Raw genomic sequence first — 70,284 nt, 5'->3', positions numbered from 1 at the left:
ATCCCTTCAATTATTAGTTTTTGCAACTGTATGAGGTGTGATCAAAACAGTGAATGTTTAAATTTAAAAAATTTTATTACAGTAAAAGACACATTGCCATTAATCCCCTTCAAAATACTTCCCCTTGCTTTGATTCTTGCCACTTTCTGAAGCAGTTCTGGAAGTCCTCTTTCATGAGTGTCTTTAGTTGCACTGTCGTGGCTACCTTGGTGTCCTAAATCTATTCAAAACGTTTACCTTTCATGGTCATTTTGACTTTGGGAAAAAACCAGAAGTTGCACGGTGCCAGATCCAGTGAATAAGGTGGATGAGGACACACCATAATGTTTTTATTTGTCAGAAATTGCTGTACCAGAAGTGATGTATGACAGAGAGTATTGTCATGATGGAGGACAAAATGGTGCCCATTTTTCATGCCATTTTCTACGCTCATCGTTTCTTTCTTTCTTTCTTTCTTTCTTTCTTTCTTTCTTTCTTTCTTTTTCTTTTTCTTTTTTTTAAAGATTTTATTGGGTTAGGGAACAGGACTTTATTGGGGAACAGTGTGTACTTCCAGGACTTTTTTCCAAGTCAAGTTGTCCTTTCAGTCTTAGTTGTGGAGGGCGCAGCTCAGCTCCAGGTCCAGTTGCCGTTGCTAGTTGCAGGGGGCACAGCCCACCATCCCTTGTGGGACTCGAGGAATTGAACTGGCAACCTTGTGGTTGAGAGCCCACTGGCCCATCTGGGAATCGAACCGGCAGCCTTTGGAGTTAGGAGCATGGAGCTCTAACCGCCTGAGCCACCGGGCCGGCCCCGCACATCATTTCTTAAACACTCTAATAAGCCCTTGTAATATTCAGAGTTCTGATAGCAGATGTCTTCCTTTCTTCTAATGCATTTCTTTGATTTAGGGGCATTTGTAAACACATCCTTTAGAGATATGTGTAAGCCTGGAATCCTACTGGGCAGCTGCAAGGGGTCTTGACCCAAATAGGAACTGCAGCAAAGGACTTTCTAACTTGGACTAAATTTATCCTTCTCCTGCCCATTTCTATCTATCTATTTACCTACCCTATCATTAGGTTAAATGGCACAGCCTCACTCTCACTCTTTTTACCAAGATTTAGTAGGTTTTCTTGAATAAATGTTTCCTTATTTACTGTATGCCCTTGGGACAATTTCCAGAGAATTCAAAAGTTTTTTTGTGTGTGTATGTTTTTTGGTTTTTTTGTAATTAAATTTCATCAGTTATGGTTTTACTGGGGGAGAGGACCTGCAGAGCTTCTCATGTCATCATTCGAGAAATCATCTCCTTAAGATGTTCTCTTTAATCCTGGTGTTCTAAGATTTCGAAATAATGAGACTTGGTGAGAGGTTTTACTTTGTTTTGTATTCATTTACTGTGCTGGGTACTCAGTGGACTCTTAATTAGACATCTTCATCTTTTCTAAAAATGTTTATTGCGAATTATATATGTTAACCTGAAAAATAAAAGGTCAGCATGAGAGGCAACAACCATTTATTTGAGATCCTAAAGAATAACTATTCTGGGGCCGGCCTGGTGGCTCAGGCGGTTAGAGCTCCGTGCTCCTAACTCCGAAGACTGCCGGTTCGATTCCCACATGGGCCAGTGGACTCTCAAACACAAGGTTGCCAGTTCAAGCCCTCGAGTCCCGCAAGGGATGGTGGGCAGCGTCCCCTGCAACTAAAATTGAACACGGCACCTTCAGCTGAGCTGCCGCTGAGCTCCCGGATGGCTCAGTTGGTTGGAGTGTGTCCTCTCAACCACAAGGTTGCCAGTTCAATTCCTCGACTCCCGCAAGGGATGGTGGGCTGCGCCCCCTGCAATTAGCAACGGCAACTGGACCTGGAGCTGAGCTGTGCCCTCCACAACTAAGACTGAAAGAACAACAACTTGAAGCTGAACAGCACCCTCCACAACTGAGATTGAAAGGACAACAACTTGACTTGGAAAAAAAAAAAAAAAGAATAACTATTCTGGAAGCATGAATTCAGGCAGAAACCCAAATAGTGTTCTGATTAGGAGGCAAAGGCAAAGGGTATTTATGAGAAAAGGAAGAGGAACAATTACATCGGTAGAAGGAAAGAATTTCTATAGGTGCAGATAAGCTAACATAGTGACGCTAATTTTAAAGAATGTTTTAAATTTCAGCCCAGGAGTCATCAGACCAGTAGTCACAGTAACTGCTTTCTTATCTTTGCAAATAGTTCTTTGGCACACAATGACACCCTAGACCCAGCCCAAAGGTTATTTTGTCATATTTTAACCTTCCAAAGGTTTGAGGCACATGACGAGCAAGGCGGTTCCTCTGGGATGGCAGCTCCGACTCCATCTTACAGTGGCTTCATTTATATTGTGTTTTTTACATTTACATCTTTCCCCATTGTTGTCGCTGTCCTCTTTCAGGAAATTGAATCAGTCAGATGTTGAATCTCAGATTGATCTAATTTTGTTGTCTCTTTTATCCTATTATCCATCTCTGCCTCTATTTAACATTTGACAGTTTTCCTTGATTGACTTTATCTTTCTACCACTTTGTTATCACATTTAAAATTTCTTGTTCTCTGATTGTTCCCCTTTATGTAGCATCTTGTTCATGTTTCAGAATGCCATATCTCTTCCATTCTCTCTGAGAATATCAATGATAATTTCTTTGAAGTTTTCTTCTGCTCTTTGCAGCATCTTTATTTCTGAGATCTTTGTTTCTGAGCTCCTTTTTCCTGTTGTTTTGACCTCTCTTACATGTTGGAGGCTTCCCTCAAATGTCTGGGGATTGGCTCTTTATTTTGGGGCTGGACATCCCATCTTGTAGGCATTCCTATGGCACCTGGGGAGGCCTTTCCATGAAGGAGAAAGCAAGCCAGACTTGGAGTTGGACACACCTGGTTCAAAACCCAGCTCCACACCTTCCTGCTTTTCGACTCTGATAGAGTAAATCCCCTGAGCGTCAGTTTCCCTCTTAGTAAAATAAAGATAACAATACACCCTTGCAGATCACACATGGGCAAGTGCTTGGCGCAGAATAGACACTCAGGAAGTGTTAACATCCCAGCCTTTCCTATTCAAAAGTTGAGGTAAGGTGCCTCAGTCAATCCTTGTCATCTACATTCGCCACTGATGTCCTCCACTCTTTCTTTTCCTATGTGACCTTATGTGCCCATGGTTACACCTCTACCAATCATGAACGGAAGGCCATCCTGACAATAAGACTTTGCCACCATACTACCATAAGCAGAGTGGTTAACAAGACATTCTTCGGTGTCAGGTGGTCCTGGGATCCAAGCCCTGCAATGAGCCCTGAAATAACAGCTATAATGTAAAAGGCAAGACTGACCCAGTGGCCCCAAGCCTTGTGTGAGACCCCTACTTACTATAGTCAAAGAGATGAGCAGAGACAGCAACAAATATAGTCTGAGGGACTCAGATCCCACACAGCATGAAGACCCTCAGTGACAACTCGCATCTGGATCCCCAAAAGAAGTCCCTGTCTGCTCCTCAGAGAACTGGAGGGTTGTGTCTTAGAGCAAAAGGAGCACCTTTAAGTCTTCCACTAGCCTGGAAACACAGTCCTCCAGGACAGCTGCTGGACTTCATGCACCACACACCCACACTGCCCTGCCTCCCCACCTCCCTCCACCTCCTTCCTGCTGCCCCCATCTTGCTGCTAAAGCCAAAGCCAAGACTCAATTCCTCCAGGGGTACCATCTCCAAGGCAGGGTCATGAACCAAGGGGAGGGAAAGAACAGCTCTCCCAGGCAGGGGCAGCCAGTGGAGGAAGTCTTGGCCTTCAAATGAGAATCTGCATTCTGACCTCCCTCAGAGCATTCTGCACCTGACATCTGACTGAGCGGGCCTAGCTCTGTTCCTTCAGCTCTCTGAACCTGCCATGTGCATGCTCAAGCTAGGGCTCTCAGGCTCAGGATGGAAACCTGGCCAGTGCCCAGGGCATTCCACAATGTATGTATGTATGTATGTATGTATGTATGTATGTATTCAATTAAAAAATTGTACCTGGCACCAGCTCTAGAACTCAGCAGAGCAGACAGGCCAAGGGGGGAGCAGAACACAGATACAGGACAATTGGGGAGCACAGGTCCGGAGGCCTGCAGGTAGCAATGGAAAGGAGCTGAGGGTATGGTTGGAGCTGTTATCAAGAAAGAAGTCAAAGGCCTAGCGACTAACACAACATCAGACAGAGGGGATCAAGAATGAGAGTTCTGGGGTGCAAGAGCTGGGCAGCCCTCTCTTTAGGGAAATCAAGGAATTCTGGGAAGTCTTGGTATTCACGCAGTTGATGAGGAAGTAGGGATGGAATTTGTTGGCTTCTAGGTTCTGATTGGGGATTGGGTGTTGACTGCATGATAGACAGCTGGAAAGCCCAGGGTACCAGAAAACACTCCGGATTCTAAAAGGAACTCCTTGGGTAATGACCTCAGATGGTGACCAGCCCATGGGCCTGAGACTAACACCATCCTCGATGCCTGCTTTCCCCACAGCCGTCTGAGCAGAACAAACCAGAGCCCGCCCCAGGCTAGCCAGGGTCAACCCCACCATGTGTGGCCCAAGACTCTGTGTTTTGGGGACATGTGTGGTGAGTCTCCAGCTCAGAAGTAGAAGGACGGGGCAGACAGTGTGTGCTCAATCAATGCTGAGGACTGAACCTAGACCAGCCATTAAGCTCAGCAGGGGCCCTCCCCACATCTCTGGTCCTCCCCCCGGGTCTGCTCGGACATCTCCAGAGAGGAGGCTCACTGCCTCACACTAGTTCCCTCTATTTTCCATAAGCCCTAAGTGCCAGGATGTTTTTCCCTCTATAGAGCCATTCCTCAGAGGTCTCCGGGCCATTCCTCAGAGGTCCAGGACACACTCTTGTCCCCTGAGGCTGCCCTTTCCTGCTCATCCAACCTGTTTTTTGTATACCTGTTCAGTGTATTGGCTCTCCTCCTACAAATGTTGGGCAGTGGGGGCCCGGAAAGGATCACAACCCTCAGGTTCAGTCTGAGCCAGAAAAAAACAATCACCTCCTTTTACCTGCAAGCTAAGCCACTATTAATGCAGTCCAAACTTTTGGGGAAGCTGCAGTCCATTGTAGTGTGCTCTCATTTAGCTCATGGGAATAAGAGGAAGCTCTCATTTCACAGCACCTACCTTGGTTTCCCACAGTCACTTGCTATGGCCCCCAGGCCCTGCCCCACTGAGCCTCTGCCCACCCTAGCCCCCTTCACCCACTACCCTCTGCCCTATTCATGGCCCTCCCTTCAGTTCCCCTAGCTAGACCTCTCCTTCCCACCTTTGCACATATAGTAGCCTTGGCCTAGAATGTTCTGGCTCATCTTTCCCTAACTCCTGCTCACTCATCTTTCTTCTGCTCACTTCCTCCAGGAAGTCCTCCCTAATACCCTTTCCCCTTCACTAGATTAGGCCCCATGGTTACCTTCTCACAGCACCCTGTACTTCTCTTCTGTGGCACCTATCAAAGTGTCTCTTCTTACTGTCTCACTCTGTAATGCAGGGACTCTGGTCCTGCTCCCCGCACAAGAATGCAGGATATGGTGAGGCCAAAAAGGAACAACAATGGAGCCATAGATAGGGTAGTGTGAGGACAGAGCCAGGAGTGCAGTTTCCAGGCTCTCGGCCTCACGTGGAAAGGTGCTGGCTCAGGTAGTAAATGGCCATCATCTGTGATTGGATGGCCATCAGCTGTGGCTAGTTGGCCATCAGCTGTAACCAGTGAGCCATTGGCCACTAATATAACTGCTGTGGCTACGCTAGCAGTAAATGGGGGCTAGCAAGAAGATGGTGGCTGAGCCAGCAAGCGTGGATTGCAGAGAGGCAGATGCTGCCAGCGAGAATATAGTGATATGACTCCCCTATCTATGGCTCCGTGGATGTTCCTTTTTGACCTCACCATGTCCTGCGTTCTTATGTGGGGATTGGAACCAGAGACCCTGCCTGACACCCTGCCTGACAGGAGTCATACCACTATATTCTCGATGGCAGCTGGTCGTGACACAAAAGCAAAAATCCACCAGTACCCCAACAAGGGGTCTTCCTGCACCCCAGTCTCGCTGGCGGCCGGGCAAGACACAGGAAATAGGATCCACGTGATCCGCAATTTGCCATCCGCACTTGCTAACCCCACGTGCTAGCCACAATCCGCAGTCCATTTCTCAGTCAACCAACCAACCAACCTGCTGGCATAGCCATGGCAGTTATATTAGTGGCTAATGGCGAACCAGTAACGGCTGATGGCCACCCAGCCACAGTGGATGGCCATCTGATTACAGCCGAGGGCCATCTAATAACCGAGCCTGCACCTTTCCACGTGAGGCCGAGAGCCTGGAAATTGCTCTCTGGGACTCTGTCCCCACACACTCACCAAATGGTGGGTCCCTGAGCACAGGGAGCACATCTGCTTCTGCTCACTGCTCTGTCCCCCAACACTGGGCTCAGCGCCTGGCATGGGGCAGATGTACAATAAACATGGATCAAATGAATAAACAGATGAATGAGGCGTCCCATCATTTTATCTGACTGGGCAAAGCCCCGCCAATGCCACTCCCCTCTTTCCTGCCCATATGGAATGAGAGGACACAAGAGATGTAAAGAGTGTGGGCCTTAGAGACAGGTAGACCTGTCCCAGCACTGCCACTTACCACCTTCTGCCTCTGGTGAGGCACTTCACCTCCCGAGCCTGTTTACTCACCAGTAAAATGGGGATGGTGACGGATGAAATGCAGTCACGTATGCCAAGGGCCTGGCACACAATGCTCAGAGCATGTGAGTCTCCTTTCAGGATGCTGGTGAGAGGGGCGAGGTCACAGCCAGTGCCTCTTACACCGGGCGGGGCTCCTGTGCTGCAGGCCCAGAGCCGGGCAGCCGGGAAAGAGGATTGTCTCTCACGGGTCGATTGCTCTGGAATTCTGGAAGCCAGTGCGGGACTGTCTTTGTCCTCAGTGGCCTCAGAGCCAGAGGGAAAGAGCACACTGCACTGTCTCCACTTTCTGACTAAGCAAGCAGAGGCTCTGAGCCGCGGGGGCTGGGGCGCCCTCACCTACCCCAGGCCTGCTGCTGTGCTGCCCTCACAAGGGGACTCTGGCTCTGACTCCGGCTTGCTGGGGAGAGGTGTCCAAGTCCTTGCTCTCCCTGTGCCTTGGTCAGCTCGCTCGATTAGAAAGGAGCTCCTTTTTCTCCTGCCAGTCTCTCCTGGAACCACCGCTGGGATGAATAAATAGAGAAAGCCTGACACGATCAAGAAGCGCTTCCAGGCACAGACTTGCTCCAGGTGGACCTTATCCGCTGCTTTGTGAGCGGCTGGCGTAGGCAGTAGTATCTGACCAGAAGCGGTGGGGGTGCCAGCCCCTTGGGTCCTCAAGGGGCTAGCACTGGAGGCATTAGTGAGAATCCTTGAAGCATCTTCAGGATGCATTTAAAGCCACAAAGTGCACAATCCAGGATCTGAGCTTTCCCAAACTCTTTCAATGGCCAGTGCAGACCCTGCCCATGCTGGTGAGCCCCTCTGCCTGCTCTGGCCCAATGGGACCCTTGCTCCTCAACCTAAACCCTTCCCTTTGGGCTCTGTAGAATGGGGCCCCTCCTGCCTCCACCCACCATGTCCAAGCTCAAAGCCAGACCCAGAACCTGGGTCAGAACTGCTGTCTTCTGACACTACGCCCCACTCCTGCCCTCTCCGTCCATCTTCTTTGCTAATGCCCACACCTCCTTTCGAAGTCAGCCCAGGTGGAACCTCCCTGGTATCCCCTCCTCATTCCTCCGACCTCCTTTGCAGGCCAGGGGGTTGTCCTGCAGGGTTCCCTGGGCACCCTCGGCTTACTTACCCTCCCTGGGCTGGTCCATCTGCCCTTCCGTCTACTTCACTGAACTGGAAGTGCCCTGAGGACAGCCTGGGCTTTGGTTCAGGACAGTGTCTGGAACACAGAGTTTGAAAAATGAAGGCATCCAGGAGGTTGGGCATGTGTGGCAAAGGGCATACATGGGAGCTCTTTACTTTCTGCTCCGTTTTGCTGTTAACCAAAAACTGCTGAAAAAACGAAAGTCTATTAATTAAAAACATGTTTTTATAATGAATGAAAGAGTAAAGAAACATGATCAGCCCTTGATGATGCAACACTGGCTTGCAGAGGCCTTGGGCTGTTGCACTTGTGTGAGGTACCCAGGCAAACTGGCATCCCTGGAGGCAGGGACTTCCCTTCTCCTGTCAGCCCTGCCAGCCTGCAACCTGCCCAGGGCTGGGTGCAGGCAGGTGGTGTGGACTGCCTGGCTGCATGACCGGTGGCCAGTTCCCTGCCCATCCACCTGAGATGCAGTAAGTCAAGGGGCTTGCGAAGGCCAACTGAGCTTTTGATGAGGCCCTCCATTACCTGTGCTGTAGCCACTGACGCACCCTGCAAAGGCGGGCTGACTGGCTGACTGGTGCACCCTCTACATGTGTATGATCTTGCAGACTTTCTGCCCCTAATCTAGAAAATTCCTGCATCCCAGACCACCAGTCTCTCCAGGAGCCCCAGAGGTTCTGAGCTGGAGTGATAGCACAATCTGCGGACCAGACAGAACAGTCCTGGCTCAAGATACTTACCATTCAGTGTCTCAGTGTTCCTGCTCATAAATCATAGAAATGGGGCAACTCAAGAATGACTTGGTTTTCCTAGAAATAAATCCCTTGCCTTGGCCACCACTCTCCTGGAGGTCCCAGAAGATCAGTGACCCCTGCAGAAGCCTTTGGGGCCTTCACCCTGCCCTAGCCGCCCACCACACACTCATACACCTTCCCCAGTCACTGCTCACATGCCAGTCCTGGGAGAGGCCTCTCGGAGACTGCAGGGACAGCCTGGTATTGGCCTGTCGCACTCCAAGACCAAAGCCTTCTGGCTATTGTCCATTTGGTCTTTTTGTCTGGTCTTCTCCAAAGGCTGTGAGCCTGGGAGGCAGAATGACCCACAGAAAGAGCAAGGGCTTGGAGACAGCAGAGCTTTCCCCACTTGGGACTTTCAGAAAGTTAAGCCTCAGTTTATTCATCTGTCAGATGGGGATAATAATATCCACCGTAGGGGTTTCTATGGGGATGACATTATAAATGGTGGCTGTTATTCCACAGGGCATGGTTTCTGAGCAGTGCTTCCCTCTGATGCTCTGTATGTATGGTGACCACATATCCTGGTTTGCCCAGGAAAGACCCAGTTGATGCCTATTGTCCTGGAGTGTTATTGCCCCTTTTCACTTCCAGAAGTGCCTACTTTGGACAACAAAATACATAGTCAGCCTACCTGTACTTCTTTCAATTCCCAGCTCAGGTCCAGCCTGTGTGAGCATCACTCTCCATTTCTACTCTCCCCTCTATGTCTTGGTTTGTAGTTAGGAGAATTTTTATACCCTTCTCTCTAAGCCTCAGGTTGTTATTTTTTTAATGGGGATAGCAGTGCCTGTCTTGATAGATTGTTAGGAGAATTAAACGAGATAAGGTATGTAAAGCATATATTTGTCACAGGCCAAGTGCCAGATAAACATGAGCTCATTACATGTTCCCATTGTAACAATTTTCCCCCAAAAAATGGGGCTCCAGAGCTCAACTTCCACCCTACCAAGAGTACAACTTTTAGAAGTTCCAGGTGACATATGAGCTCCCAAGTCATGATCTCTCCCGACAATACGAACTTATCTTCACCTCTACCCCAAAGACCTACTACAGTCTCTGAGGGGTGTCCCTTCCTGCATGCATCCATGTGTTTCTGCCCATGTTGGCTGTTTCTAAGCTCATCGCTCTAGCTGTGAATCCTTTGCCTTCACCTACCTTGCCCATACAGATGGAAGTTACCTTTGAACTCTCCCCCACCCTTCCAGGAATCCAAAGGCCTAAAAAGGAGTCTGCTGGGCCTCCAGTCCCCAGGGACCTGCTATCTGGGCCAGCAGGCAAAGGGTAACCATGTCATCTCAGCAGATAAAGCCACCATGAGACCAGGCCATTGCAACAAGGGGACGATGACATGCTCCCAGATCACACCTGGATTATCGGCATGTCCTCCAAAGGCCCTTAAGCTCAAATCCGTCTCTTGCTCTCACACCTACCCACTCCTGACATTCCTTTGCTATTAGGTAACTGGCAGTTCTTCTAGCCAGATCCTTCCCGTTGCCTTGCCGCAGGTAGTACCAAACTTGCCTTGAGTATTATAGAATATTCGGTTCCACCAGGAAGTTCTCAGTGTAAACAACCTATCAGTCACTAGGATCTGACTCCAGGGCTCTTTGTTCAGAGGCAGTTGCATGACATTTTGGCTTCTTGTGCTGCTCTAGAAACCACAATATATGTATGAAGGAAGCTACGAGAAGGAAAAGGCAATGAAGCAGCTACTAAATTGGGGCGAAAACACTGGTGTCTGCCACCAGCCACGGCAGCAGCGTGCTCAGTGTTTGGGGGGGGGGGTGCATGCTGGAGAGGACAGGTGTTTCAACAGATCCCAGGGGACCAAATGCTTGAGGTGGGAGCTCTGGTTCTGGGGCAGCAGCAGCCTGTTTGGTGCGTGTAGGGTAGAAAGCGAACGCGGCTGGGTGACCCTGACTTTCCCATCCATAAAATGGAACTCAATGTCCTTGTTGACTCTATGATGATGCTGTGGGTTAGGAGGGTGAAATGAGGTCAAGGCAAGTCATTGACCTACAGGGAACACGTAACACATACACATAACCCAGATGTAATCGGAGGCTCCCTGTGGCGCCGTCCTGCACAGATCACACTCAGAGGAGCACACGCTGGCAAAGGAAGCTCAAAGGAACCCAGCCTTTACTTGGGTCTCTTGAAGAACATTAAAGTGTGTCCAACTCACAATCCTCAGCAGTATTCCTTACAAATCCTTTTATTCCCCACCTCCATCTTCTTGTACCCTTTGTGGCTCCGAGAATACAAGCCCACCCAGAACTGTACCCCAACTGCTGGCCAGTCTCCATGGCTCTGCTGCCACCACCCCCCCCCATCAGGCCCCTCTCAGCTCTGAGTTAATTGGGTCTCTGCTCCTTGCTTTTTTCACTCCCCCACTACCCGTTACCTGCATTTGTCGCAACAAAGGAGACCCTGGGACCAACCCCCAAAGTAAGACTCCTTCCTCTTTCTTCCAGTCTTCTGAATTCTGTACCTCAGTCTGGTTTTTCTCATTGCACATGACAGAATGCCCAGGAACCACACAATCCCAAGAGAAAAAACCGAGGTAGGCACAGCACCGTTCTTTTTGGAGGGTGGCCCTGGAGACCCGCACACAATGATCATGGAGCTCCCTCTCCCCCAAGCAGCCACAGGACTGCTTTGTACACTTGCTAGTCGTGCTCATTTTCCTTCACATTGTCACTCACTTTTGCACCCCCTCCCTTTCCAGACCCATGAGTGGGGTCCAGGCCTCAGCACAGGTTGGCTCCCCAGCTTGGCCTAGCATCTGTCTTCCTGCTGACTCTAGCTTCTCAGTTCTCCAACCTGTCCCACAAACCTCCCAGCTCACCTTTACCACACTCCACAGCCACCCACCCCCTAGCACATGACAGCCATGACCCCTAGCACATGGTACCCACATCGCACATGTGGCAGCACGTCCGCACCCATCCTACCCGCTTTCCCTGCGTGGGTCCTGCAGTAAGCTCCCGCCTGAGTTCTCCCTCCCTCCAGAAGCCGGCTCTGACTACCTCTCAGTTCTGAACACAGCACTTAGAGTCCGCACTGCACAGCCTCGCGTGATTTTGGCTGTCACTTGGTTGTTTTAAAGCCTTGAGTCTTCTTCCCATAAGACCATAAGCTCTTTGAGATCAGGAATCTCAAGGCTTTATAAAAAGCACCCACGGGTCCTCAAAAATCGTCTTCCTCTAATTAGCTCATGACAAGAAAAACAGACCCGTGTTGACTCCCAAGGCCTTGATGGAAATCTCCAGATGCCGCTGCCAAGTCTTCTGCATTAACTGCCTGCCAAGTCATTTTTAAGAACTTCCAGATAAAGGGCAGAAGGAACCCTCATTTAAATGTATGTATTTATTGCTTTTATTGTAGATAATTTATGCATCCGGCTCAAAACTTCAAATGAAGTCAAACTCCCACATTTGTTTCTCGACCACCCAGTTCCCCTGCCGAGAGGCAAACAATGGTGGTTTCTCCTTTATTTTTCAGTGGGTATTTGAGGCATACACAAGCCACGATGAACACATCCTCCTGTCTCCTCTCACTTCTGTATACACAAGCTAGCATGCATGGTTCTACGTCTTACAGGTTCCGGTTAGCTGTGTGGCTGACGTCATCCCATCCCAGCACCTGCTGCACCTCCCCACGTTTCGTCTTGTGGCCACGTAGAGCTCCAGTGCAGGAATGACCCGAATTTATTTACACCATCTCCTGTTAGACAGTGAGGGTTTTTCTGTGTTTTGCTACCACTAGCAGTGCTGCAATGAACAGCCTGGTGGAGACATAATGTCATATACGTGAACGTGTCTGAGGGACAAATCCCTAGTAGAATTGCTGGGTCAGAGGGGACGTACATATGTGATTTTAAAAGATATTTCTAGAGTGCTCTCCAAAGAGGTTGTGTCCGTTTACACTCCTCCCAACAACGTGAGGGTGCCCCTCCCCCACACCCTCACCAACTTAATAGGTGAAAACTTTCATTTCAGTGTCGTTGGATTTGCACCGCTTTCCCCATGAATGTGGTTGAGCTTTTTACATTTAAAGGCATGTGTGTGTGTTTGTACTCTGTTTTTATCCTCTGCCCACTTTTGTGTTCCTGATCTTTTTCTAATCAATGTATAGGAGCGCTTTATATAACATATTAGAGGAAGTAGCCCTTTGCTATATGAGCTGCAGATAATTTCCCCAGTTTGTTTGTCTTTTGACCTTGCCTTTGGGCTATTGCTAGGTGGCATTATTTTTTTCTAGTCAAACTGACCTGTCTTTGCTTGTATGACTCCTAGGTGATGTGTGCTTTGCTCAGAAGGGGGCAGGACCATCCACCCTCAGCCTCCCCACACACATCTGTTTTATTTTGTCAGTATAAGAAGCTTGGAACGACTTACCAGGTTTTGTGAGGGCAATTTGTGCCCTCCAGGAGACCCCAAGTTTAGGGGAACAGAAAGTGAACTCACCGTTGCAACTCTGTGTTGTAACAAATAAGAGGAGGCGCACGGGAAACAGCCTGAGCTGGCTGGGGAGGCACAATGGAGGCATAGCGAGGAGTCAGCTAGGTAAGGAATGGCCTTCCAGTAAAAACGGCAGCATGTGCAAAGGCAAGAAGCAGCAGGGCCCGGTCAAGGTTGTCCAGTCTGGCAAGAGGACAGGGAGCCCTGCAGGGCTGGCAGTGTGTGCTAAGGGGTGGAGCTAGGAAGGCAGGCAGGGCCCAGAGGACCAAGCACGTATGGCCTAGGAGTCAGGCCTTATGCTGAAGCAATGGGGAAGCGGCAGAGGGACACATCAGCCACGTAGGGTGAAGGCAGCCGGGGTGAAGGCTGGGCCCTGCTTCACAGGCTGCCGCCTCACCTAGCAGCAACCAAGGCAGCCTACTGGGGCTCCAGGCTGCCAAACCAGCGTGCACGCTTCAAACCCAAATGTTCTATTCTGTCAGACTTCCAGAATTCTATAAAATCATCAGGGAAGCGAGCATCTTCTCTGAGAAATATTTCTCCCCAAGACGATGACAACTTCAAGAGCTTTCCCTCTTAGTGGGAAGACAAGACCGTGCTTATCACCCCCACCTTGGCCCCTCTGGCAGGTGGGGCCCGGTTAACGCAGTTTGGGCACTAAGCGTAGCTCAGGGGACAACAGAGCTCTTCAGCCCTAGCCAGTTCACCCACCCATTCAAAATGGGCAGGAGGGGTGCTCGACTGCCAGGGTGGAGTGCTGGCCCCAGGGATGGGGTCCCCAGCTGGCCCATATCCAAGGAACTATTTTGTTCCTTCCAGCCAACGGGTCAGTCCTACTGAGTAGCCACAGCTGTTTTCAGAGCTATCAGGAAAAGGCCTACGAACTTCTGTGCCCCTGCGACCTTTTACAACAGGCATTTTGTAGCTGGACTCCCGGGCAACTATCTTCCTGAAGCGTCCAGCACAGAGCCTGGCCCACAGTCAGCACATATAAGTAAATGGTAGCAGTTCCTGTTAAAATTGGAAAGCCTCACCATGTTGCTGAGGGAATGGAAGGGCAATGTAGACAGAAGGGAAGCTGGAAACCATTTAAGTGGAACTTTGGGGTTGTCTCTGGATTTCAGCTACCCAGGCCCTCCCCAAAGAGCCTGGTTCTTTTTATTTTTATTGTTTTAACATCACCAACGGGTTTTATTTGTCACCATGAAAAGTCTGAATTTTAAACAGATTCTCGGACAGGGACTCATATCCATCAGCTCGTTCAACATGAGCACCTGGCTCGTGCCCAGTAGCTTTCCCAGAACTGCCGCCTTCACCATGAAGCTCCCTGAGTTCTCCCAGTTCAAACTTGGGCTTCTTCAGCATTTTGACTTTTCTAAAAGTCAAAATGCTGGACATCGTGGAGCGGATAAACAGATTGGCAGGCCTTTTCTATGTCTTTTCCAATGCTATCTGGAGTCAATGTCCAGACAGCACTTGACTGTTTCTTTCAAGTCATTTGTCTGCACCTCTAAAATCATGATTTCCATCCTCTTCTTCCAGATTTGGTGGACCTGTTGATGCCGAGCATAAGAGGTCTTCCAAATCTGATTTCTGTGTTTTTTAGTAAAACCAACACAGCATCAACGAAGCAAATAACCATCCATAGTCTTGACATCAACATGAGCTTCAGTCATGGTCGGCCGCTTTCTGATCGTGGAGCACATTTTCTCACAGGTAAGATCCAGGCCATGGACATGAGTCAGGCAGTTCTCGCCCTGAACATCCTCAGTAACTAACTTGAGTTTTCTATATGCAGCTTCCTCGTTCTGCAGGTCAGCTGGGCTCACTTCAAACACACGACCCTTGAGACCATCAGATGCAATTTTGGTTCCTTGAGTTCTCGTGACGAGTGTTTTCCCAACATTTCTTATATTGAACACAGCTGATGCCTTCACAGCCTACCAGTCTTTCTTAGAAAATGGATCAACCATTTTTTTCTTGGCTCCCTTCTTGCCGCCTTTCCTAAGGCGCTTATTCCTGCCGACCGCCTTGGTGCTGCTCCGTGCAACTCACGCAAGACCTTAGGCATTTGGGGCAAGGAAGCCAAGAGGCTAGTTCTTGATGCTGCCATTTTAGTTACATTTTCTTTAGTGCCCTAAGACAATTTTATCCCGATGGGTCACTTGATTAAATGGAGCGTTGTAGAGATAAAGGCTCTTGGAGGCTGCTGGAGGCCTTGATTCCAGCCAGCAGGCTTCCTGGTACCCCCTCAAAGGCACCTGTACGCATGTGTGGGGTCCCACCTGGAAGGCAGGAGGGCAGGAAGCCAGCCCCAACCTCAGCTCCAAATAGGCAAACCAGCCCGTCCCCACTGCAGCCACCAAAGAGCAATTAGGTCAAAGGCCAGGCACAGAGGGTTTCGAGGGCTGAGCCTGTATCTCTGGAGTCAGCTCCCCCCAGGCCCTGCCTCCCTGTGGGCTATTGCGGGGGTGGGAGGTGCAGACACTCAGGCCCCGTCTCAGCACAGCAAAGCTGATGACACCAGGAAGCAAAGGGCCTGGTTCCAGAGCGCGTTCCAACCCTGCTGGCTATGTACCTGTCACTTGCATAAAGGGCCATGTCCACTTAGAGTCAGGATTTTATTTTTCCCCAAATGAGACAATCTATTTCAGCAAATGTTGGGAATGCTCACTGGTATGTTTATATATCTAGCTTTAAGTCCCATTTATTTGGCATTTACTATGTAGGAGCCACCCAATGGGGTGGTTGTTCTGCACAAATCATCTAATTTCATGCTCTCAACAACTGGGTGAGGTTTGGATAACACAGATCAGGAAAGCGACGGTCAGAAAGGCCGAGGCCTGAGCCCAGCCCCACTGCCAGCACAGGGTAAAGCTGGCATTTGAACTAGGGGCTGTCTGGCCTCAGAGCCCTTTGCCGTTACCCTCCATATGACATGGGGCCCAAAGAGCAGCAGTCAGTGGTCGGCGCAGACCCTTCGCCACCCATACCAAGCAATGCCCCTGGTCTCTGAGATCACAGACAGACTGGAAAGGAAAACAGAGTCTCTCAAAGGTCACTTTATTTCCCAGTACCCCCATCTCACAGTATGGTCTGTGGGAAATCTCAGGGTCTTGCCACCTCACAGGCTTTCCCGACTCTGCGTGGTACCTGGGCACCCACCAGGGAGCTGAAGCTCCAAGGGCCTGGCCAGGAGCCCGCCACGCTGGGGATCTCCAGTTGAGGCTGTTTCTAAAAAACAGTTCCTGGGCCTGGTGTAGACTCAAGGTGGGTCAGTCTATCCTTGAATCCCCTTCCAGGGACACAGGGACAATATGGCAGCTTGTTCCTCTGGTTTGCTGGGCCCATCCCAGGAAAAGGTGGAGGGTGGCTCCAGAAAACAGGCATCTCTTGGTTGAAAGAAGCTGAGACCTGGGCCTTGGCAGTTAATGCAGAGCAGGGCAGGCCTTGGAGGCTCAGCGAAGGCCAGTCTCCAGCATACTGTGCTGCTGTCCACCTCCACCTACGCAGCCTGGAAACACACTGGGTGCAGAAGGACACATGGGACCGAGATCCTGGGTTCAACTCTGCTGGAAGCCAGCGTGCTGGGAGAGAACTTCCTTCACTTTGTCCACAATGGTGTCCACCTCAGCCATGGCACCCAGACCTAAGGAGCAAAGTTTTGCTGGGACCCTGCAGACTGAGGCAGGGCACCAGCACCCAATCCCACCCCACCCAGGGCCCCAGAGCCCAGTGCCTGAGAAGGTGGGACCTCGTGCCTGAGCCAGAGACCCCCAGCACCCATCCTGGGAACAGTCCCCGCAGCCGTCGTGAAGCGTGTATGCACACACGCCAGGAATGACCCCAGCACCTCCCATAAACATTTCACTTAATCCTAACAGCTCTGAGTGGAGGAACGGGGACGTCTATCTCCCAAATGAGAAGCTGAGCTCGGAGGAGAATGGTTTTGGTGAGGTCACCAAAGGCTGGCCTGAACCCAGAGGTGAGCCTGGGCCGAGGACAGACTATGAGCCTGACCAAGTGCCCACCTTGGTCGCCACACACCAGCTTCTTGGCCACACAGGGGATCTCCACGTAGCCAAAGCCCTTGAGCTGGCCCACCTGCTGCGAGGTGATGGGGTGTTCCCACATGGCGGTGTTCATCGCCGGGCAGAAGAGCAGGGGCTTCCTGAGGTCCCAGGCCCGGATGACACAGGTCTGTGAAGAAGGCCCCGGGTCGGGGGAGGGTGCCGGCTGCTCAGCCTGCCACTCCCCACGGCCCGCCAGCCCCAATCCTACACACCATCCTCTAGGCCACAGCTAGCCTCAGCGTTGGGAAGACTGGGAGCTTCGGTTTGCAGAGAGCTCCCTCCTGTCACTCAGGGGTGGAGCCCTGTGTCCTCGCCCCACCCACCTCCCCACAGGCTCGGGAGCAGGGCCCCACACACCAGCGGTACTCCAGCAGCCACCTCAAAGCAGACTTCCTCTCCTGTGCAGAAAGGTGTCCCTGCGCTCAGACACAAGGCTTCTCCACAGCCAGCCACACCCCACAGGCAGAAGCAACCCTGGGACCCCAAGGCCTGCTCTGCAGTTACCCTAAAGCTCAGGACCAATCTGCTCAGCAGGTGGGGCGCATCCACCCTGACACTGTCTCTACTTCAAGGCCAGGTACAGCTGTCAAAGAAAACAACGCCTGTCTCACATATACTCTCTCATGAGCCCCCACTGCAGCCCTGCACGAAGGTGCTGTCCATTTCGCTGATGGGGAAGCTGTACCCCTGGAAGGGGAGTCATTGCTCCAGGTCACACACCCAGAGAATGAGCCAGGGTGTGAGGCTTTGCACGACCTCCACCATACCTCACAGCTTCACTCCTACCCAGTTTCCAGGCCATCCCATCAGATCACAGATCAGAGCAGCTGTGAAAGGGACCAACCAGCTCACAGTCTTAGCACTGTGGGCTTTGAAGTTGCAGACAGCTAGATTCAAATTCTGTCTGTGCTATCTCCTATTACCAGCCTCGAGAACCTGGACAAGTATTTAATGCCAGGGTCTCAGTTTCCTCTCTGCAAAGCCCCTTCCGAGGCTGGTTGTGAGGACTGAGGGTGGAAATGCTTAAAGCCCTTGCACAGGGCCTGGCAAAATACAGGCTACAGAAACAGCAAGTCCTATTGTGAGCACAGGAACAGGCTCCTGGGGCAGAAGGCTGCCTGGGGAAGACATGAGCTCGGCCCAGAGGAGTGGCTCCCGCTCTGACTCCCCAGGCAGCTCCTCCTCCAGTGCCCCGGGCCCCTTGGGGAGATAAGCTGGCACACCCCTTTCCTGAAGTGGAGCCTGAAGAGGGAGGAGTCCAGAGAACAATGAAATGAGCAGGCCAGAGCCAATGCCTCGCTGGCCTCTCGGGTGCCTCCGCCGTCTCCTGGGGACGGGAAGGAAGCAGGACAGTGCACACAGGACCCAGCTACTCGGGAGCCCCAGACACCAGCCTGTTTCCCACCAAGACCTCTCGATTCGGCTGAGTAGACAGGTTCATACACACTTCCTCTTGGCCCCGTGCCATCTGCTGCTTCTGCATAAGTCATGGGCATACCTGGAAGAGCCCCCCAACTGCATGTGGGGTGAGGTGGGGGTGGGCTGGGTTTTCTGCGGGTCCCAAAACAAAGCACACTGACCAGAGCAGAAAACCATGCCCTCGCTGTGCCACCTCTCCAGCTCTGCCCAGTGCATCTCTAGCTCAGCACTTCCTGGACTAACCACAGCTCCTCCAAAGTTTCCAGCAGCAAGAGGCACGAGGCGGCATCAGTTCCCACGGTCACGTCTGTTTGGCCAGCACTGTGCTCGGCACCTCAGGCCCTGCCCCTGGGAATCTGCTTGGCAGAGAGATGGCCTGGGACCTGGTCAGGAGGCCAGCTCCCAGCTAGACTGGTGACCCAGGAAGTCACCTCCTCTCTCTGGGTCTGCTAGGCCAGTTAGCACAAAGAAGGGGCCGAGGCCTGAGACGGCCAGAGGCCGCTGGAGATGCCAAAGGTTCATACTCCTAATGCTGTTCTAACAGCACCCCAAGTTCTGGGTCCTGCACAGGAGAAGATCTGAAGGAGGGAGGTGGCGGGAGCCATCGGCGATGGGCCAGGCCAGGGCTTAACCCCTAGGGGTTGGGGCTTCACCCACATCTGCTGGCTGCTGACCAGCAGTGGGGAGCCTGGAGGTTTGGTGACAGGCTGCTGGTCACACACGGCTGGGACCCACTTAGCTTCCCGGGCTCCACCGCCCTGTCAGCCTTGGCACCGGCCCCACTGAAAAGCTTCCCGATCACACTGCCCGCAGGCTCGCCCACCTCTGTGTGCCCCCACCCCACTCCTGGCCACATAGTCTGCACGGCTCCTCCTCTGGACACCCTGCGTTCTTATCCAGATGAAGCTTAAATCCTGAGGAGATTCTCTGAGAAGTGCCTTCCAGTACCATCAACAAGCATAGGAGGAGACTAACTTTCTATCTGACCCCAAACAATGTTGACCGGGCTTCGTTATTCACGTCTTTATCATATTAAACTCTGAGAAACACCTGGCTGTTTGCCAAAGTAAAATTACTAACTTGTACATACAATAAGTATCTAGTGAGCACCCACTATACGCCCAGCACTGTGCAAGGCTGACTCTGCTGTCAAAGGGCTGACTAGGTTCATTTAAGACTGGACCACACACCAGAGCAGATGCCATTCTCGCCGGCTGATACGAATAACCAAACCTTCTCCTCGCAGCCTGCGAGCGCCCTGTGTCTGTGTCCCTCAGCATGGAGCCCCATGCATGATAGGTGAAAGCTCAGTGAATGAGGAAGGGGGTCAGGAGGCAGAGGGAGGGAGGAGAGAGCACGCCTGACTCTTCCCAGGGTGATCAAACAAACAAAGGCTCTTTAAGGACAGCAGCTCCCTGGAAGTCCCTTAGGCCCTGACCAAGCCCCACTTTGTACAGCTGGACTTCTGTCCCTGTCCTGCACTACCCATCAGCTCCCACTCTCACCCTGTCGTTCTCCTCTCTTCCCTTCTAGTTTTCCACAACATACAGGAAAACCGCTTCTCCACCTGTGGCTAAAGCCACAGGAGAGATAAGTGTGCATGAGAGACCATGAGGAAGTAAACAGGCTTATCCGTTGCTCACGTGGATATCCAGATCCTGGGGAGAAACAGAGCTGAGGGGGGCAGACAATGGGGCTTGGCAGGGAGGCCGACAGAAGGGCAGCTCATGATGAAGGACAAAGGGAGAAGGGCTGAGCGTCAAGGGGCAGGTGAGAGGTGGACATGCTCAGAGAGCACCCGTATGTCAGGACCAGTCTTCTGCCCACTTGCCAGAGCGCAGGTTGCGGGGGAGGGCCAGGGGACTGTTCTGAGCAAACTAGCCCATGTAGCAGGTCTTCAAGGCAGCAACCTTGTCCAAAGACAGTCTGCAGCTCAGCAAACTGGGAGTGAGGCCTAGGAGGGAGGAGGGCAGAGGGAGTCACTCACAAGCAAGTTGTCACAGATGCCACTGGCCACCTTCCCCAGAGTGTTGGCATCAAGTGGAGCCACCAGCATGAGGTCTGCCCACCTCCGCAGGTGAATGTGGAGAACGGGGTCGGACCGGCACTTCCACATCTGGCAGAGGGAAAGAAATGGGGTCACTGGGCCAGCCACTCTCTCAGTGTGGGGGGAGGAAGGGGGAGAGGAGTCCACACAGACCAAGGACACCACACTGGGAACCCAAAGGAGACCACCTGAGCGACCCCTACCCAAGTCCACTGCCGTTCCCTCTGGCAGCTACGCTGGTGAGCATTGGCTGTGGAGCCAACAGCCTGAGAGAAACCAGGCCTGAGGAAACAAACGCCCCTTGTCTCTCTGAGCTATTCCCTTTATGGTTTGGTTTTCAAGAGAACTGACATCTGGCAGGGAACTCCTGGCCTGTCTGCTTGAGGCAGATGCTTGGGTTGTCCAAGCCGGTGGAAGGGCTCTGGGGCAGTGAGAGACGGAGGGGGTGGGGTGGGGAAGACGGACCAGCCAGAAACGTCTAGGCTGAGAATGTTTAAAACTGCCTGGCAGGGCCCCCTGTGAGGCCCACCCCCGACGTCTGGGAACCGGCAAGTGCCCACCCCAAAGCGGGAGAACAGCTGCAGGGCCCAGCATGGGAAGTGAGGCGCTCTGCGCGGCCCTGACATGGGAGCCACGTGGACAAGGCTGGTGGGAACAGAGCTGCTCTGTGGCTTCATCAGCCCAGATAAGTACAAGGACACTGGACCTCAGGCATGAGGCCAGAGCTGAGCTCGGCCTGGAGCAGGGGAGGCTGCGGGCCAGAAGCGACACACATGTTTTCCTCATGGCCTCTGCCCCAGGGGCCCTGGTGCTGACTGGAGCCTGGCCTGTCGCTGTGGCCACCAGGACCATGGGCTGCAGGGGACACTCCCGTCCCATCCTGTCCTGTCGGCAGAACACGTGGACTCAGCCCTGGCCGCACTGACCTCCCATTCATCGGTGTCGCTGTAGAGGGTGACGGGGATGTCCTGGGGGCTGTAGAAATGTTTGGCTCTTTCCGTTGTGACCACCGCTACTTCCAGCTGTCACCAAGACAAAGTGGGAGGGAGGGGAAGAAACTGTTACCGGAGCCAGCCCTGGAGGCCACATGAGGCCAGGCCAGGAAAGCTTTCCTCATAGACTGGCTACAGAGAGGACTTCTCCCTCCCTGGCAGTTTGCATAGCTACTTCCTCAGTCACCCAAAGGTCAGGCCCCACCAGGTGTGGCTGTTTCACTTCCCTATCTGAGGGGCTACTGACGAATGAGTCACCAACTACCCAGTGTATATAAAGCTGCAGGCTACTGCCACTCGGGAGACGTGAGGAGAGGCAGCGCTGGCCAGAAAGTAGGCAGAGGCCCTTCTTGAACTTCTAGACACAAGGACTCACAGGCTGCAGACAGGCTCCAGGAAAACCAAACCAAGGTGGCCTCCACTCCTGGGGCAAGAACAACGTTTACCTTCACACTACTCATTTACCAGATGAGTTCATAATGCAAACAAGGGGGTGGTTCCGCAGGCTAACAGAACGCGGGACTGAGAAGCAGCACAGGCAGCGTGAAGCTGAGCTGACCAGGGAAGCTTGCACAGGAAAGCTGACAGGGGACGGATGTCGGAAATCACGTGGTTGGGGAACAGGTATCCAGGAGGGAGGACAGTCAAGCACAACAAGGGCAGACTCATCGACCAAGCGGAGGGTGGCAGTGTCTGGGCCAGATCCAGCCTGAAGACATGCTGTTTGGCCTGCATGGGGTTATAATAAACACTTTTGAGCCAATATATGCAAATCAAAAAATAGAAAATCTGCCTTCTCTATTATTATTATTATTATTATTATTATTATTATTATTAGTTTCAGGTACAAAACAACATAGGGATCAGACATTCACACCTCACAAAGTGGTAACACCCCCAGTCTACTACCCACCTGACACCACACATAGCTATTACAATATCATTGATTATATTCCCTAGTCTGTACTTTACATCCCCAGACTATATATCTTTAAAATTATATTTGACATTCAACATTATTTTACCATAGTTTCAGGTGTACAGCGTAGTGGTTAGGCATTTATATAATTTACGACGTGATCCCCCTGGTAAGTCTGGTGCCCATCTGACACTATACAAAGTACTTACAATATTATTGACTATATTCCCCATACTGTACTTCACATCCCCGTGACTACTTTGTAACTACCAATTTGTACTTCCTAATCCCTTCACGTTTATCACCCAGTCCCCCAACCCCCCTCCCATCTGGCAACCATCAGTTTGTTCTCTGTATCTCTGCGTCTATTTCTGATTAGTTCATTCATTTATTCTATTCTTTAGATTCCACATATAAGTGAGATCATATGGTATTTGTCTTTCTGTCTGATTTGTCTCACTTGGCATAATACCCCCTAGGTCTATCCAAGTTATCGCAGATGGTAAGATTTCATTCCTGGTTTCTCTTGAAAACCTGAAAGTTCTGTGCTGGGCCCACATTCCTATTGATGCCTCGATGGTACTAACAGCTACCTCTGGATGGGGTGTGCCTGTGCCAACTCGACCTAGTGCCCAGCCCTCCCTATCAGCTCACTGAGGCCCCCACTGCTCATTCGTTTCCTGCCTGCTATGGGGCAGTGTTTTGCATGCACTGAAGAGCAAAGCTGGGAGCAGGGAGAAATGTCAGAGAGGAAGCCTGCAGGAGAACTTCAGAAGCCTGGTGTTCCCAGCTGGACTGGAGAGCTCTCTGGCTTACCCATTCTCCCTCTCATTTCCCCAGAGAATCTACCTTACTCAGAACTTATACAAAACCCCAGGGACCCTTTTAAAGGTCATTTAAGACAAACTCCTACTGAGCACTGGAGTCCCCTCTAGGACAGCCCTGTACAAGCCTTGTCTAGTTCTGAGCAAAATGGCCTACAAACGGGGCTGCCATCCCTCCATTGAAGCAGCCCTGGAGTTGCCTCAGGACCAGCACAAGTGGGGAGAGCAAGGGAGGCGGGATGGTGCTGAGATTCTTAAGGTACAGACAATGATAAGGTAAGGTGTGGGGCACGCACGGGAAGTTAGAGAGAACCGTAAGAGTAACTTTCAAATGTGCAGAAAAATTTAATCTACACAATAAAGGACAGGAAAGGGAAAAAAGAAGCAGAGAGCACACAGGAGTAGAAAGCATTAAATAAGGTGGCAGAAGTCCTAATAAAATAGTAATTATAGTAAATATATGATAGGTTAGACTCCCTGATCAAAATTCAGACTCTAGTATTGGATGTTTTAATCCATTAACCACATCAAAATGTGTCTAAATAGACACATTTAAAACAAAAGGATATGCAAAGGTTAAATGAAAGAATAAACTTTCAGTTCAATAAGGTGGATTAAACTCTACTCCCTCTCAAAAGCCCAGTGAAATAAAAGGGATTTTGTACAAGGTATGAACCACCAAGAACAAAGAGAAGAGGACGAAACCAAATCAAACAAAGCAAAATAAACAAACAAAAACCCAGCAGTTATGATATGTAAACACATTTTTGGAAGACGGAAGTGGAAGGAGGTATTAACAGATCAAATGAGATCAGATTAGAAGAAATCATATGCTATTTTTTTTTAAATGAACATTCAGGGAACAAAAAAAACTCTTGGAAATTAAAATTATAGTGAAATAAAAAACTCAATGTAAGTTTAGAAGAAATCATCCTTAGCTAAAGTAGAATAGAAAGAAAAGGAGATGGATAACAGCAGGAGGGGAAAAAAAGAGAAAATCAGATCAACCCCAGAGGTCCAAAATCTGACTAATAATGAATCCCAGAAAGAGAGGACAGAAGAATAGAGGGAAGAAAATTACAAAAGAAATGAAATAAAGTTTCCCAGAACTGAAGAACTCAGAGGTAGGAGCCATCTCTTTTGCCTGTAGGGGTTTGAGAAGGTGTCCCATCACTAGCCCCAGGGAACCTGGAGAAGCAGGTCCCTGGAACCATTGCCATGACTGCACACACATCAGCTCTTCTGGAAGCCACATCCTCCTGCTGTTCTGTGGGGAGTTTGCAACCAGCAAAAATTCAGCAGAGTTCTTCTCATCCGTGTTGCTACTAAGCCACAGTCCCAGGCTGTGCCTGCACAGGTACTTCTCGGGTCCCAAAAGCAGTGTCTCACATTTCTCTGGTAAAGTCCACCTTTCCATAGTTGGCCCACTGTTTGCTAGGTCTATGAAGAACTCCTGAGATCTCAGTCCTGTTCCTCCGGGGATGTTCTCAGCCAGCAGTATCACCAGTAGCCCCTGAGACACAAATCTAAATCATAACAGAACAAGGTCAAGAACACAGCCCCTCCACGAGGTCCACAGGCTGGGGGTAGGGTTGGGAAAGAACCCTTCCCAAGTAGGATCTTTCATTGGTTGTAAATGTGCTGACATCACCAGGTGGTCAAGCGATATTCTAAGATTACATCCAAGGCCTCACCTAAACCTAAAAATACTTCACCTAATATTCACAAAAATAAACTAAAATTGCTATGCCTTATTCCCAGGGAGCCCAACCGTGCCCCAGCCATTTCCTCAGTGCTTTTCTAACTGCTCGCAATCTGTGAGGCCCACCTCCCTTGTCTTCGTGATAAACAGATTTCAGTCACCTCCAGCCCCCAGCCCCTCTACTGTCTCCCCCACATCCTATAGGTCACCAACCACAACCTCAGCACCCCAAGACAGAACTTGCCCAGGTCAGGAGATCAATCACCCACTTGGGTTCATGTCCCCCCTACCTCCATTTGTCCTGCTTTTTCAAGCTCAAAAGAAAAGATGGAAACAAAATAGAGTTCAAGAGTCCCTCCCGTCCCTTTCTGTCCATCCTAAGGTTATGCCATTGGCCTCCAGCACCAGGCAGTTTTGTTGTTCTTTTTCCAAATACATGTAACAGCCCTCTTGGTTGCCCTGGGTTTCACTGCAAGCTCCCGCTCACTCTGGCCCACACTCTACTTTCATCTTTGGTTACATGTCCTCCTTCCCTCCAACAGGTAGCCATAGCCGTTTCTGGTCATGGCCTTCTTCTCCTCATGGGGACCACTTTTTCATTTCTAAGAGCTTCCCAAGCATCCTGAACAATTTCCCAGTTCATCCTCTCTCTATTCTAAAATGTGGGAAGCTGCTTCCTGAAGATCTAGTTTTCCTACTCTCCTCAATTCCCAAACCGCCTGCTGGGTCTCCAAGTAAAGACTGGGGCCAGCCTTCAAACATTCCCAGTTTGGTAAAGGGCCTGTTTAGGGGCTCCCTTCTCCTTCAGCTCTGCCGTCGCTCTACAGATGACCCCCTCAGGGTCTCCGAGCCTTACCATGGCCTCTCCCTGGCCCCTGGAGAGTTCCAATCAAGGGTCCAGTAGGCCTCCCACCCTGGGCATAAGCCCCTGCTTGAAATCCTCCCTCTCAGCTCCTCCCCGTCTCTCCGTCTCTCCCCGTTGCTTCCTCTCTGACTACCCTCCCAGGCGACACAGTCATTGTTCGGGAGCTTCCTGGGGTCACTGTCTTTACCCAAAGAGTAATGTGAAGACTATGGGATGGGCCCATCTTTCCCAATGCTCCTCCCAACTCAGGAAGCAGCCACCTCTCCCTGGCAGTGACCCTGACCCCAGTGCTGTCCAGCAGGCCCAGACCAGTTTTTCTGGTTTAAGAGCGATGTCCCTTGATCTGATTCATCAGCCCTGTCGGCTTTGTTCTTTCCTTTTCATTTTCATTCACTCTGCCAAAAGGTCCTGAGAGCCAAGGGCGCAGCCCTGGATTTGCACACATTAAAAACCAACAAGTTGTGTTACCTTCTGAGACACTGAATAATTCAGACTATCCACCCTGACCTTCCCCCAGTGGGTGCCAAGGAGCCCTTGCAGGGCAAAGGGCTCCTGAGGGCAGGGATCCTCCCGGGCTTTTTCTTACACCCTCCTGGATCCTGGCAGAAGCAGGGCGGGGCATTAAAACAATCTCCCACATACTACAGATTTCCCGAAAGGCAGCTCTGTGCTTGGTCCCCTGGTGAGACCACTGCCAACAGTTTTTCTATCTACTGTTTTAATCCTGAGCCTCTGTGTGATGTGTCCAAGGCTGGCCCGACCCTATGAAATGACCTGCCTGCAGTTTGCCTAGCATTTGGAGATCCCCTCCTGACAGCAGCTGGCAAGTCTGGGCTACTCCTCTCTGATGAGGAGACATCAGCAATCCCACCTGGGGTTCCTGGAGTCAATGAGGGGAAACACAAACAGAATTTGGGGTGATGCCTCCTCTTCTACTGTTGGGCCCTCGCCTGTCCCAGCTGCTTCTGGGCAGGTCACCAAGGAGACCTGTGGAGACAAATCCTGCAGCCTCAATGTCCACCTCCAATCCCATTTCTGGCCTCCACCCACTATAACTATGAGCTAGTGGCACCCCCACCCCAAGTTATGACAACCAGAAATGTCCCCTGGGAGGGAAAATAACCTATTCTACAGAATTATACAACAGAACTCTGCAGTCATGGAAACATGTCACATCTGTGCTGCCCAGTGTGACAGCCACACATGGCGATTGAGTACTTGAGATATGGCTGGTGTGACTGCAGACCTGAAATTTTTATTTCATTTAATTTTAATAATTTTAATTTAAACTTGAATATGGCTAGTGGCTACCGCACTCGATAGTACTGCTTTGGTCTGTGCAAGTGAAGAAGAGCCCCAGCCGGAAGCCCCAGCGGAATGGCTAGAAAACAGCAGGTGTTTCCAGGAGGGTGTGTGCTGAAGGCTCCACAGGCTACTGATGAGGATTCTAGAGGGGAAGCACCAGCCGTGCATGAGTTAAGCTGCCATGAGGCGAGGAAGCCTGAGCTTCGGCAGCTCGGGCCTCTGGCCGGCAGTGCAGCAGAGGCCCCAGACACAGGGCCAGCCAGTGCTGACCAGTAGCGCCCAGGGCCTCGGAGCCTGACAGGGAGCGGACCAAGCATGAGCATGGAGGTGGCAGGTGTACTCTAGGAAACAGGAGTCTTGGTGCCCAGGGAACCAGCACATGGGTGTGAAGCCTCGTTAACAAATCCCCAAATCGCCCGAAGGTGTTTGGTTGGCTGAGCGTGTGTCCCAGTGGCTCATAATGGCTCAGAATGTCTCAACTAGCAAACATTTACTGAGCCTACTATGCACACGGAGGCCAGAGCTGGTCAGACAGAGCTCTGCCCTCAGTAGGGCTCAGTCTAACAGATGGGTGGGAATACGTAACCCCTGACCAGACAGCGAGGCAGGCCAGGCGAGAGTCCACAGTGCCTGGGGCTTCTCCTCTGCAGCCCCACTTAGCTTCAGCACAAAATGCCCACTCTCCAGGTCTGAGTTCCTCGAGTTCACTCATTGACAGGAGTCCGGAAACCCAGCCTCAAGCCTCAGTTCTGCCAACTCACTGGCTGGGGGATCTCAAGCAAATCCCCCTTCCTCTCTGGCCCTGCTTTTCCCTTTGAGCCATGAGCCACTCGGACCACATCGCCTCCAGGGGCTCGTCCAGCCCACGGTGCCATCCCAGCCCTCTTGTGACCCTTGTCCTTTCCCATGAGGCTCTGCCTCAAACGGGCCTGCTGGGGGAGCTGGTATTCTGGTTGCACCAGCCCTTCCTGCCATTCATGCAGGACTGAACTGCCAATCCCTCTGTGTCCTTCCCCAACCAGAGAAACCTCAGAGGCAGACTGCAGAGGCTCTCCATGGGAATGTTGTTCTGGGGTATCAGGGAAGAAGCCTGGGGTATAGGACCCCTCAGCCTGTGCTGGCTGCCTTTGGCCAGCAGCCTGCAAAACTCACTCCCGGGGAGAGCAGGCCCGGGAGGAAGGGGCCAGCCAAGCCAGCAGAGGCCTGGGTAGCTAACCGGCCCAGTTTCCACAGCAGGACCACAGAGCAGGCAGGTGGTCCCACCCAGAAGAAACAAAAACCTCAAACCAGGCCTTGTTTTTTGTGCTTGCCTTTCCTCCATGAGCATTGCGGGGCGGGGGGAGGGGAGAGCATAAAGTCACAAAGAATGTTCCATAATATTCCCACTGAAAGCTCCACTGACTTTATAAATAAAAGAAATATACACAGAGGGTAGAAAATTAAAATTGAACAGAACAATATAAAATGAAAAATGCGAGGTTCCCTTCCTGTCCCATCTCTCCACCAGGGTAATCACCTCCATGGGGAAAATTTCAGGCAGTAACTCAGGTCTAACAAAAGGAATCCTACTGTATACCAGGGGTGGCAAGTTTGTGCTATAAAGGGCCAGGTACTATTTTCGGTTTTGTCACAACTGCTCAACTCCGTAGTAGCAAGATTGCAGCCACGGGCAACACATAAATGAGTTGTGTGTTCCAATAAAATGTGATGGACGCTGAAATTGAAATTTCATATACCTTTACGTGGCATGAGACAGTCTTCTTTTGATTTTTTCAACCATTTAAAAATGTACAAACCGGGGCCAGGCTGGTGGCTCTGGCATTTAGAGCTCCGTGCTCCTAACTCCGAAGGCTGCTGGTTCGATTGCCACATGGGCCAGTGCGCTCTCAACCACAAGGTTGCCAGTTCAATTCCTCGAGTCCCGCAAGGGATGGTGGGCAGCACCCCCTGTAACTAGAAATGGCAACTGGACCTGGAGCTGAGCTGTGCCCTCCACTACTAAGATTGAAAGGACAACAGCTTGACTTGGAAAAAAGGCCTAGAAGTACACACTGTTCCCCAATAAAGTCCTGTTCCCCTTCCCCAATAAAATCTTAAAAAAAAAAAAATGTACAAACTATTCTTAGGTCACAGGCCGTAAGAGGCGGCTCCGACCTACGGGCCACACTTGCTGACACCTGCACCTGGCTCGCGCACTTGCATCTCCCGGGTTGTCCCACGTCAGCACAGAGACCCACTCATTCTTCTAAACCACTGCCTCGGAATCCATGGACACACAGTCCCAGGGCTGCTCCACACCTCTCTATTATTGGACGTTTCCTTTGTTTCCAGTTTTGTTTTTGCTTTGAAATGATAAACAATGCTATAATGAACATCCTTACACATATGGTCAACTTTTATAAATATACCCTACGGGGTGCAGGCCTATGTGAGAGTCAAGAGCTGTGCACAAGTGTGATTTCTCTAGACATTTACCAATAGTCCCCTAGGAAGCGGAATTTATTTCACACTGCATATGAGTGCAGCCTTCTTTCCCTCACCCTTGACAGCTCTGCATGTCCCAATGGACATTCTGCACATTTATCCTTCTCTAAGCCCACAGCCAGCCAGCTCCCTGACAGGGAGATTTTCCCACCTTTAGCTGTCCCCTTCTGGCTCTCAGTCCTGCTGACGCCTGCCCTGGCAAAGCGAAGGAAGTGCCTGTTTTCTCCTCCCAAGTGAGAAAGATGCCACCAAAGGGCAGAGACTGCCTGAGCTGACCGTGCAGGCATAAGTGCCACCAATCACAGGACAATTGTGGAACTTCAAAACACCCTGAAGCCCTTCAGCCCAGGACACTCTCTCAGGCTGCCTTTGCGTCGTACCCCTTTGTGCCCTCACATCTAGAATCATCTACGATGGGTGCCAGAACCTAGTCCTGGGAGGGTGTGGCTGGGGTCTTGGAAATGGATCATTTGAGGACCTGCCCCCCACTTCATTGCACAGATAAGAAAACTAAGGCCATAAAGAAGAACGGACTTGCAAAGGGCCCCGGGTGAGACATCCTCCGCTCAGCTGCCTGTCTTGAGGAAGGGCCGGCCCTGCGATCCAACTCCCTCCACTTCACATAAAGGCTCCAAGGCTTCTTTGCTGGTGGTCCATCTCCCCAGCTGCTGGTATGTGATGCTTGAAGCCAAATCCATCCCTCTCCATCACCCCTTACAGTCTCCCCGGTCTGGCTCTACGCAGTGGCTGTCCTGGGATGCCTGGACACACCAGTGAATCAAGAGTTAGGAGCCAGGTCTGCAGAACCGTCCAGCTGCCTGCAGTCCACACCCCAGCTGCTCGTTTGCTAGTCAAAATCTAGGTATGCCTCAGGGAGCCTTGGCATGTAACCTCATGACGGGCGAAGAGCTGAGAAGGAAAAAGGCTGCTCCTGGGGATGACGCAGAAAAGGCAAGCTCAGCACCATCATGGAGGTGGGGAAGTGCTGGGGCACAGGCCACTGCCTCGGGGCCAAAAGGCAGCCAGGGATCCCCCTGGCTACCAGTGCCTCACAAGGACCCCACCAAGCGAGCCAAGCTCTGTGGGGAGCTGTCTACCTGCAGGAGGAGAGGGCCGAGAGGTGGGACGGACGTGGGCCCTCCACCGGGGCAGGTGGACGGTGAGCCCGCAGCTCTTCCCACAGGGACTCTCTCACCATCCCAACACCCCACACCACACAGCTGGCCCAAAGGACATGACACCAGGGGAAGAGGGGAAAGCACAGGAAACAGTGTTACGCGCTTCCATGTGCCGGGAGCTGTGCCGAGTTGTTGCACAAGATGGCAAACTGTTTCATCTGTGTCACCCTCCCTCAGCCTTGAGAAGAGCCTGAGGGGATGGGTGGCAATCGTTATCCTTATTTTAAACCAAGAAAGACATGTTAAGAGGCTAAGTCAGGACGTCCTTCCTCCCTGGTCAGTGCCCTCTGGCAGCCTGACTTTCAACTTCAACTCCAGCCTGAGAGGATGAGCTGAGTCTGGCACAGCCTGTCCCTCAGCGGACTAGGCTACAAGGACTGGGGTGGGCAGGAGAGCTACCCTTTCCTCACGCCCCTAAAAATATAAATGCTGTCTGCAGGGGATGGCAGGAAGCGTGGAGCTGCCATTTCCCTCAGCTCTGAAGCTGCCCATCTGTTTCCTGGGATAGGACTCCCTGCTCCTACCCACCCCCAGTCCGGAAATTCACTTGCTCTGGGGCTATGGGAAAAGGGAACTACATGGCTCCCTGCCTCACCGGGAGGCACGGGCAGAGGCTGTCGCTGCTGCAACCCCTTCCAGGCCTCCCACCCTCACAGCTCTAGCGGTCTCCTACCAACAGTTCTGGGCACAGGAAGGGTGGCAGGCCCCAGGTGGCACTGCCCCAGCAGCACCAGTTCCCAGGCTCAGAGCAACAGAACTCTCTTCCCTTCCCCCCCTCCGGCCTGGCTGGCATCCTGGCTGCCTGCTTCACTGCTTGTCCCAGCCTGGGAGGTGAGGTGAGGGGCTGACTTTCTGGGTAAAAGTTTGTGGAAAGTAAAAAAAAAAAAAAAAAAAGAAAAGAAAAAGAAAAAGTGAAGTGAGAAAAAGCAAGTGAGCAGTGCTCCCTGCTGGACACACCGCGTACATCCACCCGTGCCATCTGCTTTAGGTGCTGTGCAGACTCGAACAAGGAAAAAGCCCTGCAGGCCCAGGGACTTAGCACCATCCCACGAAGCTAGTGTCCAACAACACGATTAGTGTCAAAGGCAATGGATGGTTCCACATCTTAGTCAAGATTCCTTCCTTTCCTAAACTCTAGTCAGGCTCCTCTGAGCCACTTTTGCGACGAGGCCCATCCTTGAGCGTTGTCCTCAACAGCAAGAATCCTGCTAAGCTGGTTTCTCCAGAAGCCCCTAGGCTCCATGCGTGAGCAGCCTGGGCATCTGTCTCCTCAGGCTCCTCATCCCCCAGCACTCCCAGAGGACATCTGACCACCCTGCCTGCCTTCAGCGAGAATCCGTAATCCGTCGAATGCTTTAGCCAGAATCCCCCACTCCACCCCTGACTGTTAATGTTTCTTCTTAGTAGTTTTCCATCCACTGACGTCCACCTGCTCCTCGGCTATAAATCCCCACTTTTCCTTATTGCATCCAGAATTAAGCCCAGTTCTATACCGAGGTCTCTTTTCCTTTATTGCAGTTTTTCTGTATAAAATCTGTTTTTACCACTTTAATACATCAAATGAGTTTTAAAAGAAAGGGAGCAAAACCACATGGGCTGAGGCAAGCCCCGTGTGCATAATTTGGAAAGGCAGAGAGAAGCAGAGGGCAGTGCAGCCTGGCAGGGGCTGGCCAAAGCCAAGGTCATCTCAGGGTGGGGGGGTGGGGCAGTGGGAGGCCAACAGAACGAAGAAGGCACAGGGACCCCAGAGGAGGAAGTGGGGTTGTCATCTGATGCTGTTGATCGTTTAAAGCCTTGAACTTTTCCTGCAGAAGAATCTTCCCCAGAACCCCAACAAAGAAAACTGAGCAAAGTTGAGTGGTCTGACCAAGAGCAGGGAGCTAAGCCCCCCACCCCCACACACGGTGGTGGCTCCTGGGCATGTCTGAATACTTGAAGGAGCAGTTTAAACCAGAGCTGCAGGCAATGCCCCGGAGGTTCCAGTGCATCTGGTCTGAGAGGACAGCCATGGTGTCTGAGGACAGAGCCACAATGTCAAGACACAGTGACTACGGGGGCAGGGAGCCCGAGGCAGCAAGGGGACACTGAGACTGCTGCACTTTCCGGGCTAGCCCTCTGCCCCGCCAGCACCTCAGGGAATCTCAGGGCCAACACATGGAAACTCAATCCCTGCATTCACTGGAGAGCTCCTTTCCCAGCCTCCCCTCGAGCTCTGTCCACAATATCTAATCTAGCTCCTGGTTACACTGTGACACTGGTCTGTGTCCTGTGTCCCCCTCATACCAATGCACACAGAAGACTTCCCCAAACACCACAGTTAAGGAAAACCCCAGGCGCTGAACGAAAATGAGCTGCCCCAGGAACAGCACCTGCCTAGTGTCAGAGGCTGCCACACTTGTGTAGTAAGGATACTCACGCCAGGAACGTCCAAAAGCCTGGACACCAGAAGAGGCACCTTCAGGGCTGCGACACTCCCAGTGACACCCACAAGAACGTGGAACTGTCTCTCTAGCAAGGGCGCAGCAGCTGGATACGAGGCCTTTGGTTCCATGTGGGGGCTGGTGGCTTCAAGTCCTGGGAGCCTGCCACAACGAGGCTCCACAAAGCTCTTCAGGATTTCGGGTCTAAAAGCAGAACAAGGGGCCCTCACTTCATTCACACAACCAAAATGTACTGAGCAGCCAGTGTTAGACCCTGGGTCTTAGCTGGGCTTCCTGACCCATCTGCAGTCCCAGGTCTGGGAGCACACAGTTTGATAAGGTCAGACACCCTCAGCACAATGTAGCGTGGCCAGTGCTGTGAGGAAGGCCCACACCAGAGGCTGTGGCTGCCCAGGAGTAACTGTCCACGGAAGTCAGAGACCAAAACAATGACATTCAGGTTGAGTCCTGAGAGACGAGTAAGTTTTCCAGAGAAAGAAGGAAGTAACTTTGCAAGAAGGAGCAATCTTGCAAAGATGAAAAAGCTAAAGGAGGGTAGCAGGTTGGGAAGCAGAATAGCTTAGTAGTGCAGCTAAAGTGTGATGGGGGTGGGGAGGTCAGGCTGCAAAGTCAGATCAAGGGCAGTGTCAAGGGTGGTGAGGGCCACGGGGAACTTTCATTTTGGAAAGATGGTGCTTGGTGACCATGTGGAGGGGGCCCTGGTGGTGGTGACATTGGAGGGGACAGGGTAAGAAGCTGCTCTAGTGGGCCAGGCTGACGACGGAAGGGAGTGGCAGGATGGGGTGGGTTCCAGGGATACCTGTGAGATGGAGCCCTAGGCAACAAGGGCGTCTGGGTGCTTTAGGGAGTGGAGAGGTTTGCCTCTGCCCCTGTCCCTGTAGATCAGACTGGACACCACTCCACAAATCCATGCCCAGGAAGAAACAAGCATAAAGGGGAAGCTGGCCACCCTGCGAGACCAGCTGCTGGCTTATTCCTCTGGCAGCTGTTGCAGGAAGTGAGTGCCCATGATCATCTGGCTGACGGACATGCTGCAGGGGGCAGCAAAACCTACTCCTTCCTTCCTATCACTGATTCAATTCGTGTATCAGTTTCCTCGCCTCTCCCTCTCCACTGCCCCACCACAGCCACCACCACCAGCAAGCTCCCTGAATGTGTGACCAGGTCTAATCGCCAACCGCCAGGCCCTGAACATCTGCTGAGTGAATAATAAATTGTACCCTCTGCAGCAGGGTGGGGCAGAAGACAGAAGCCGGTCTGGGAATCAGGAGCCCGGGGCCCTGTTCATGGTTGTGCTCTTGACCTGGGGTGCGACCTTGGCCCAGGATACTTCCATCCCCGGACCTATCTCTTCATTTGAAAAATACAGAGGTAGAACCAGGTGATCTTTAAAGCTCCTACCAGCAGAAACCTTCTGTGCCAATGCAGAGAAGACAGTGGTAACTGCTCTCCATACTAGAGGGTCCCCGAAGAGGCACAGAATCAGCAGGAGAGGGGACACCGAGGCAAACCCTGAGGGGAAGTGCCCAGGAGTCACCCTGTGGCTACCTCCATGGCTGCTCACCCATAGGGGGTCCTCCTCTTCACTCCACAGGCCCCTTGGCTCCCACGGGCCTCTTTGCCCAGTATTTGCCTTCAAGACTCAGGTACATACCCACAGGAGCTGAGGATTGTGTTTGGGTCCATTATCCCACTCCTACCTGGAAGGGTTTCCCAGAGGCCCAGACCCTTCTCAGAAGGGGTTAAGCACTGGCCAGTTCCCTTCAGCAAGACTCCCCCAAAGTTCCATTTGCCAGGGACCTCTGTAGCAGGGCCCTGCTTGCCCAGAGCAGAACTGTGTCTACTTGGGGACCTGGGGAGCCCTCTAGAGGGCTTATTGTCCAGTGTCTTCCAAGAACTAATCAGCAGGCTGATTAGCACTCACAGGTAATGGGAACACATTCCTGACTCTCCAGGGAAACGTACCTGCCAGGTCTCAAACCTTGACCTTGTCCTACCCCAGCCAACTGGTGCTAGGACAAAGTGATTCCTGTAAAAACAGAAGCTGAATTTCATTTTTAGCCCCTGAAACTCTTCCACATTAAGCTGATCTCAATCCTAAGGAACAGGTCACTGAAAGCAATCAGTAAAACTTGGGGCAGAAATCCACGCTGGTGACTTTAACTAAGCCCCACAGTAGGTGGCATAGTCCCAGATTGACTCCTTAGCCTACTGGGCGATCTTTGCTAGGACCAAATCCTACCTACCTTTATAGAAGGGGTGGGGATTGTTTGAGGAATAGTAAGTGGGTAACTTAACCGACATTTCAAAGCAAGGTCAAATGGATTCAATCTGACAATCCCATTGAAGGTGACAGCTCGCGGTTCTTTATGTTCATGCTTAAAAAAGATCAAATCCCTAAATAGTAACTACTCTATCCAGTCCCTGTTAGAACTATCTACCTGCACAGCCAAGGTAGCTGTGGATAGCACCTCGTTTCCCTGGCCTCTGCCGGACTCATAAGGAAATCCTGAGAAGCAGGAAGAGTTGGCAGGCAGAGAGGTCACAGGGCTCAAGCCTGTGATTACTGAGCCTCAGACTCCCGGGGCGCCAGCCATCCAGGTAAGCCACAGACGGAAAAATGGCAGCTTCTCCATCCTTTAGAAAGACAAGGCCAGACAGAGTGAAGAGCCTCGGCTTGTATAAAGCCTCATGGTGTGTAAATCTCTGATGAGTTTAATTACGGCAGAGTTAAGTAAAGGTTTCAGGGATACCTGCCAGTCACAATGAGGGCAGATGTGGGGCCAGGGCAAAACCAGAGCTAAGAAAGGGCCAGACAGGGTGTGAGCCAGCCCAACACAGGAATGATGAGGGGCTGAGGTGTAGGACAAAAGCAGAACCAAACTCAGGGGTGGGGTGGGGGTGGGTGGGCATGGATCCAGTATACATTGAGCTCGATTCCTTTAGCCTAATGTCCAAGCCCCTCCCTACTGGCCCCAGGCTTGTACTCCGTCCAGCTCATCTCTCACCAGTCAACACACTCAACTCTCTGCCCCAGGAATAATGAACCACTTGCACTCCCCAAAGTGTCACCCAGCTCCCAAACCCAAAGTCATTTAACAGGAGTCCCATGGCCACAGGGGTATTTTAAAGCCCTTCCCCCAAGGAAAGGAACGGAACTCTTCAGGGATAACTCAAGGCCTTGGCATTCTAAGATGCTCTTCTGTAAAACCAGAGGCAGGCGCACTTGACTCTGCTGCACCTGTCATCACCCTTCCTCCAGGCCGCATGTTGGGCAGAGATACAGACAAACAGAGAGATATATTCACACACGCCAGCTCCGAGCAAGGGAGTGACTGCGCAGTCACCTCTCAGCCACAGGGAAAGATGTGGAAAACCCTGCTCCCCAGACACCACCATTTCCCCAACTGGGAATCTCTCCTGCCCCTTATCTGGCGCCGGCCTCCAATATTTCAAAAAACAGCATGAAGTGTTTCTCTGACAAAATTTGGCCTCACTCTAATTTTCAAATGCCAGTCAGCACTATTAGGCTGATCTAAGTGGATAATTGCAACATCCCAGGGCTCTCCTTTTTCTATTTCACCGGCTTTTAAGAGCTAGTTTATACTTTGGGCAGTCCCTCTTCCTTTTTGGAAGCAGGCTCATGATTTTTTTTTATTTTTTAAGGCAAGTGGTAAGTATGGGGAACTGACAGGGCCATCTTTTGAACTAGATTAAACAGCAATGGACAACCGCCGAGCAGCACACAGCGGGGATGGGGGTGCAAGACACAAATCCACTTCAGGCTCGAGCCGGGAAGGGGTCCCTAAATGTTCCAGCCCCACGGTCACAGACAGGAAAGTGAGGGCCCCACAAGCTCCACAGCCCCTACACACACACACACACACACACACACACACACACACACACACACACGAAAGTGAGGACATACACGCACAGCAGCAGGCCGACAGTCGCAAGCGACGCTTCCCCGGCCTCCCTCCCGCCCGCCGCGAGGACTGTCTCCGGGACCCCCTTGACTCCTCACCCGAGCCAGGCGTGTCTGGGCACAGCCCCCAAATATCCCGGATGGCCCCTGCCTTTCGCGCTGATTCTGATTGGCACACAATCTCACGAGAATATCTGACGGACTACGTGATCGCGCAGCCTTCTGGGAGTTGTAGTCCATTTCTCTGCCTTCTGGTAGTTGTAGTCCGTTGGAGGCCTTCTGGCAGTTGTAGTCCGTTGGAGGGAATCCTGCCGCGAACCCTGGCTCCTGTTCTTGGTTTTTCAGATGCTTTCACCTGGGCTTCGCCTAATTGTCCGGCCTCCTCACCCCCACACCCCCATCCTACACATACACATGGTTCATTGTTAGGGTAGTTAATACTGAATATTTAGCAAGACTCTTCCATGATTTAAGCGCAGTTTACAGAGAAGAATCAGACGCGTTTCTCCTCTAGGGACAAGCAGGGTCACAGAAAATTACAGAATAAGGCCTAAACACCTAGAGGCAGGGAAGGCCTCTCAGAGAAGGCGCCACCCAGGGTGAATCTCGAAGGCTGAGCAGACGCTTAGATAGAGTGCCAGAATAGCAGTCCAAGTGGAGGGCAGGGCATTGGCAACAGGAATGCATCAGGGGGAAGCAGGTTGGGTACACTTCACGGCCTTCTTCATTTTCCAGCACCGCAGGTTAAGGAACCCCCTGTGTTATTTCAGGCTGCTCGGTCAGCGGCCAGTCTCCATTGAGAGAGCTGAGTGGGGCCCTCTGCTCTGCCCCTGCCCTTGTCTGCAGGGACCATCTGGACCAAAGCATCCCTCACTCTCTAATTCAGCCTTCTGCTTCCTCCTCAGAGAACTCAGAACCTCTCCTTCTAACCGGTAGAAGGCTGCTGTGGCAATTTCAAGGCCTACTAAGGCTGCCTTAGAGAAAGAACCACACAGAGGTGACTTCTGGCCCCTGTGTGGTTCTACAGACCCACCCTACCTCCATGCCCCACAGCCCACAGTGAGGCTCCATCCACACAGACCCATATGAAGACACATGACACAGCAGAATACATATGGCCAAATGTTCCCCTTTATTATGGTTCACTCAGTTACCATAGACAGACACACTGGCTCAGGCAGGTCAACTGCCAGATGGAGAATAGTCTGTCTCCTAGAAACAAGGAGGAGCAGTGGGCACCAGCAGAATACAAAAGCAGCTCACTGGCTGGCTGCAGACCTGAGGATTCCCAGAACTGACCTGGGTTTCCCTCCACCCAAGACCATCCAGCAAAGATGAATCTGTGCCCAGCCCCCACTTCTCATACTGGTTCCCTCCCCAGGAAAGTGTATGGTTGCCTGGAGACATAGCATCTCAGGACCTGGACAAGCTGGGCCACACACAAGTAGCAGGCCTCCCCAAGGGCAGCGTCAGGGCATAGCCATATAGGTCTGAGCCAGGAAAGAAGAAAGGCAGGTAGGGCAGGAAACCGACGGGAGGTGGCAACCAACAGGTCACGGATCCTGGGCTAGCAGTTGGACCACAGGCCTGGAGCTACCAGAGACTAAAAGAAAAGGAGCCAGAGGTGGGGAGGGGGGGGGGGAGGGAGGGGAGAGAGGACAAGGGAGCAAGAGGCAAGACCAAGGGTCTCTTTTCAGGTACTAGGGGCTCGGACAAATGCTTTCCAGAGAGAAAGTGGTAGAAGAGAGAGCCAATCAGTCTGACTCAAGCCAATGGGACCATTAGTAAGAGAACTTGCCAGAGGCCCCGGCTCCCCTTATAGAAAAATAAAGTATTTGGAGCTTGACCAAGCTGGGTTCCAAGCTGGAGCCAGCCCACAATGGCCAAGCAGGGTTTGGTTTTTCAGGCCAAACACCCAGGTAGGAGAAGGGAGGGTAGGAAGTGGGCAGCTGCTCCTTGAGTGCGACACTCCCCTCCCAGCCTCAAAGAGCCGGGGCTTTACCAGCAACATTCTCACAAGGCTTGGAACAGAACAGACCTACTGGCCTGAAGTCACTGTCCTGGAAGGGAAAAGGATTCGGTCAGGCTGAGAACTAAAGCCAATAGGCAGAAGGGAACAAGTTATCTTGATTTTTTTAAAAAACAAAAGCCAGAGAACCTTCCTTCCCACCGCACCTAACCTGAAAGCCCACTCCAGCCATTGTGCCTGCAGATAGGATTGGGCCTCTGCCTCTCCGTGGGCCCCGAGTTCAAGTGCCCAGAACTGCCCTGTGACGAAGAGCTAGCTGGCATGGGGGGGGCATGCTCCCCTCTCACTGGGTTCTGCCAGCCTTCTCCTCTGATCTTCCCTCCAGGCCCAGCACTCTGAGCCTGTCCCTTCTACCAGACTCACACAGAACAGCTACTGCTGCCAGGAATCCAATGGTCGGTCACTCAGAGACACCCAGTACCTCCCAGTGGGCTTGAACCAGCCAGACCTCACACAGGTACCAATAATTATTTATGTGTCCTTTGCTCCAGCTGCACCTTTGCATGGAAATTGCCTGGATACCACCCAGCTCTTCAGGGAAGGCAGTGGAATCTGCCCTAGTAGATGGAAGATGCCGTCTGGCATGTGATGGAGGTAGGACAGGAGAATCAGGCCATAGCAGCTGGGGTTCGGGGAGGGACACAGGCAGAGGGGCTTGAGGGGGGTACTAGGAAGAGAAGGAGGGGAAGCAGGGAAAAGAGGAGACTGCCCCTACGGGCCAAGCTCTGAGAGTCAGGGAGATGACCCTGCATTGCCATTCCTTAGGAGTCAGGTACCATGGGGGAGTCTGCATCTGTGAGCCCTCCCACATCAGGGCTAAAGCTCAGCTCCCGTCTGCTTCCTTGAACTGGGAAAGGGCTCAGTCTCAGGAGCAGATACAAATTCATTCAGCCTTGGGGAAGACAGAAAAGCCATATGGGGAAGAGAGAGACCCTGGGCAAGAGCAGAGACCACAGGGAATGTGACAGCAAGAAGGGACGAGAGGAAGAAGAGGTTGAGGGGGAGGATCCCAGATCAGGAGGAAGAGAAGGCCCCTGCCTGTCCTCACCCTCCCACCCACCACCCCCATAAGTGCTAAATACTGTTGCTTCCCAGTAAGACCAAAAGCGAAACAGCTTCAGCTCATAACCCTGGGGAGGGGGTCAGGCTCTCTCTGCTATGCCTCCCCCTGCCCCATGAAGGGTCCTTGGGCAAAGTCAGAGGGGGTGGCCTGGGGGAGGGTGGGGGCTGGTTTAGTTCTAAACAGACATCTAGCACCACAACAACAGAGACCTCCACGTCACACTATTTCACAAGGGGACATGGACACAGCTACCGCCGCATGGGACAGCTCCACATGTAGCCCGCAGCTTTCCAAATGCTCAGAGCAGAATCCAAGAGGGTGGGGGGGGTAGACATATACATACATACATACATACATATATATATATATATAACTCTGATTCTTTATACAAAGTGGAAGAAGAGAAAAGGAAAGGGGGAACCCTGCTTGGTCACCACAACAGATGATGTGGCTTGAGCCCCCGGCCCACCAGCCCGCAGCCCTGCCTCACAGCAGGCTGGGCTGGCTCACATCTCGTTGGAGTATGCATAGCTGGGGGTGGCGGAATACTGAGTCTGCGGCTGATTCACGGCCCCCTGGGCCGCCCCCATGGCTGCATTCTGGGCTGCTTGCTGCACATGCGGGTTCCTCCACGCCCCCGTGGTCCACTCCTCCTGAGCTTTGCTGAAACTCCCCCCACTGCCCCGGTAGAATTTATGAACCTGTGGGAGGAGGAGCACAGGAAAGGGTTAATCAAAAGGAAGAGGCAGGCCATCAAGGAAAGACATGGTAGCCACAGACAACTTGCTGTAAAAGCCAGTCCTGCTTCCCACCCATGCTCAGTGCATCAGGAACAAAGTCCACCAAGCCATTCCACAGTGAGCCCCTGGGAAGACTTCTGGGTCCTCCTGTCATTTGGAAGAGGGGTTGCCACACACCACAGTCCCTTCCCAAAGCCAACTTCTCACCCTTGAGGTGACCACGTACCATGCTGAGGGCGATGAAGGAAAAGACAGCCATGACCGTGAACATGACAGTAGGAATGAGCATTACCACTGCTGAGCCAACGTTCGTTCCGAAGAAGGAGATGGTGGCAATCCAGCCGCTGCAGGAAAGGCCAACTGTGAGGCTGCCCAGCATGGTGAGGGCTACCTAGGAGCCACCCGCTAGACACTAGAGCAAGGGACCACCTCATTGTCACAGGGAGGGACCATATCACTAGATGCAAAGGGACCACCTTACTAATCCCAAAGAGCCCGTGTCAGTGGTTCAGGAAGAACCCTCCCCATGGCTCAGGAGACAAGCTCCTCAGACATAAGGTTTCCTTCCATTGGGTTGTCCCACAATGCCTGACACCCCTCAGCCCTCAAAAACCACTGCAAGGTTCTCCTTCCCCTCTGATGCTATGGCTGTGTCTACTACACTAGTCTGAATCCTCTCACACTTCCAATAATTCACGGTTTCCCCACAGGACAGGCAGCTTAGCACACAGAGGTAAGCAAAGGACACACCCAAGATGCCACCCATGCCAGCCCTGGGTCAGTCCCAGATACCTCAGTCTCTTACCAGATGCCCCAGCCTGGGATGCCCACAGCCTGGATAATGCTGATGACCAGCTGGGCCATGAAGGTGAAGAAGAAGGCCATGAAGCTGAAGGAGCTGTCAGTCCTGCAACAGAGGAGATGGCTCCTGTCACCAGGGCAAAGAGCCAGTGATTCCCTGCCTTCGAGGCCCCCATGCCCTTCCAACGTGAAGTGAGTACACAAAGGACAGAAGACATTCAAAGGCCTTAACTGAGAGGCCAAAATGGGACAGCACTGACCCATAGATCTTTGCAGGATACCAGGTGTTAGGCCTGTGTGTGCAACATTACATAGGGAGATATCTCCTCATGAATGGATCACCCACTGATACATGGGTGTTTGGCCCCACTGGCACAGAAATAGATGGGCCCATTGTGGCAGGAATAAACAGCCCGCTGTCAAGGGGATGAACAATTCCACTGGCACCAAGACAGCTAGGTCCACTGGTACATGGTGGATGGTCCCATAAGCCTAGCGATAGAAAGCCCCTTTGGCACTAGAATGCACACCCTGTTGGCACCAAGAAAGTAGCCTAATTGGCACATAGGTAGATGGTCCGATTGGCAAAGACATCTGAGGCACTCTGGATACTCCACTGGCACTGAAACAGATATCCTTGTTGGTACATGGATGCTAGTCCAACTGGCAAAAGACTGAAAATCCCATTTGAAACAAAATAGACACCCATTGGCACCAAGACACATGGATGGGGGTCCCTTTGGCACAGAGTTGGCTGACCTCATCAGCACATAAATAGTATCAGTGGTATATGGGTGGCTGGTCCCACTGGTATATGGATAGACGGTCCACTTGGCACCAAATCAACTAGTCCCATGGGTACAAGGACAGCTCCATGAAGACAGGGGGCCCCACTAGCAAAATTTAATGTGCAGCTGCCTGGGGAAGACAGAACCAAAACAGACCTGTTGCCCCACCCACCCAAGGGGGTAGAGTGAGGAAGGAAGGAGCTAAAAGGAAAGGCTCTGACTCCCAGCCCTCTCACCCCAGCGTAGCGCTCCCAGGGAGCCCACATCCTACCTGGCAGTCTGAGCTGAGGGTGAATGAGGGGAAGTGAGTTTGGGAGATGGCAGGGGTAAAAAAAAAAGGTCAGAAAATATGTAGACAGACAGGGGGAATGAGCAAAGAGGCAGGTTAAGAGCCGGCGTCAGCACCAAACACTTACTTGAAGGCCTTGTAAATGGGCCGAAACCAGCAGACGTAGGAGCAGGGTGTGAAGAGGATGAGCCAGAGAAAGGCGAGGCCAAAGTTGGTGGCTCCCCCGCCTCCGATCAGCCACGCGAGACAGCCCACGAGGTTCACGGCCAGTGTGACGCTGTTCACTGCAGACCCAGGAGCACATGCACACACACAGACAGACAGCAGCACGTACACAGACACCAGGCCCATGCAGAGACAAGGAGACACACACCCATAACTCCACACAGACCCGCAATCACACACATGCCACCAGCGCAAGCACAGAGAGATGCAGACACACACAAATACACATACAAACCACATTTATACCCATTCAATCCACATCAGTGAACGAACACACACACACACACACACACACACACACACACACACACACACACAGAGGGAGTATAGACTGTAAGAAAGAAAGCTGGGAGCTCAGACCAACCGCCTCCCCACACCCATTCCTGAGGACCTGAGAAATCTAGAGAATGAACAGCCTCCAGAGCAGGAAGCCAGAGCCTCAGCCCAGCAAGCCCAGCTGAAGGCCCCACCACCTCACGGGAGTAGAAATGCTTGTCTCCTGGTAAGAACGGCCTCAGAGTCTGGCCCTCCCAGACCCACTGCAATCATCAAGGCCGAGGCTCATCAAGGCCGAGGCACGGACCACCCACCTTCACCTTCTCGTGCCAGGTAAGGGTACAAACAGGACAATGGAAAAGGTCTCGGGGAAACATCTCTTCAAGCCATCGTACCATCTGCCTGCACTTAAATGGGGCACGTAGTGGTGGCTGGGATCTCCGTCTCTATCCAATGCATTTTTTAGAAAGCTATCATTCCACCTCCTCCAAGAAGGCTTCCTTCACTACTGCAGCCTTGTTCATCTCCCAACCCTCTGACCTCCTGCAGACCTTGGCTGCTCTCATGGCTCCCCAAGTCCAAATCTCAGCCTATCAATCAGAGCAGAAGCTCCCCAAGAGCAGGACCCAGGCTCCCCCACCTCTGTGTCCACATAATCTATCTGAGCCTTGGGATCACAGTATCAGAGTACAGCCAGCAGGGACCTCAGAGACTCCTCAGCTAGTGCTGCACTAACGCACCCAGGTCTTCTGACATCAGGGTGGGCTCTGCCTCGAACATTAGGCTGAGTCCCATTAAGGCTCCACAGAGACCTGCTAAATAAACAGAGGAAGGCGGGTCAATCTGAGCCTTACACAGCCAGGCATCTATGGTCCTGGTTTCTGAAGAGAACCTTTAAGCATCTCAAGGGTTACATACATTTCTTTGGGAACAAAGCATCTGGCAGGTGCCTAAAGAGGACTTAGAAAGAAAGATACTTATAGCTCTTAAATCCAGCTCCTAAATGAGATCCTCTCAGGGGCAGCGTTCCCAGAGCCCAGGTCAGGTGGAGTGCTTCCCAAGTCTGTCCTGACAACACTGTCACCTGTGCAGGTACACCCATCCCAGGACCCTCATAAAGAGCGTGAGCATTTCTTCCTGTGTGTTTCAGCTGCATTTCCTCCATCCCTGTTTACTGCCCCCATGTTTCCTGGAACCTTGGTGTTCTGACTGATTTTATTTGCTCTTTACGTAGACCAGACATAAACCTGTTGTCATACTGTTTCACATCTCCCCATTCCCACCTCTCTCCCGCTCAGCTGGTCTGGTGCCTTTGCTGCAATTATTTTACTGCCTCTTTGGAATCGACAGACATTGACTTGGCCACTCTCTCTGGCCATCAACTTTTTTCTATCCCTCCTTCTCTCTTTATCCAGCTTAGATTCCATACTTCATTACCCCCGTTTTCTTATTCCCTCCCCTGTGCTGCCTTCTGGTCACATTCACCCTGGATGAACACAACCCCCATCTGGACCTGAGCTGGATGTTGCTGGGAAAAGGAGCCCTGACCCCCCAGAGAAGCCCAGTAGCACTGTAAACGCATGGCAGCCAATCTCAAATGGACCCTACGCGTGGCCCAGAAAGATCAGGGCTCGTGTTTCTTTGGACAGTGTCCCCACCCTCTGTCCACAAATGTGCTCTCATCTGAATCCCAGTCTCCTCAAAGCTCCCATCCCCACTTCTACATATCTGATGGAAAAAAAGTGGAAGCCATCAGAGACCACCTACTCATTCTCTTCCCAACATCTACAGACCCACCCACACCTGCCCCATGCCTTCCTTCTCTCATGTTATATGGGGAAAGATGGCCCCCTGGTCGCCCAAAGGCCAAGCCAGGACTTGAAACTGAGTCTCTCTGTCCCCATACTCTTTCAGAACTCCGTATAACACCTGCTGCTAAGAGAATTCTTTCCCACCTTCCTGGCCCACCTTCATCTCCCAGGAAAGCAGCCAAGTGCAGGCCCAGCTCAAGGCAATGTCACACACGGCATCGTGGCTGTGGTCACCCTGCGGGTGTCTGGGGTTCTGTGGGCTGGTACCCAGTGTAGGACCACCAGCCTACCCTCCCTGCACATGCCTGAAAGGTACGTTGGACTAGCCTGGGCACAGCCACATCCCATCCCCCTAACATGATGCCTTCCCCACCAACTTGCCACAGCCCATCAGAAATGAGGGCCTTTAAACTCTTGACCTCAGAATCTTAGCATGTTCGAATTCTAGCCTCTTAGAATCACCAGCCACACAACACAGAGCTACACGGAACCACAGTGATCACCAAGCCAACACCCTCTGTCTACAAATGAGGAGCCTACTGCTTGGGAAGTGGAGCAACCAGCCCAGCTTGATCCCCTATTTCCCAACTCCCAGCTGAATGCTCTTTTGTTTGAGCCATTTTCCAGAGAAAGCAAGAAAAATGAGGCTTTGAGGGGAAGGACTCCTCTCCAAATCCAGAATTCTGAGGTCCTGGCAGCCACCAGAGGTTTCCTGGAAAACTACTCCAATAGGAAGGTAAGGGAGAGCAAGAAAAGTGGAATTACGCTACCGACAGAGACCCCTACCAGATGCCCTGTGAATGGGAGAAGGGGGTGGGAGCAGGAGAGGCCTAGATGGGGGGTTGAGGGAAACAGGCCCGGCTGGGAGTCAGGTGGCCCATGCAGGCGCTGCAAGGGGGCTGAAGGCCTCGGCCTGCCTCCATCCTCCACACCCCAGCCCAGCACACCCGATCCCAAAGCACTCACACATCCAGAGGTAGTAGAGGCGCTTGGTCATGCTGAGATGCTGGGGAGGGATGTCTGCCTCAAAGTCTTGGTAGAAACACGGCTTCAGCGGGATAAATTTGGGCAGTGGTGGGAAGTTATTCACTTTCTCTGTGGGTAAAGCACACTGCATGGCATCATCTTGAATGTTCCCCTCCCCCGACAATCCAGTACCGTTCTTTCCCTGGCCCGGGCTGCCTTGTGGGCCCCTGCTATCCCCACCAAGCCATCCCTGCGTTCTGGAGCCTGCCTGAGGTTCCCAAGGTAACCACAGGCTCTGAGGCAGTGTCACTGTCTCACAAAAGAAACAATAAGTGCTGCCCATCAGGGGTATAGCACCCTCCTCAGCAGGGATTCAGCTCCAGGCAGAGGAAGCAGGATGGGAGGGTCTGGAAATGGGGGTTCCAGCCTCCACTCCAATATTCTGCTCTTGGGCAAGTCACCACCCCTCTCCAGACCTCCATTTATCCAGTGGGACGAGGAGAGAGCTAGATAGGCCCTAAAAGTCCCTCCAGCTCTGGCATTCTACACCTGAGCCTTCGGAAACCAGACAACTCAGAACCGGAAGAGAAGGTCTCAGAGCAATGGTGAGAGCAGTGGTGACAAGGAGGAGGGGACTGAGCCACCCAGGCCGTACATTAGTCAGGCTGCCAGTACGACCAACACATCAGGATGCTGGGTCCCTGGTCCCAGGTTCAGGTCTGCCAGAGTGCTAGACGGTGTCACGCTGAGGGTGTCAGACAGACAAGCCTCAGTGGGGGACCAGGGAAAACCTGGGGACAAGAGGACAGAAAGAAGCTGCCCTCCAATACTAGAGGGAGTAAGGGGACTGGGAAAGGGCCACCCGCCCTATTCTCACCTGCATGTCATACCCATGTGGCCCGCCCTCTCCTTACCTGCCATGATGGCACCAGCCAGCCAGCAGCCTGCCCACACCTCTTTGTCCTGAACTGGAAGGAAAGAAAAGCCAGAGAAGGATGAGGACCATGGCCAGGCCGAGCCTGGCCCCAGCTGGGCTGGGGGTTCCCTGCAGCAGACCCTGCTCATGTTCCCACCATGAGATGAACCCCACGAAGGCAGCTCCCACCTCACAGAGCCACTGTCTGTCCACAGAAAATCCCATCGGGGTAAGGAAGGAACCTGAGAAGGGACCCCATGCAGGGAAAGGCAAGTGACAGAGAAGGCCTGCAGGGCTCAGAGACTTCCAAGAGGAAACCCGAGTCCTTGACCCTGAACAAGGCAGAGCCCGGCCTCAGTCACAGGCTGGACTCCCCTCTGTCCTGACTTTGTCGCTAGCCATTTGTTCACTAACTGACGGCATGAGCAAGAGATGTGGTCCCTGCCCTCTGCACTAAAGAGCCAACAACCTCTGCAGTAAATAATGTAAAAGGCAAAGATGGCTGCTACGAACACATACAGCATAGATCAAGGCAGATCGCCTGGTTTGGGGGGTCCCAGAAATTTAGTGTAAGCAGTAAGGGGAGACCTGGAAAACACAGAGGAGTTGCCCAGGGTAGGGCGGCCTTCTGGGCAGAGAGGAAAGCTCACAGAGACCCTGATGAGGAAAGAAACTCACACTTTTAAGGAGAAAGAAAGCCACTGTGGCCAAGCAGAGTGCAAATAAGGAAGCAGCAGGAGTGAGCCTGGAGAGGCAGGTGGGCAGGGAGGGCTGCCTGAGGCCTTAGGAGCAAATCTGAAGGGGCCTGAGGTAGATTTGGGGAGTGGGGGAGGGAGGCAACCAAGGAGACTGCCTGCCTGCTTAAACACTGGGGGGTGGGGAATGGAGCTTCCCATTACAGGAGGCACCCTGAGAAGAGGCACAGGTCCCTGGGAAGATAAGAAGATGCAAGTCCCCAGTGCAGCGAGACCCCCAGCCAGGGCTGCCTGGCAGGCACTGGGGATATTCGGCAGGGAGGTCAGCAGGGGGCCTGCACTGAGGGTACGGTAAGTGAGAGAACGCCAAGGAAGCACATGAGTGATCATCTCGCTGGAAAAGTAACTCTGGTGGCGACACTAGGTAACAGTCAGAATCAGAAATGGTCTCCAACCAAGTGCTAGGGCAAGGCAACATTCAAAAGTTGGGTGGAGATTTCTGTAAAATTTAAAAACAGGCAAAACAATTCAGAGAACAAACTGATGGTTGCTAGAAGTGAGGGGGATTGGGGGATGGGTGAGAGAGGTGAAGGGATTAGGAAGTGCACATTGGTAGTTACAAAACAGTCATAACGTGAAGTGTAGTATGGGGAATATAGTCACTAATGTTGTAAAGATTATGTGGGATGTCAATGAGTGCTAGACTTATCGGGGGATCCCTTCATAGATTCTATAAATGCCTAACCACTGCGCTGTGAAACTACACTACACCAGAAACTAATATAATGGTGATACGACAGCTCTGATGGCCATTCCAGAAAAAGAGTTCCAAAATTGCGTTGAAGGGTGGACTAGGCACTGGCATCGGTGCATAGCTTCCCAAGGGGAGAACTTCGAAGGTGACCGTAGTGATATTCAGCAGAGGTATGTAACACTTTTTCTAGGATGAGTTCACACACTTAACTGTCAGACTCGTGCGTGTGCGTGTGTGCGTGCGTGTGTGTGTGTGTGTGTGTGTGTGTGTGTAGTCACAGGTTGTAAAGTACAGCATAGGGAATATAGTCAATGGTATTGTAACAGCTGTGTACAGTGTCAGAGGGGTAGTAGATGGGAATGGTTATCACTTTGTGAGGGGTGTAAATGTCTAATCATTATGTTGTTTTGTACACCTGAAATTAATAAAATAATAAAAACAGTCAAAACAAATCTACGGTGTTAGAAGTCAGGATAGTATTACTCTTGAGGGAGGGCAACCTGATGTGGTCTCTTCTTGAATCTGGGTGCTGGTCACACAGAGGTGGTAGCTTTCTGAAAAGTCATCAAGCATACAATTACAATTTATGAACTTTCCTATTTGCTATACTTCAATTAAAAGTTTGCTTTTAAAAAAGAAAAACAAAGCCTCCTAGAGTTGCAGTCAAATTCCTCTGAATCCAGTTAAAAGTTTGGGCAGTTACAATGTTTTGCAGCCCCTTTATGATATGAAATCAAACACAGAGATAAAAACCCAAAACATCTGCCACAAAAGGAAAAAAGGCAGGCATGATAGAGACCCACATGAAATGATACCCTTACACAGTTGCATTAATTGTAGCATCATTTGGGGCAGCTGGATAGTTCAGTTGGTTAGAGCGTGAGCTCTGAACAACAGGGCTGGCAGTTCGATTCCCACATGGGCCAGTGAGCTGCGCCCTCCACAACTAGATTGAAGACAATGAGCTGCCACTGAGCTTCTGGAGGGGCGGCTGGATGGCTCAGTTGGTTAGAGTGCAAGCTCTCAACAACAAGGTTGCCGGTTCAATTCCTGCATGGGATGGTGGGCTTCTCCCCTGCAACTAAAGACTGAAAACGGCAAGTGGACTTGGAGCTGAGCTGCACCTTCCACAACTAGATTGAAGAACAACAACTTGGAGCTGATGGGCCCTGGAGAAACACACTGTTCCCCAGTATTCCCCCAACAAAAAAAAATTTTAATAATAATAATAAAATAAAAATTGTAACACCGAAAGTTAATGATTAGAAACAAGCTACATGTCCATCAATAGGGGACTAATTAAATAAACGATACCGTTATACAACAGACTGCTCTGCAGCTACTTAAAAAAATACTGATATTGGGCCGGCCCGGTGGCTCAGGCGGTTAGAGCTCCGTGCTCCTAACTCCAAAGGCTGCCAGTTCGATTCCCACATGGGCCAGTGGGCTCTCAACCACAAGGTTGCCAGTTCAATTCCTCGACTCCCGCAAGGGATGGTGGGCAGCGCCCCCTGCAACTAAAATTGAACATGGCACCTTGAGCTGCGCTGCCGCTGAGCTCCTGGATGGCTCAGTTGGTTGGAGTGTGTCCTCTCAACCACAAGGTTGCCGGTTCAATTCCTCGACTCCCGCAAGGGATGGTGGGCTGTGCCCCCTGCAACTAGCAACGGCAACTGGACCTGGAGCTGAGCTGCGCCCTCCACAACTAAGACTGAAAGAACAACAACTTGAAGCTGAACAGAACCCTCCACAACTAAGATTGAAGGGACAACAACTTGACTTGGAGAAAAGTCCTGGAAGTACACACTGTTCCCCAATAAAGTCCTGTTCCCCTTCCCCAGTAAAATCTTTAAAAAAAAAAAAAATACTGATATGGAAAGATCTCCACAATTACCAGTCACTGAAAATATTCAAGATGTAGAACAGTCTATATAATATGCTACCTTTCATATTTTAAAAAAGGAGCAGGGGGGCGGAGAATAAAAACATATTTTCCTTTTGACCCAACAATCCTACTTCTGTTTATGTGCCCACAAACAAGAAACAACAAATTTACATTATTCAAAATGACAATATTTTGCAAGAGCAAAATGCTGGAAGCCACCTAAACGCAACTGTTTGAATGGACTATGGTGCGTCACTCACTGGCGCCCTCCATAGATGTAGGACTTTGAACTGCTACAGACCGCTTGCCAGGACACACTGTCAAGTGAAAACAACAAAGTACAGACAAGTATAAAGAGTATGCTACCTGTTATGTAAGAAAAAATGGGGAAATAAGAACATGTATGTAAATTTGCTTATTTTTGCAAAAGAAATACAGCAAGAGTAAACTAAAATCAAATGAAATGGTCACCCACATGGTGGAAGGGCTAGGGTGAGTAGTGAGACTTCTCTGGGTAAAGTTTTTTCCATCCTTTTGTACACATAATGTCTTACATATTCAAAAACTTATACCAGAAAGAAAAGTAAGCCCTAAAATTGAAATAAACAAAAACAAATGAAGCTAAATGCAGAGCTAATTGATAACACAACCACACAGAAAGAAGAACTGGCCAAGTAACTTGTTACCGTCCTGTGTTCCCTTAGAGGGATACATCTCAGGGACACAAATAACTAGAAAAATATATATGAGCAGTTTCACTGTTACCATAGGTACTAATGTGGTGATGCTGCAATGTTGTCATGTGTACTGAAGGGAAAAGCATATGAGGCCTGACAATTATGTTCACAAACTCATCCTAGAAAAAGGGCTACATACCTCATTGCTGAATATCACTACGGTCACCCAAAGTCCTCCCCTTGGGAAGCTATGCACCGACGCCAGCGCCTAGTCCACCCTTCAAAGCAATTTTGGAACTCTTTTTCTCGAATGGCCATCAGAGCTGTCGTCGTATTACCCTTGATGTCCTGAATGTCATCAAAATGTCTTCCTTTCAATATTTCTTTTCTCTTCAAGTAAAGAAAGAAGTCACTGGGGGCCAGATAAGGTGAGTAGGGAGGGTGTTCCAATACAGTTATCTGTTTACTGGCTAAAAACTCCCTCACAGACAGTGCCATGTGAGCTGGTGCACTGTCGTGATACAAGAACTCCTTCAGTATTTTTTTTTTTTTAAAGGAGGGCACAGCTCACTGGCCCATGGGGGGATCAAACCGGCAACCTTGGTTGTTATTAGCACCATGCTCTAACCAACTGAGCTAACCGGCCACCCCCTTGGGACCATTTTTGCACACACCTTTCTCATCCAAAGATTTTCAGTTCAGATTTTCCTAACTGTTTCTCTATCGATGTTTACTTGGTCTGCTATGCTTCTCAGTCAGCCGACAATTTTGACACACAATTCAATGAATTTTTGCAATGTTTTCGTCAGTTCTGCTCGTTACTGGCTGCCCTGACCTCTCTTCATCAGTGACGTGTTCTCTCCCCTCAGAAAAACGTTTAATCCATTTGTACACTGCCGTTTTCTTCATGGCATTACCCCCATAAACTTGGACTAACATGTCCCTGATTTCAGTTCCACTCTTGCCAAGTTTAACAAGAAATTTAATGTTTGTGCGTTGCTCTAATTCAAGCTCTGACATTCTCATGACAGCACACAAAAACACGCTACAACAATAATAAATGCCGCTCAGCAGGACACCACCACATGTCGACAGGAACGTAGCTGTTAGACACTGATGTACCAAGGTTATGACACCTTACCAGCTGTTTGTACAGGGCTGCCAGTGTAAGCGCATGGTGGCGAGTTCGCAAACTGAATTGTCAGACCTCATATGAGTAAATGTGTTAATGTTGTTGAGAACCTGGGTTCTCACTGTTAGAGTATGAAGACAGAATATGGAATGTGGAGCCCTGTGATGTTAGATTTGAATTGGAGGTATCAGTATGAACTCATGACTTAAAAATATATACCGGGGATGCCAAAAAAATGTATATAAGTGGACACTTTGGTCACACTGCTCAAGCAGGAGTTCACCATAATCTGAAGTGTTTGGATACTGATGGGAACCACTCTGAGCTCCTCTTGTAATTGCAGAAGTCAAACGTGACTTGTATTCATCGTTTGTTATCGGTATATATTGAGTATTACAATTTTAATAGTTTTTCCATTCTTGAAATGTGTATGCATTTTTTTGGCACCCTCTATATATATGGCTGGTCCCAAGACGAGACAAAGAAATACAAGGTTAGCCTAGAGCATCTTGTCATGCCAGAACCAAGCAGGTATTCAGCTAACAGGGGCATGTCAAAAGGATAGGAATTTGAACGGGCTACCACCAACAGCCAAATTTAGAATAGTTAAGAGTATCAAAAGTAATAATATCAATAAAATAATATACTGAATTTTTAAAAATAATTCATGAGTGCAAAGTGACATTCTTCGTTTGTTGTTTTTTTGTTTTGTTTTGTTTTCTTTTTTTGTTAGTTTCAGGTGTACAAAACAATTCAGTACCATGGTATCTGAAACTTGCTTCAAATTGTTCGTAAAGCAAGAAATGATGGAGAGAGAGACATAGACAGAACCAAAGCAAATGTGGCATATGTTAACAATGGGTAAATCTGGGTGAAGCTGTATGACTGAACCTTGTAACATTCCTTAAATTTTAGTGTGAAAGTTTTCAAAATAAGAAGTTGAAATATGAATAATGTCAGTCATGGATCATTACACACTGAATGAAAAGAGTGCAGGAGTCCACAATGATACACAAAGAAAAGGGAGAGGGAAAAGAGAAAGTTCTGATAATAGAAAGAATGACAGAATTTTTTTTTGAATCACCATTTGTAACCCCTATGTAAGAACTGGTATAAGCAGGGATCGTCAGTGGCTGCTAACCCATTGGGTGAAAGGTGGCTGGAGAAGAGTCACAGTCCGAGTGCCACCTCCCAGATTACTTATTAATCACAACAGAGGAAAAGTACGTTGATAATAAGATACCTAGCAGACCAAGTGACCAAACGTGGCATCTCTGATAACGGGACGGAAGGCATTATATACCTCCTGACGTGGCACACAAAGAAGGACACAAGATCATCTATATTGCATTGTGGCCAAAATATTTCATTTTAAAATAATTATGGAAAAAAAAATCTGACAAATCCAGATGGTGGGACATTCTCCAAAACCAATGTTAATGTCATGAAAGACAAAAATTAGTAGGGGGACTCATCTAAATTAAAGGAGACTTTAACACACGTACAACCAAATGCAGGGAGTGATATTTTAGTGAATCCTGGATTTTTAAATCACAGTTACAAAGGGCATTTTTAGGACAAGTGGAGAAATTTGAATATAGACTGAATAGTAGGTATCACTGTTCAAGGTGAAATTTCTTAGGTGTTGTGGTTAGGTAGGAGAGTATCTTTTCTTAGGAGATACATACTGAAGTATTTGGAGGTACAGTGTCTTGTCTGCAACTTAACTTTCAAATGGTTCTGCCAAAAAAAATTAGATAGGTAGATAAACAGATAATATAAATGTTACAAAGTATTAACAGTCAGTGAATATAGGTGAAGTACAGATGTTCATTGCAATGTTCTTTACACTTTGTTGTAGCTTTGAAATTTTTCAAAATAAATAATTGGGGTGAAATATATATACATACTTGTATTTGATAATATATACACAAAGAATCTCTACTAGGATACCAAGAAAAAAATGATTGTGGCTCCCTGGGGGACAGAGAAACAATAGATGTAGAGCAGGTGGGAGAATTGTTACTATGTGTCTTTACATCATCTAATCCAAGACCATCAATTTTAAGATAGATCATTATTTTATTTACCAAAAGAAAGCAAAAATACTGCCAACTTGTAATTGTAAGATGCCCAAAATTTTAAGACAGACATTAAAATGTTTTCAGAAAAATCAAAATGTTCATCTTAGAATTGATGAAATTTGGGACACTTTAAAATTATGAACCATGTAAATGTACTACCTGTTCAAAAAAAATTAATGAAGAAAAAAAGTCAGGCAGAAGAGGATGAGCTGGCAAAGAACGAGGAGGAGCAGCCGATGAGGCAGGAAGAAAACCAGGAGAGCGAATTTCCAAAGCCTGGAGCCGACAGTGGACAATATGACAGATGCCACTGAGAAGCCCAGCATGAAAGGGTTGGGCTGAAAGTATTCATTATACTCAGTAACATCAAGTCACCTGTGACCTCAGCGTGAGTTAGTTTGGTGGTGCAGGGTGGGAATAGCAGCCAAATTAGATCTACAACAGGTGACCTGAGAGCACGTGTAGCCAGCTCTTTGAAGAAGCCTGCCTGTGCCTACTGGTGGGAGAACAGAGGCTGGGCACTACCTCAGTGTGTAGTCACACAACAGCCTAGCCAACTGTCCCCCCATGTCTTTCCTTAAGGAAAGAAGAGTCTGTGAGACTGTGCCTTTCTGGGTCTTTGTTCCATCCTTATGTTTACACCTTATGTCTCTCTGTCTGGTTCCAAAAAGATGGTTTGCAGCCAAAGACGGGTAAGATATCTCACGGGAGATACAACCTAAGCCAGGCGGAACCGAGTGGGGACCCCAATGAGCTGCCTTAGAAGGATATGGGAAGGGGCCTTGCCTCCCCTTCCCCCTGCCTGGGAAAAGCTGTTGCCGGCTGTGCCTTTTCCCTGGCACCTGTTTGTGAGAGAAGTTACAAAAACAAAGATCAGTTCTCTCCACTTAGCTCAATGGAACTTACAAAATAAGAGACTTGACCCTTCTGACCCTGAGAAGGTACATACCTTAATTAGGACATTGTGGGACCTTGTGCTTCAGCTGTTGACTGACAAAGGGTGATTGAGATAGGTGTTTTTCTGTTGTGGTGTGTAAGAAACAATGTTGCTTTCTCTTGTTTTTGTATACCTATTCAATAAAAACCCCCAGTCCGCCATATTCTGGGCTCCAGTCCTCTGAGACTGAGAGACCCCTGGCCTTCCGAGAGATTTAACTGCATTAAGTCTCTGTTTGTTTCTTTCTAAAAAAAACTTAACCCAAACTGCCCCTTCTCGCACCCTCACTGCCCGTGTTGCGCTGGACGCGACATCAGTGGGATATGGGGTCCAGAAGAGGCTATGGCTGAGGGCTGTTTGTCGAACATGAAAAGAAGCTGGAGCTGTGCAGGACCCAATTACAACAGGCAGAGGGTAACCGATGGAGCAAGCCCTGAAGAGAGGAGAAGCACAGGTCCCACAAGGAGGTGCGACAAGCCTCATCCTCACAGGGAGGGAGAACACGATGCAAGCAGGTACAGGCAGGCTTAGGGTCTTAGAAAGGACCGTGAGAGTCCTGTGGATTTGCTTCAATTTTCTCCATGATATCGGAGACAGGTTGGAGTTGAGAGGGAGGAAGTAAGAGTAGAGGACCCAGCAAGTCAACAAGCAATTACAACTCAGCCTGAGAAGTGCTTGGGAGATCAAGTACAAAAAACTGTGGGAACACTTCCCTGGTCAGTCCTGGAGGAACAAGGCAGGGCTTCAGCGAGGTGAATCCTGAAGGATAAGTAAGAGCTGGCTAGGGAAAAAGAGAATCAGGAAAGCAGGTGTGAAAGTCGAGGAGAGCAACAGCATGGTCTATCCAGGGAACAGAAAGCAGCAGAGCAAAGATGAAGTTCAAATTGGAAGGAGGGACGGAAGGTGGGAGGGGCTGGGTCACCCTGGCCTTGAGGCCACCGGCAGGATTTGAGCCTTATCCTTAGAGACTAGCCAGCCACTGAAGGATTCTATTCTTCTTTTAAAAAATATAGCCTCAAAGGTGTTTTTTTTAATAAAATGAAAATATGTTGCTTTTCAGTTATGTATAAAAATATCTGCAAGTTAAAAAAAAATCAAATTGCATAAAATAGAAAATAAAAGTTCTTCGAAAATCCACCTTCTCAGGGGCGAACCCTTTAACAGTTTGACCTTTAGGTTTTTGGTTTTGGGTTTTTCTAAAATGTATGCATATATGACAAAGATGAGATTTTTTTTTAAGTTTGTGTTTTTTTTTTTCTTTTTTTTTTTTTTCTTTTGTTTTTTTTTAAGGAGGGTGCAGCTCACAGTGGCCCATGTAGGGATTGATAAAAGAGAACTGACATCTTGGGATGCTTAACCATGGAGCTGGGAGGACTGTGGGTGGAGCCGGGCCCGTTGACTCTCTAGCCCTCATTTCCTGTTGAACTTTGTGGTAACTTTCAGGGGGAGGGATGCTAATAAATAGAATAGCCATCTTGGACACCCCGCATTATTTTCTTTCTTGGGGGGGGGGGCAGTTGGAGCCCTGTGTTGGAGGTGTACATTCCCGCACTGCGGTGGTGGTTTTCGTTTCTTTTTCCTCCCTCCCCCCAATAAACCATTTTTTTCTTGTGGATTTATCTGGAGAGTTATTTTTGCCAGTCAACAGGCTGGAACGGCTACCTTGGTGTTATCAGCACCACGCTCTAACCAACCACCCAAATATGAGAGATCATTTTATACATGCTGTTTTATAACTGGTTTTTTTCCACTCAACAATATCTCATGAAAAATTTTCAGGTCAATGAATATCGGTTGTGTCAATCTTTGTAATGATTGGTCAACAGGGTCAACCATGTCCATGGTCATGGCTGATTTGGCAACTGGGAGGGCACAGCGTCAGGGAGTGTGGGGTAGAGGCCAGGCTGCCAAGAAAAGAGGAAACCCGAGGGAGACGAAGAAGGAACACTTCTAGCACACTAGTCTTTAACAAACTTGAAATTTTAATACACACAAACACACACACAATATCAGTGACAATACTGAAACACCACACACCAAAGGATGAACAGTAGTCATCTCTTCAGAGTGAGATTATAAATTATCTGTTTTCTTCCTTTTTACCTTTATTTTCTAAAAGTTCTACAATGGTCATATATCACTTTTGTAGTAAGACAAAGCCACCAGTTTTAAACGGCAGCAAGTAGTGGAGCCAGAAAGGTTTTTCCAGATAGGAGACTTGGGCACATTTAGAGGCTGGTACCGTAGGAGGGGAAACAGCTGACAGATATTGGTACCTCGGGAGCCAGAAGAGCTGGCATCCACAGCACAGAGTGGGCACATTAGACTAGGAGACCTCCTTCTACAGGGATCAAGAAGCGGGAAAACATGGGTGTGGTTCCATTTCTCCCACAAACCGCCAACCACCCCTGTCTGTGAGTAAAGGGCTTGGGGAGACTAGTCCAGTTTGGAATACTCCTCCCATGGAATGGAATGAGAAGCTGAGGAGAAGAGGAAAAGGGTTTCTAGAAAGTGATAGAGGGACAGAGGCTGGAGACCCCACATGGAAGCAGAACCAGACTGCCCTAGTAGGTGGTGAGCCCCCAGAAGCTTTCTACATTCTGAGCACAGACTCCAGAATTGGGGCTTCTGCTGCTGGGTTGGGACACACGGGCAAAGCTGCAGGGTAGCTGAGGACATGGGATGGAGAATGGTTAAAATCCTGGGCCATGGGGTCCAGGAAGGACACAGAAGGTGTAGTGCTCATGGTACAGAGAAAATGAAGGTGTCAGAGAACTAGGGGTCTCTGTGAGGTCCCCAAGCAGGTAAAGTAGAAGTTGGACTGTGGTCAGAGGATCCTGGAGTTGAAGATTTCAGAGGCAGCCACACGCCAACAATGAGCAGCCTCCAGTGTGGCTGGTAGAAAGGGTGGCTAAAGGAGACATCACCTCCCATGAGATAACGAGATGTGAAATGGGACGCTGTTATCCAGAACTAAAGTCCTCCAAGGAAACAGGGAAGAGAGGCAGGGAGAAAGTGGGTAATAACTGGATTGGAGGAGCCTCAAAAGAGGTGGCTAATGCTGGCTCCACCTGACCTTTAACCCTAGTACCTGGCTGTCTCCCAAAGGTGTGCCCAGAGTTACAGAGAAGTCAGTGTAGCAAAGTACGGATGACTCAGTGTGGGAGAAGCCAGAGCTCAGGGCAAGGCTGCTTCGTTTGTACATGGTTAGCCTGGAGAGAAGTTAGGCTTGGGAGGGCTGCAGGAGGCTGCAGTCCCAGGAATGGAAGACTCCAGGCTCCTCTGCCCTTATTTCAGAGCTAGCCTTTGTGTGTGGGGGTGTGTGTGGGTGAGAGAGAGAGAGAGAGAGAGAGAGAGAGAGAGAGAGAGAGAACTGGCCTCTGCAAACCAAATTTCTTGACTTCAAAATAGAAGAAGTAGCAATTTGCTCATTTGAGAGTCTTTCATAACGTTGGTGGTGGGAGTTGGAGGGAGGTACTACATATCTCCCCAACTGCGCAGACCTAAGGGAGTACATCCTTGGTTACCAATAAGATAGCAAATACTACCTGTATTTTGTTTTTAAAAACCAGATTATAATTTACTGCATTTCTTACTGGAAGGACAGAAGCTCCCACAGTGGAAAGAGCGAGGCTATTGGCAGAGAGAAGGGACTCAACCTGGCCTCAGATAAGGCCAGAGACCTGGGGCTGGTTCCAGGGCTCCCTTCTCCCCAGCATGAGCCCCTCATCCACGGCATAGAACTGGTCATTCTCTTCCTGCCTGCCCAGAGCCTATCTAAGATGGAAGTTTACCCCTCTTGCTCTACCTCTGGTCCCCATATCTCACCTCAAACCTGAAGTCCCAGGGCTATGGATCATGCTCAGAAAGCAGCACTCTCTTGGCATTGTGTCACGGTCCTCTGATGACCCTTTGGTAGCCCCTCCTGACCCAGTGCCTAGCAGTCAAGTCTTGGGTCAATCAGCTACAAATCTCCCGTCAGCTACCCTTTGCTTCTCTACCCCAGGCGGACCTGCTTTCCACACAACCCAGCTTCACGTATGAGATCACGTCTAGCCACCCCTCTGCTTCTAGTGCCCCTAAACCAGAGCCCTGTCAACTCCTGTAAGTCCTACTATTGTCTCACATCCCACCTCTCCTGGGAAGCCTTTCCAGACATCCCTGCTGTACATCCCACTGTTTAAATTCTGAGCCAGTTATTGGGCACCAAGCAGTCACTCATTCTCATCCAATCTCTTTCTCACTCTCTCATGGGTGGGGATTCCGGGAGGCACCCAACACAGGGCAGGACACAGAGCACTGTCAATGTACGTTCTGGCTTAGGACTTGGATACACTTCCAAGAGGTGGGAGAGGAGCAATTGATGTCCTCCTCCTATTGGACTAAGCCACAGCTTCTGTCAACCCTGCTGTCGCATACTTCCTCCAGGAAACCTTGGGAGACTCCAGCCTGTAGAGGAAATGCTGTGGGGAGGGGCAGGGACAAGGAGGCAGAGGGAGTGAGGAGGGAAGGAAAAGGAACTGGGAGAAGAACTAGGAGGGACGCTCTGAACTAGAACAAGCAGCTTCCTCAAGGGAGGTCAGTACTTTATCCTATTATTTCATCCCTAGAGAAAGGTGCTGGTGTAGAGATGCCCAGAGAAGGCAATGAACTTGTTCAGAAGTGGCCAGCCAGCCAGGAAAGGATTACAGAAACAGCAACAGAACCCAAGGCCCTATCCAGAGCTCCCCTCCCAGGACTCCATGGGTTTGGGAAACCTAAGAAGACCCTCTGGCCTATCAGTCACCAGAGACAGTTCTGTCTCAGCTCTGCAGACTTTGCCTTCAGGCTCACCAGATCAAATCTCAACTAGGAAGACTTGTGTAGCCCCAAACAAAATCTCTCCACCAGTCATGTCCCTGCAAGAACCATCTCCCTCTTTCAGAACCCTGTCTCTTGGAGGCAGAAGCGGTAGGGCATAGGCTGCAAAGTTCTCCAGACTCCTCCACGCCATGGGCTCAGGCTGGACTCACAAGTCAGGCTCCCCAACAGCTGTGCTTAATCCCCACCTCTATGCCTTTGGCCATGCCATTCCCCAGCAATGCACTCTCGTACCACTCCTCCCACGCAAATTTCACCTCCTCCAGAAAGTCTCTGATTCACTGGCTCTCGCCTCCCTTTCTCCTTGGGTTTCTTGTGTCCGCGGGAAAGTCCGCCTGGGCCTTCCTAAACTCCCCATCCATCGGAGCTGGGCATCACCGGTTGGAACCCTCTGAGATGGCGAATTCTTAATCTCTACTTGGCTCCCCCATCCCCCAGACCAGGAGCTCCCGGAGGTAGGGACAGGGACAGGCTCCCAAACGCCTCAACTACATCCTCGTGACCGACTCCTGCCAGCGTTGGAATTAGCTATATCCGGCGCCCCAACACACCACCCCAAAGCCTGGGTAGACCCCAGGATCAAGCCAGCGCACCCATCCCCCAAACACTAAAGCGGCTCAGGCCGGCTGTCCAAAGCTCTGCCGCCCCGGGGAGGAGGAAGAGGGGAGGCGTGGGAGGAGAGTAATAACCTGGGTCCACCCGCAGACTCATCTTGTTAAGAAGGACCCAAAGGAGGCCACAGTTACCCCGCGTCCAATCGCCCCCATCTCCGGCGGCGTACGCCATCCCTAGGAAGAGGAGGCCGATTGATTACCAAGGAACGCCAGGTGGGGCTGGGGGGATGGAGGGCCCAAGGCCCAGGCTTCGGAATCCAGGGGTCTGACGTCACCCAAGACACTGGTTCCCTCTGAGGGAGGTGGGGATGGGCGTGGGGTGGGATTGGGGGACCTGAAGGCACCCGGGGCGCTCTTTCCCCGCTCCAAACAGGGAAGGTCACCTCGACTCTCCACCTCTCCAGCAGCTCCGCCTGCCCACTGCATCCAAAAGTGAAGCATAATGGCTACCAAGCTGGAGAGGGGGTGACCCGCATCTCGCCCTGCGCAGCTTCCCTGCAAAGCCCTTCTCGAGCTTTCAGTCCCAGGACTCACCCGCTGCTGTCGCTCAGCTGCCGAAAGGCCGCGGCGCTGCGCTGCGCTGCGCTGCACCCGGCTATGCGGCGCGGAGCCGGCCGCGAGCCGCGAGCCACTCGGGGCCTGGGGGCGGGGAGCGCGCGCTCTCGCCTAGGGCCCGCTCCTCGCTCTCCCGCGCCACCCCTGCCAGCACCAGCCGCTCTCGCGAGATTCCCGCGCCACCTCTAGGGCCGTTCTTCCTGAGCTCGCGAGAAGGAAGGCCTGGCCGCCCCCGCGCCTTACAGGAGCTGTCCGAGGTGCTAAGTTCCGGCCCAGGCCCGATTTGGCGGAGCGCGGCACCCCAAAGACAAGAGTATGGCGAGGACGTGGAGGAAGGAGCCTGTACCAGCAGCCAGAGCCTCAGCTTCCAGATCTGTAAACTGGGGAGAATAACCTCCCATGCCGGTCCCATTGGCCTCTGGGATTTACCAGAAAGAAGGAGTGAGAAAGAACTTTGTGAGCAGGAGAGCACGGTGATTGATGAAGGTCCTTCAGATCCACAGGCCCAAAGTGACAGAGAGGGGCTGGAGGATGGAAGATCGCAGATGAGACATGAAGGGACAGAGATGAGATGTAGAGAGGCATAAATACAACGATCCGTGGAAAGACAGACATAGAAAGACAAGAGAGGAGAGCCATGAACATAGGGCATACAAACATGGAGAGACAGAGATACAGAAACATGGAGAGATCAAGATTTGAAGAGAGGGCTGGCCCGGTGGCTCAGGCGGTTAGAGCTCTGTGCTCCTAACTCCGGAGGCTGCCGGTTCGATTCCCACATGGGCCAGTGGGCTCTCAACCACAAGGTTGCCGGTTCGACTCCCGCAAGGGATGGTGGGCTGTGCCCCCTGCAACTAGCAACGGCAACTGGACCTGGAGCTGAGCTGCGCCCTCCACAACTAAGACTGAAAGGACAACAACTTGACTTGGGGGGAAAAAAGGCCTGGAAGTACACACTGTTCACCTTCCCCAATAAAATCTGTAAAAAAAAAAAAAAGATTTGAAGAGAAAAAAGACATGGAAAGAGAGAAGGAAGAGAGGGAGGACAGAGAACATGATGAAGTGAGAAAGAAATAAGAAACAGGGGCAGGCAAGCTACACAAAGTAATAGAAGGAGGTTTAAAAAGACAAAGAGACAGAAGAAAAAAGAATGAAAGAGACTGATATGCAGAAATGAACACCTAAAAAGTATACAGACCAGGGGAAATGTTTAAAAACCCAGAACTAATGATGGTTGAGAAATACCTACTTGGGGAGATGGGGCTGGGAGTGAAAGAAAGGCTTTTATTGTGAGTGATGTTTACTAGGGGATCTCTCCAGCCAGGCCACCCTCTGTCCTGGCAGCCAGTGGCTCCTGCCTTCCACCATGCCCTCCGCCCACACCATCCTGGGCCTGGAAGAGGGCCTCCGTGAGTAGGAGACACTGCAGGGATTCTTTGCCCAGAATAAGAGCCCATTGTTCTGGCTCCAGCCTGCTGGGAGTGAGGCCTCACTCCCACATCTGGGATAGAAAGGGGGCAGGAGTGAAGAAAGGCAGACAAGAACTGAGGGAGAGGAAAGAAAAGGGAGGGGCCTCAGGCGCTGTGGAAAATTAAGCAGGAAGCGTAATCTAGCAGCCAGTCCAATCGGGAGGGAAGAGCCCTTCGTGAGCTATGGGCAGGGTAATATTGTTCTGCTGCTGATCCTGTCCCTGGTCCCCCCGATGGTCACTGCTCTCTATCTCTGCTGTAATGCGAGCTTTGGCCCATTCACAGAGCTGTGGGAGGACCCAATGAGGTAATGAATGAGAACCCAAGGAAGTTATCAAATGTGGCTCCTACAGTAGGCACATTGGGAGTCCATGTGGGCTTCAAGAAAGATAGAAGAGTTCACATGAGCCTTCAGGAGAGGAGTCTGAGGGCCGCATTGAAGTCTACAGGGGAGATTTCTGGGGTCCACATGGAATTTACGGGAGCTATCGTATGCTTCATGTGGATCCTACAGGAGAAATATTTGTGTTCCCATCTGATGACCACGGATGACATTTACCCAATCAGGAGAAGCAGAAGGACCTCCTATTTGGCTAACAACTGAGGCAGGAAAAGTGCCCAGGTCCAAAGTCAGAGGCCCTTCTTTGTCCCAGTGTATTGCACCTTCAGAGTTTGGATGAATAGAAGGGAATGATGCTTCAGTGACAATCATTTAAACGTGCTTTTATTCAACAAGCATTTGCTATGCAGTGGTTAAGAATATGGGCCTAGAAGGCAGACTGCCTTACCTTTCCCAGCTCTGCATCTTGAGCAAGGTACTCATCCCTATTGAACCTTAGTTTTCCACGTATGTAAAATAAGAATAATGATAATAGGACCTGTGTCTTAGCGTTCCTGTGAGGATGAAATGAATTATCATGTGCAGACATGTGTAACATATGGAACGGTGCCTGGTACACTATTAATACGTGTTTAATAAGTGTTATTCCATACGGTGTGCCAGGCGCTGGGGACATGTTTTTCTCATGGTGGAGGGTGAGAGTGAAAGAGCCTGAGCCAGATCATGCAATAACACATTTCCAGTTTCTTCTCAAATGTAGTGTCACATCAGCTCACATGCCATTTACCGAAGCAGGTCTCATGACTAATGCATGGGTGACAGGGAAACATGCTCCCTCTAGAGAATGCAAGGCATGACAGGGGGATGTTTAATCCTGCTGCAGGGAGGGAGCAAGTAACGGAGCAATAATCCAGGCACCCACAGGACCTGCTCCAGGCTGCTTGTCTTTTCCTGCCTAGCCAGCTATAGCTGAATGCGGCATGTCCACCCGAGGGGCTCTGGGAGAATATTTATGTTACAGGCCAGGAAACAACTGAAAAGAAAAGAGGAGTAGCATTTACTGAACCCTTACTATGTCTGAGACGCTAAGTCTCATGACTATCCGATGAATAAGTGATTTTATCCCCATTTTGTAAATGAAGAAAGTGAGGTTCAGAAAGGTAAAGCGACCTGCCCAAGGAAACAGAATGCATGCATCTTAGAAATGAAGAACCAATATCTTTAGGTTGGGTTTTCCCAGAAGCAGACACTGAGGTAAGGATATGAATACAAATGGTCTATTTGAGAGCTGGTCACAGGAAGCACTAGTAGAGGACTGGAGGAAGTTGAAAGAAAGAAATGAAAAGAAACTAATTCAGGGTACAATAACGGGCAGGTTGGCACTGTGAGCAATGGGGGCTCGACCTTACTGGGGACCTTTGGGACACAGTGCAGAATACAACACAGGTGTCCCACCAAAGGAATGAGGAAACTAAGGGTTGAGGGCTGCTCCTAGCACTTCCAGACTTCCCTGTGTGCCTTCTGAGCAGAGAAAGCTCTCTGGCAGAAAAATCCTCCCAGGGGCTTGCAGTACGAAGCCATCAGGAATGGCTAAGGGAGCACTATGTAGTAATATTTACTACAACCAAGATCTAAACCTAAATGTTGTCTGGCTCTCAGGACACATCATGCTGCCTCCAAGGTAACCTGTGGAAATTTGCAATATGGAGTCTCCTTTCTTAAGAAAGAGCCTCCTGCTGCCCCAACCCCACTCCATGCTCCAGGCCTTGTGAGATGGCAGGTCCCTAATACTCAGTGTGTATACCTGCTGCACAGCACTGAGTACACCGGGACACACACTCTTGCTTACAGAGCCACGGCAACGTCACAGCAGCTCGTCCAGTGCATTCAATACCCCGGTGGGCACCCCTGCAGCTCAGAGTTCACTCTAGACCTCTCCATACAGTGCCTCTACCTGCACACCTCTCCCCCCACCAGACCACTCCCTGTGTTTGTCTTCTCTCCCCAACTAGATAGGAACCTCCCCAAGGCAACCTACAGAATGGGAGAAAATATTTACAATCATATATCTGATCAGAGGCTAGTATCTTGAATATATAAATAATTCTTTCTTTAAAAAAAGATTTTATTGGGGAAGGGGAACAGGACTTTATTGGGGAACAGTGTGTACTTCCAGGACTTTTTTCCAAGTCAAGTTGTTGTCCTTTCAATCTTAGTTGTGGAGGGCGCAGCTCAGGTCCAGGTCCAGTTGCCATTGCTAGTTGCAGGGGGCGCTGCCCACCATCTCTTGCGGGACTTGAGGCGTTGAACTGGCAACCTTGTAGTTGAGAGGACGTGCTCCAACCAACTGAGCCATCTGGGAGGCAGCTCAGCTCAAGGTGCCATGTTCAATCTTAGTTGCAGGGGACAGAGCCCACCATCCCTTGTGGGACTCGAGGAGTTGAACCGGCAACCTTGTGGTTGAGAGCCCACTGGCCCATGTGGGAATCCAACCGGCAACCTTCGGAGTTAGGAGCATGGAGCTCTAACCGCCTGAGCCACTGGGCCGGCCCTATATGAAGAAAATCTTACAACACAATAATGAAAAGACAAATAACCCACTTTAAATACGGGCAAAGGATCTGAATAGTAATTTCTCCAAAGATATACAGATGGCTGATGAGCACATGAAAACATGCTCAACATCATTAGTCATCAGAGAAATGCAAATCAAAACCACAATGAGATACCACTTCACATCCACTAGAACAGCTATAATAAAAAAGACAGATAATAATAAGCATTGACAGCGCTGTTGAGAAATTGGAACCCTCATACACTGCTGGTAGGGATGTAAATGGTGCAGCCACTTTAGAAAACACTCTGGCAGCTCCTCAAAAAGTTAAACAGAGAGTTACAGTTTAACCTAGCAATTGTACTTCTAGGTATATACCCAAGAGAAATAAAAACATGTTTACAAAAGACTTACAAATTCATTGCAGCTTTATTCATAGTAGCTAAAAACTGGAAACAGCCATCAAGGAGAATAGATAAAGAGATTATTGTATATTTATACAATGTAATATGAATTGGCAATAAAATGAATGTGCAACTGATACATACAAGAACAAGGATAGATCTAAAATACATATGTTGAGCAAAATAAGCCAGACCAGGAAATACATACTACTTATATGAAGTATGATTCTACTTACATGAAGTTCAAGAACAGGAAAATTAATGTGATAGAAATCTGAATAGTGGTTGCTAGTTGGGGAGGGAGGTAGATTGACTGGAAAAAGACAGACAAGAAATTTCTAGGGTGATGGAAATATTCTAGATCTTGTTTTGGGTGGTAGTTACAATGCATATAAAATTGTCAAAATTTATCAAAATGAACTTAAGATCTGTGTATTTTATTGTACGTAACTCAATAACTCAATAAAGTAGTCAGCTTTCAAAAAAAAAAAAAATTGGGATCCCTGGGGTCACTTGAGTCTAAGGAACAAGGACAATTCCTGACCTCTAACCTACTGCCTGTATGTGAAGCCCTAGTCAACCGCCACCCTTCACTGCCTCCCTTCTATCAGCAGTGCCTCCAACAGACCACGTGGGGGCACCCACGCCCGCAGCGACTAATACTTGCGGTGCTAATTCTTCACCAGGTAGGCTGCTCTTCTGGCAGCTAGAAGTGTGGGTGCTGCGTAGCCTGCTGGCCTGCACACAGCTTCCTCACCACCACCTCTTGTGGCCTAGCTAGCAGCTCTGAACATGCAACAGCCACTGCTCAGTTGGCGAGTTAGAACAGGAGTGCCCATCCAAACCTGCTCCCACTAATTGTCCTCTACAAGTCCCAGCCTGGGCTGGGACCTGGTAAGCATTGACTCTGGGCATTGGCTGAGCCCCTGGATGCCAAATGCACAGGATGCATTCCAGTCCTTACCTGCCTGGCCTCTTAGATATATTGCTTTTATCTCCACTGTCTTCTCCAGTCTTGCTTTTATCTCCACTGTCCCCCTTCCCTCCTGCTCAGTCCGACACCTTTTCCTCTGGCAACCTCCCCGCTCCAAAGTCTGTGGAAGTGGATGTGGATGTACAGGGTCCACTAAGGGGACACTTTGAAAACCTATTATCACATTAGCATTTAACAGCTGTACAGAAATTATTTTCAAATGTGCTCCAAGGATCACCTCATTACTGAAGAATGAACCGTTAGAAGTCAAGTGACAAGTATATCTACATTTTATGTGCTGCTAAGTGAAGGCAAAGAAAGATTCAGGACTGAGTAATTTATTCAAAATTGAAAAGTAATTCCAAAACAGACTCTGGCTTTATTTGAAATAAGATTCATGTTCCCTAAATCCCTGGTTCTATTGGGTTATATCTATTAATCTACATTTCTACCTAGAAGGCAATCCATTTCAAAAAGTTACCTCCATTTTTTGTCCAATATCTTACTATATTAGGATAGTATAGACAGACTCTTTCAGTGTTGTTCATTTCTAGTAGGCCATTTTAAAAAAGGAAAGAACTTTGTGCTTCCTGTTCATTCTTTAGAAATAAAAATGAATGTAAACCTGCTTATATTAAAACAAAAATTGTAAAGATTTTTTTCCTAAAGTATAAACAATAATCTGCTTGACTTAAAATCTTTGATTCATTTAGGCATTAAATTACCTAACATACAGGTTATTTTAAATTTATACATTGTTTTTCTTGTGTTGTCTCCAGGAATGTCTTATAATTATTATATCTACTTTCCTGTGAAATGTTCTCTACCAAAATTGATGCATAACCAATTTGACTCTGATTATAGCTAAAAATGACAAAAAATATTTTTGATGAAACCTAAGAGTATATTTATAAGAGTTAGGTCTCAAGGTTTTTGTTTCATAGGAAGGAAGCTCTGTTATGTGGATCTATAAAATGATCCAAGCTTCAGAGAAACATTCTACAAAATAACTAACTGATTAGTACTCTTCAGAAATGATTGTCCCAACCCTCCGTCATCCGAGCTAGAACCCTGGAAGTTAAGTCCTATCATTCTGTTTCCGCTTACCTTTAGAATCCATTCTCCTGTCTGTACCCCCACACCCATACCCTGTTCCATCATCTCTGCAATAGTCTCCCCAACGGTATCACACTCTCCAGCCTTTCCGCACCCTCTCATCCTCCTCTAAGCAGCCACAGAGAATGTGCCACTCTCCTACTTGGCACCGTCCTGAGTCTCCCCAGGGCTCCTGTGGATACACCCCTCTCCCTGGGGTGGCTTACAGCCTTCCTGACCTCACCCCGGCCACTTCTCAGCCTCATCTTTTGCACACCGTCCCCTAAACGCACCCCAACCACCCACAGCAGCCTGCACTTGGAAGACACAGGTTCTCCTTCACCCCTTTACTTTCTCACATGCTATTGTATCCTCTCATCCTCTCCCCGGACTCCTGTCCCTGTTCCTTTACCCAGAAAGCCTTACTCTGCTTAGGCCTGGGATCCAGAAAACCCTCTTAAGTAAAAGCTGCTCTTTTCCTCACTCTCCAGGTACCACGGCCAGGAGCACCCCGTGTCCTGCTGGTTTCCCTCCTGCCTGCAGGCACACCCTGTGTCCCTCAGCTTCCTCCCCTCTGTCCCTGTTGTTTCTGTGCACAGCCGGGCTTTGCTCACCTGTCACTCTGGCTGCCTGATTCCTACTCATCCTCTGACTGCCCACATGCATCCCATGTCTTCTGGACGCCTCCATGGACGAAATGCTTCTGCCTGGTGCTCTGTACCTTCCCTCCCTGCCATCCAGTGCTATGTGTTACATAGGAGCCTGACTCGCTGGGAGACTGAGTTGGGGGACACTCATCATCACCCACTGCCAGTCTCAGGGAAACGAAACCTTGGTTGAATGATGTGGTTGATAAATGTTTAACAACCAGCTCTTTAGGGGAAAATGTATACATAAATGTACACATATACAGAGGATGCCAAAAAAAGTATACACATTTTAAGAAAGGAAAAAACGGTATTAAAATTGTAATACAGAGAATGACACCAGCATTCATTTGATTAACGCCATCTTTTGAGCGAACATAATACTACACATTGCTACCGTAATTCAATTCAACTTCAAAAAATAATACATACGAGTCGATAACATCTCTTAAAATGTGTACTTTTTTTTGCAGCCCCAGTATTTGTTTTAAGTTTTACTGATCCAAGGGATGTATAACACACAACTTACACATAATAAAGTATATAGTGCTTTTTATTGTAAATTTCTATCTCACAGAATGCTCTCATTGGTTTTCCATGGCCAGCCTAGGGCTGCAATTGATGAATGAGCATAGTTAATGAATAAAACAGTAAACCAAGCTCTGTATTTGCAATGTTTTCGATGTCTGGGACGTACGTGCTTCCAGCACAGCTGACTTCAGGCCACCAACAGGATGTCACTGTGGGACGACTTGGGCAAAGACACACCACAGTGCACTTTCTGTAGCATTTCCACCACACAGATACAGGCAACAGGAAAAACTTCAAGACCATGCATAGCAATATGGCATAAAGTCTTTAGGAAGTGATGAGTGAATTAATATAATTAAATTTTAAATAATGCCTGTGTTTAACAACCAGATCACAAAATTGAAAATTTAACAGTTGGCTCTCATAAGCCAGCATGAGCTGCTTCTAGCATATCGCTGCTTCCTGCATGTCACTAACCCCCAACTTTTCCAGGCCCAATCTTGCTACCAGTCTAGAAGACTTCCGAGTTCAATGGATGACTCACCCAATACCCTGAACTAGGATTCCTCCTCACTCCAGTAGCCTTTGCCTCTCCTTCAGCCACCCACCTGTTCCCAGGGCCTCACCGTACATCTTATCATCATCAGGAACAGTTTTACCCCAAAACTGTGTCCTTCTTTCTTGCCTCTGGACTGCAGTGTCCTCTTCCAGTCCTCTTGGCACCCCCTCACATGTCCTTCAACCTTAAAGAACACTGTTCCCCGAGCCCTGTTTATTAGCCAACTCCTGGTCCCTGGAATATCCCTCCTCTCTACCCATCCTTCTGCTGGATTATACTGAAGCCTTTCACTCTGGGTATATAGTAATTACACAATAAAGC

The 70,284-nt window shown here is 50.1% G+C and overlaps 2 protein-coding genes and 1 pseudogene across 9 annotated transcripts; all 3 read right to left on the bottom strand.

The window, feature by feature from the left end:
• Positions 1-14,308: 14,308 nt before the first annotated feature.
• Positions 14,309-15,718, bottom strand: LOC109457798 (small ribosomal subunit protein eS1; annotated as a pseudogene).
• A 446-nt stretch (positions 15,719-16,164) lies between these two features.
• On the bottom strand, positions 16,165-37,703 carry PPCDC (phosphopantothenoylcysteine decarboxylase). Of its 7 annotated transcripts, XM_019750959.2 has the most exons (7): positions 37,394-37,435; positions 35,332-35,395; positions 33,342-33,549; positions 21,583-21,678; positions 20,597-20,725; positions 17,149-17,317; positions 16,165-16,766 (listed from the first exon to the last, which is right to left on the bottom strand). In XM_019750959.2, the coding sequence occupies exons 3-7, from the start codon at positions 33,474-33,476 to the stop codon at positions 16,681-16,683; spliced, it is 615 nt and encodes a 204-aa protein (XP_019606518.2). In that variant the 5' UTR covers positions 33,477-33,549; positions 35,332-35,395; positions 37,394-37,435; the 3' UTR covers positions 16,165-16,680. The 7 variants fall into 7 exon arrangements, 6 of the variants coding, with proteins under 6 accessions (XP_019606518.2, XP_019606517.2, XP_019606521.2 ...); XR_012494877.1 differs by lacking the exons at positions 33,342-33,549; positions 35,332-35,395 and adding an exon at positions 20,253-20,563 and having other exon boundaries at positions 17,222-17,317; positions 20,679-20,725; positions 37,394-37,703; XM_019750958.2 differs by lacking the exon at positions 35,332-35,395 and having other exon boundaries at positions 37,394-37,488.
• Positions 37,704-38,403: 700 nt separating this feature from the next.
• SCAMP5 (secretory carrier membrane protein 5) lies at positions 38,404-61,545 on the bottom strand. Of its 2 annotated transcripts, none has more exons than XM_074328296.1 (7): positions 61,371-61,545; positions 47,197-47,250; positions 46,283-46,427; positions 43,132-43,288; positions 41,932-42,033; positions 41,353-41,470; positions 38,404-41,087 (listed from the first exon to the last, which is right to left on the bottom strand). In XM_074328296.1, exons 3-7 carry the CDS (start codon positions 46,311-46,313, stop codon positions 40,893-40,895), a joined length of 603 nt encoding a protein of 200 aa, XP_074184397.1. In that variant the 5' UTR covers positions 46,314-46,427; positions 47,197-47,250; positions 61,371-61,545; the 3' UTR covers positions 38,404-40,892. The 2 variants fall into 2 exon arrangements, with proteins under 2 accessions (XP_074184397.1, XP_019606514.1); XM_019750955.2 differs by having other exon boundaries at positions 46,283-46,411.
• Between the last annotated feature and the right edge of the window lie 8,739 nt (positions 61,546-70,284).

The sequence above is a fragment of the Rhinolophus sinicus genome, linkage group LG03 (assembly GCF_036562045.2).
Source record: "Rhinolophus sinicus isolate RSC01 linkage group LG03, ASM3656204v1, whole genome shotgun sequence".
In the NCBI taxonomy this organism is placed as follows: Eukaryota; Metazoa; Chordata; class Mammalia; order Chiroptera; family Rhinolophidae; genus Rhinolophus; species Rhinolophus sinicus.
Note: the sequence above shows the minus strand (reverse complement) of the source record. Positions and strands in the feature narration are given on the sequence as shown.

Bases quoted from the DNA above. Each gene is read 5' to 3' on its own strand.
- PPCDC (XM_019750956.2), bottom strand. From the start codon at position 37,534: ATGGACTACAACTCCCAGAAGGCTGCGCGATCACGTAGTCCGTCAGAT. The intron at 21,679-37,393 runs GTGAGGAGTCAA...TCTTGGTGACAG, and splicing joins CCCAGACACGCCTGGCTCGG to CTGGAAGTAGCGGTGGTCAC. The intron at 17,318-20,596 runs GTGAGTGACTCC...CCTTCTTCACAG, and splicing joins GCATCTGTGACAACTTGCTT to ACCTGTGTCATCCGGGCCTG.
- SCAMP5 (XM_019750955.2), bottom strand. The intron at 43,289-46,282 runs GTGAGTGCTTTG...CTGGGTCTGCAG, and splicing joins CCTCTACTACCTCTGGATGT to TGAACAGCGTCACACTGGCC. The intron at 42,034-43,131 runs GTAAGTGTTTGG...CCTCTGTTGCAG, and splicing joins CCCATTTACAAGGCCTTCAA to GACTGACAGCTCCTTCAGCT.